The sequence below is a fragment of the Mugil cephalus genome, chromosome 11 (genome assembly GCF_022458985.1).
Source record: "Mugil cephalus isolate CIBA_MC_2020 chromosome 11, CIBA_Mcephalus_1.1, whole genome shotgun sequence".
Classification (NCBI taxonomy): Eukaryota; Metazoa; Chordata; class Actinopteri; order Mugiliformes; family Mugilidae; genus Mugil; species Mugil cephalus.
Genome location: NC_061780.1, coordinates 1,591,636 through 1,652,787, shown reverse-complemented (window position 1 = coordinate 1,652,787; position 61,152 = coordinate 1,591,636). Strand labels below are relative to the sequence as shown.

The 61,152-nt window shown below is 38.7% G+C and overlaps 1 long non-coding RNA gene across 1 annotated transcript; it reads left to right on the top strand.

The window, feature by feature from the left end:
* Nucleotides 1-4,308: 4,308 nt before the first annotated feature.
* On the top strand, nucleotides 4,309-29,737 carry LOC125016585. The gene is made up of 3 exons (XR_007113708.1): nucleotides 4,309-4,340; nucleotides 19,004-19,204; nucleotides 29,678-29,737. It is a non-coding gene; the product is annotated as an uncharacterized LOC125016585 (long non-coding RNA).
* The last annotated feature ends 31,415 nt before the right edge of the window (nucleotides 29,738-61,152 follow it).

Here is a 61,152-nt window from a genome sequence, read left to right as displayed (position 1 = left end):
ACCCTCACATTAGCAGGATGATAAAGCTGGAAACTGGGCTCATCTGGGCTCACAGTTCCTCACTGTCCAGTTTTTGTGTCCTTGGGTCCAATGATACCAGGCTAATCTCTGCCTTTCATTGATCAGGGACTTTTGACCACTGCTGCTGGAGCTGCTGTGATGTCATTCTGCAGTTTTCCCTGCACATGTGGATCAAGATGTGGTCATTTCTTGCTGAAGAAACTCCTGGAAACCCTGTGTTAGGTTCCTTGTTTTGCCATTTCTGTCTCTGAAGAACTTTCAAATGTTCTGGCTTTATATAGACACGAAGTACAAGTCCGTACAACTACATTTACAATGTAGTAGTCTGTTATTTCATGTCATGTGCAGCTTGCAGGTTTGGTGTCTGTGCAGGACTGTTATTGATGACACGTTCATACTTCTGAAATACTTATTATACACTGCATGCATTTTCCATTCCATTCCATGGTTAGTACAGTTTATAGCACAACCACTAATCTAATAGGTTTCAAACAAAGTGGTTATTTCGACCACTTCACTTGGCTCTCATAATTATGATGTCACATCCTGTTGTTATTATTATTATTATTATTATTATTATTATTATTATTATTATTATTATTATTATAACCTTTATTTAACCAGGTTTGTCCCATTGAGATCCAAGATCTCTTTTGCAAGAGAGACCTGGCCAAGAATGGCAGCATAAAAAGTTTCAACACATAATTACATTGATCCAATACATGTATATACAAATAATAATGAATTTTCATAATTAGTTAAGATTTTGCCAGATTAGTCAAACATTTGGACTCCAATAAAACATTTACACTCCTGAAGCCTATTGTGTCAATTAGTGTAAAATAACTAAAATGAGACTTCTCAGAAAAATGATCACTTGAACATACATCAGAATTATATTAACTACTTGAAATGATGGATCATCCTTTGGCGTGTTTTAATTTGGTCCAACTACTAACATAGAGGGGGTCATATAAGAAGCGTGAGTGTTTCAGTCTGCTTGCATAAGCAAATCTTGGATCCAAGGATCCATGTCCGGCCAACCTGAGCAGGGATTGTCGTACCATTCCTAGGTAACATATGAACCACTCACTATTAACCAAAGTACAAGAATTGGAGTTCAAACTTACTTGAGTATCAGATGTGAAAGCAGCTTTTTCTTGCTTAAAAGGAATTAGTAAAAGTGAGCCCAATTCTTATCTCTGTTTGAGAACCAATCAAACGACTGGTAAATGAGTGGCTTTATGGGTCATTCAGGCACCAGATTTTGTACAGTTTAATTGTTTTAATGTAGCTCCAGATCACCATGCCTATATAATTGTGTAAGATCACATAATGGTTCCTACAAGTGTAGTCTGACCATGTAAAGCGAAAAAAGGCTTTTAAAGCTGTTCTGAATGGCAGCACTCAAAGGCAGGGTGAAAACTCTGTGGAAAAGGACAAGCCGTGATTAATTATACACACGAGAGCAGCAGGGCACACTTTTGGACAGTTTCTCCTCAAATTAGAAAGTTTTACCCACCAGCACTGACAGAGGTAGTTGTGCAAAGAATTGCAAAAGATGTCTTAAGGGAGAAGTTCAAATCTTTCTATCTTCTAATCTATCGTTCCACAGTTCTCACCTTCAGATTCCTGTGTAGCCCCACAGTTTTTGACAAGCTTTGACATTTTTAGACCTTTTGGCTTCTCCTTTGAAGCAAACTGATACTTTGATCCAACCAAAACTCTGGCTCACACATATCCACCATGCACCCTCACTAGATCTTCTTAGCAGCGACATACTGTATGTGGTACCACTAAATTGGCGCCTCTTGATAAAACATCTATGTGTAAGTACAGCCATTGTCACTGCTGTTTCATTGTATCTGGGCTTCTTGACCAACATCTGATCTCTTCATCAACCTTTTGAATTGTCAGTTTGTTAGAATTGAGATAAAAATTACAGTATGGTATGGCCCAAGGATATGTCATGATTCTGCATTCCTTTCCTGCTTGACAGACAGGTTGGGGAAATTGTATGATACATATACAGCTCTCAAGTGTCTGAGCACAAGAGAAAACCTGAAATAATGTTATGGAACTTTGTTTGCAGCAAACTCGGTATAAAACTATCAACCACTGAATAACTTCTCTGGATAGAACTGGGCTTGACTGTATTGCTCACCCACAAATCGCAGATAATTTTCTTTGAGTTATTGAATATTAGCTTGAATCTTCAAAAACTGCTGCTCAAAAACAAAGCATTGATCATTGACACACACTGCACCTCTTCTCCTCTGCGGTCCCTCGCAGCAGAAAGACTTCGATCTGTAGGTTCACTAACACCTCCCCTCTCTGCTGCTTTTCAAATGTCACTTCCTGCTACTGCAGAAGGAATTTAAGCATCTGGCAAACAAATATGACCTTAATCTGACATTTTAAATTTTAAAGCAGCCTTGAAAAGAAATATGACTTTTTCAGTTTACCAGTGCTGAACAGGACAAAAAGTCATTTAGATTTGGCTCAGACTTGCAGCTTTAAGTGAGTTTAATAGCAGTAATGTGGTGCAGGGTGACATTTTTTAATTTTTTTTTTCCTGTAACTACCCTGCTCCCTATAATTTATTATTTTTAATGTAATTATATAATGTATATCCTTTAGCGGGCCATGCATATAGGTCTGCCAAATATTTTATATCTCGCAAATCTCCTCAAATTTCATTGTTAATCTTGTTCTTACAGTACCACTCCATCTGTTTGATCATGAGATATTTCAGTAAAAGCCAACAGTCGGTCTGATCCATTCTCTGGAGACAATGATCTTCTGTTAACATTTTCACAGCAAGTCAGCCATGGACTGGCGGCCCACAACATCAGCTTTGCCATACTAAGACACATGGCTTGCATGGTTGACGGCTTACTGGTGGGATGCAAAATCCCACCAGTCCATGAGAGTGAGTGATTCTTTAGCTGACTCACTTTAAAGCTAGAGGCACATTAAAAGGTCTTAACATACATGACAATGTTCTAAAAGATTGTGTTACCCATTCAAAATGTCATCAGGATCCTCAGCCACTGATGAATCACACAGAACTCAGAGAAGTGCAAAGCTACCTAATCCTGGTATTAAAATTGTCATAAAGATTGGCCTCATCTTTCATTCTGTCATAAACCTGATTACCTTGTAAAATCCATTTTGTAGGTCACACTTATGTTGTATTCTTATTTTCAAACGTTTTCTGTTACAAGAGAAAAGGATAAAAAGGGGAGAAAGAGAATGAATGCAACACAATCCCTGAAACTATGCTACAGGAACATTCAGGATCATCCGCCACATTGGGAATGAGTTAGTCAATGGCCAAGTTTCTAATATGCACTAATCTTCACTATATTGCAGTGGCTTGGATTTTGGTTTGTAAACTCTGGTGTGTCCATGAAGGAAAATCTTAAAATGCAATTCTGAAATACCATAATCAATACCCTCACAACAAAAACACAGTAGCCAGAGTATACTCACACAACATGCCAACTCCACCCAGAAAGGCTAGAGGCGGACTCGAACCCAGGCCTTCTAGCTGGGAGTTATCAGTGCTAACCACCACCAAGATCAAAACAATAACACAACAACAATAAAATACACAATGGACAACTCATGGTGTGAACGGCATACACCCAACATACAGCAATCAATATACAAACTGACCACTCACACCCACACACGTATCGCTAGTTATGCATTACAAAAATTCCATTATAATTCAAACATTATGTAAACTACATTCTCAATTCCAATTAGAATTAGATTAGAAAATAATCGACATCTAACAATTAATGAATGAACTGTGAATTAATTAGCTAGGGAGAACTACAGAATGTCATATTGAGTTGTCCTCTCCTGAATCAAGCTAGTCAGTTGATTTACAGTCTTTTTGTTTATTGGATTAGTAGTTTAGTAGAAACAATATTTACATATTCTATTATTCCAGTGAGATGAAGATGAAAAATTAGCCTTCTGCCCTTTGAACTCTACACCTACATTCAGTCATTATACCGAGTAACTAACCTGTGAAATTACTATTGTTAATAGTAATTGCACTTGTTACTATTCGTTAATAGTAATTTCAATTGTTACTATTCGTTCGAAACACCAGTCTTAATATTTAAACAAGGAAATGCAGGAATCCCCAACCCCCCTTGCATTGCAGTGGTACAATCCAGTGGTATAATCTACCCCTCTCGTCATTGCAGTGGTATAATCCACCCCTCTCGTTTACCCCTCCTAGATCTGTAGCTCTGACCCCTCCCACATGAAGCGTGCACGGGTTTGGCTGACCATCTCCTGTAAGTTACCAAACAAATATCCATTTACTTTATCACTCAGCACCAACACATCACAGTCATTAGCATCATCCCAACTTTTACTGTCGCTGTCATTGTTCAGTAGGACTTTGCTAGCTGATGTTCTTTCTCTCTCTCTGGTAAACTAATAGTGCAGGTTGTCAGTCGACCACAGTCCACAGTTTAGATTGAAGTTGTTGCGCTGAGAAGGACAAAAGTAGACTCCGGCTCCTAGCTGGAGCTCTAGCTGGAGTCCTAACTGACGTCACTTTTAGGCCATGTTCACACATAGCAAAACTATCTTTTTTCCGCTGTGTGGCACTGTTTCTGCTACAGAACTCAGACAAAAAAAAAAAAGAAAGAAAAAGGTACAGTCGGGATTACAGTCCGTAATCCTTTTTAGCTCATTGTAGTGGGCAAGCAGCAGTATATATATTGTCCTAGTCACACCACAAGGGCCAGTATCTGATGCAGCACCGTCACAAGCCTGTAGTCTGCTATTTATGTTGTTGTTTTATGAGACGTCAGGGCTATAGGGTCGAAGGGCGGGGCTATGACATCATCATGTTTGTATCAGCTGTTCACACGTCTGTCACAGACAGCGTTCAGAAACGTGCATATGACTTATAGTTTCACCCAAAAATCAGATTTGTGTGAACGTGGCCTCATAAACTGAGACAAACTTCCGATAGGATGAACGGTTACCGAGGAACCCATGAGACTGATAAGTTTGTCAATAGTTGTCAATAGTTGTCTGGAGGAGGAGGAGGAGGAGCTGACTATTGCAATGCAGTCTGGGATTTGTAGGACAAATGGTGCACATGTAAAACACCTGCTGGCCATTTCTGAAAGATTTCATCACATCTTCTACTAGAAAATGAAATGAAATAAATTCACTTAAATTAGATCAGTAACGTCATTATTTATTAAAAAAAAATAACTGAGTCCAGATGTGTTCTACAGGAAAAGTGACCTAAAATGACTTCTGTTGTGATTTGGTGATTTAAATTAAATTATGGAACTTGACTTTCAGCAGTTTTTTGCCATGTTTTAAAATAAGCCATGTAAAACAACATATAGATCATCTGTGAAAATAAATAAATAAATATAATTACGATGAATTAAAATAATCAAACGTGGTAAAATAGGATTAAGAAGAAGTAAAATCATCTAAATAAAATCACATAAAAGCCTGATTAAAAAGATGAGTCTTGAGCCTCTTTTTAAAAGTATTTTATATTAACTTTCCAGTAAATGTTTGTCTTCAGTAGTTGTCTGATGTAAAATAAAGGATTCTTCGTGTTAACCCTTGTTGGCTTGAAATAAAGAGTCAGCTGTTGAACAGCAGGCACATCTGAGGAGCAGCAATTGAATGCTCGAGCGAGTACCTGGGAAACAAGGCTTCCCTTTTCATCCCTACAGTAGAGCTGAGCCTTGAAATCCAGAGTCATACAGGCACGACAGAGACATATGTTTCTGTCAGACGGTGTTAGGCTTGATTCTTGTGGAACACAGGCGCCATTAGAAATAGATGTCACAACATTCCTGGATGGATTGGTCGGGACTGCGACAATCTGCTGACTTCCATCCATCACTGGCCTGTGGAAACACAGAGCAGCACGGATACACTGTACGCCTCAGTTCATTTCTCCAGACGTTAGTAGAAGCCCTCCATTTCAGCCTTTCTCTTCCTGCTTTGTCTGTTCGAATTGCTCGAATTTAAGTCATAGTGCTATTTTTAAAAAACATTTATCTTTCTGACATTTATGAGTACAGGATGAAGAGGTGCTTTAAAGTAACATCTGAGCAGAAGGTGCAGACTGTGACATAATCTTTCGTGAGTGCTGGTGCACGATGATTGCACACTTGCTACAGGCCTCTTTTTTCAGCACACATGTAACAAGATTTTTGCTGCATCCAATTACATTTTGCTACATTCACTTGGCAGTGTTACCAGGAGCAGCTTGAGTAGATCAGGAGAATGCAGGTGTGTTTACACCAACAGCTGGCACAGGTTAATGTGACTTTAGCCTCTAAAACTCCTGTGATTTACCAGTGGGTCAGCATGCTGTGAAACTCAGGCTGAAGGTTTTTAAAACAAAACAAGTATAAGAAGTACAATATTAAGAAATTATGTAACTACAAAACTGTTTATTTCACTCAATGATATTTTATAGCTGAAATAAACAGCTGGAACAATTAAGCCTCTAAAAATACAAGCACCATTACCCATAAATGGCACTTCTTTCACTTTAGATCTATTTAATGGTAAATAAGATAATAAAAGTGGATGTTAAGGCCCTGGAGCTGTGTACATAAATGAAATGTACATATTACCGTGACATGCAGTCAGTCCTGAAATACAACAAATGTACAAATAAAATGCACACTCATCTGAAAAGACATCGGCCAAAGCTAACAGAGGAACAGTGGTAACAGAGACAAGGAGGCTGCACTTTAACAATTTCATGATGAATTTTTTGTTAACTAAAGTATACTTCTAGACAGAAAATAATTAGGATATATATTTTGTTTATTTTTTTCAAGATCCCGACGACATCATGCCACCTTACAACACGCTAAGAAGCACTATGCTATAAACGGCAGATTTTTATAGACTAAATACATCTGCAGTGCACAGTTGCTGTGGTTGTAAAGTGTGTTCAGGCTTCAATAAACTTACAGAAAAGCCTCCGCATCTGCTTTTGGGTGAAACGCAACAATATGTATTCAGGTCAACAATATAGATTTCATTGTCGTAAAACATCACTTTGTACTGTCTTTTTATTAGTGACGACATTGACTAGTCGATGTTGACTCGACACCAAACCATTAATCGATCAAAAAATCCAAAGTTGTTCCACCCCTAATACAGTATATACATACATATATACATGTATATACATATATATACACACACACACACACACACACATGTAGCCCCCCCTCAGTTGCCATGTTGATGAGGGCTTTTGGGTTCTTTTAAAGTATTCATCAAATGTTTCTAACTGTGATTAATTCTTTTAAATATTATCTTGGATCTCTTTTTGAAGTACACACATGAAATCATTTGTAAGTTACAGTTTTAATTGAGATTTTAACCCAAATGTGCCAGTATATGTCTATCTTAGAATGAAATGCTTCCCTCTTACTGGTAATAAAGCAACACAACACAGGGTTTTAGAAAAATACTTCCCAATTATTTACTTAGTAAAGAAAAGGTTACGTCCAATGAAATAAAGACATGCAATAAATATTAATGCTCTTTCAAACCTTCCAAATAAAATGTACTTCTTTAAGGAAATCCCTGAAAATGAACTGTCCCTCTTTCTAGAGAAATACTGTCAATGTTGTACCATATGCATAAACAACAACAAAAACCCTTTAAACCTCAAACAGATTCATTCAGAAAAGTTTACCAACTTCAAGGTCACCTGTGGATTACTGAAACACCTGAAACCTGATGCTCCCGCTGATTGTTATTAACCCCATAAATGCTGGTTTAGACAGTTTCCAGAAGTACATTGTCTTTTAAACTAAACAAGTAATACTTTTAATCTGCTTTTAACCTTTTTTATAATACATTTTAAAATAAATTTAAACTTTTTAACCACACTTTATATGTCTTGAATACTAGATGATTCTATAGATATCACTATTAAGTCGTCTTTTTAAACCTGGTTACACATATATAAATGTAATCAAAACTCCAATAAACATGCTTGTTATTATCCTGGAAGCCAGACCAACTTCCCCACTCATAATTCATATGTGATCTGATGATTCTCTTGCAAAGATCTGCTGAGCCAGTCAAATCGTTTGGACAGGTATCGATGGACAGAGGAGTAGCAGCGCCACTGAGTTCAATTTGTTCACAACAAAATGCTGGGCTACCTGGTTTTGTTTTGTTTTTGTGGCCTATTGGTTGAATGTTAAGGGCAGTGTGAGCTTGAGGGGACACTAGCAGGGCTCTCACTCTTCTATGATAGTTTTGCATTAACTGCCACAAGTCATTAGAGAGGGTTTTGCCAAACTCTGCTTTGTCTAATTGGATGTGCCACTCTTTCCCATGGCCTGTACTCCAATACATCAGGAGACATAGTATTTGTGAGCTATTGAAATTCAATCCGCACATGCTGGGATAGTTTCTAGCTACTTAAGTCGACCATTTAGACTCCATGAAACGTAAACAGATACTACATGTTTACTGTAACTTCCACAGACAAATTAAGAAGCTCAGATTTTCTGCACTGTTTAACTACTCAGATTCAGAAAACCTTTTTTTGTCCCTGGGTGGCGATTGAAGGCACATATGAGAAGCATGACATGGTAAACAAAGCACTTTTGAAGAAACAAAGAACAAAACAAAAAAACAAACAAAAAAAACCAAAAAAAAACAACCATACACAGTATACAGAAACTATGCTACAAATATTTGAAACTTTTCAAACCACCGTAGAGGGAGTAAACATTAGACCATATTTGCAGTCAGTAACAATAATAACGTGCATATTTTGAGTTACTTAAAAGCTAATGCAACGGTGGAATCACTCCAAGCAACTTCTACAGGTGTAACAAAAATAGAGCAATTAATAAAATATGCTTGTCAATTCCAGCTCACTTGAAAGCAGGAAGGAAAACCAAACAGAAGGTATGAATGACAGTGACAGGGACAGGGCATTTGTGTTGGTTCTTGTGCTTGTTACAGCAGATGTTTGGGAACACGGACATACTGAATCATTCACCTGTACTCATGTCTGCTTTACTTTGGTATTTTTGTTTCAAGTATTTATTTTCTCTGTCTTCAAATGACACATATCAGTTTAAAAAAAATGGAAGGTTTTTCAGTTACAGTTGGTCCTTAGGTGATTCTTACTCCTCTGGGTTCACAACTATGATTAACAAAGGCTTCCAGGACTTGGTATTGGCCAGTACTGGTAAAAATGAACTTTTTATCCATGGAGAAGTCAATCAGATATGTATGTGATCTGAAGGCATTTAAAGTTAAGACACAGAACTCATGGCAATCCCCCTCATGTTTTTGATACATTTGACTAAAAACAGCAAATCTGCAGCCCATAGTGACAGCAATCATGACATGTTGAACAAATAACCTACAGTATATTGAGATATGCTTCTATTCTATTTCAAAACCCAATAATTAGTATGTGCAAGACTTTTCTACAAAATATCAATTTTGTAAAAGCGTTTTTTATAAAATCAGCAGTGACTTTGCAGCCTAGTTTTAATTGGAATTATGCATACTGTACATCATGATACTGCAAATGAACATTTGTATGCTGATGATCAGTGCCCACATGAACACTGTGCCCAGTCAGACTACAAAGATGGTGAATTGTCAGCTCTACCATTGTTGTACTGTCATGGGATTGCATATGCATAGCACAGCTCTTAAGGCAAATTTTGAGTGTCATGGCAACGCATTAAATATTATGTGAGACGATCAGGATCAGGGCTAAAGAAACACAATGATACACAGTGAGACAGAGCTCAACATGAGGCATGTTATGCATTCCCTCTCTAACCCACAACTAGTTTTTGATACTTTCATACTGTAGTGGCCACTGGCTGAAGCTAAACACTGAATCTACCAATGCCATAATTTATTTTAACCTCTGGCTGAATGACCCTGGTTTCTGGCAGGCTATTGTCCCAAGCTGGCACAGTGCTTCGAGCACTAGGGAGACAGGTTGCTAATGTGAGACTCTTCTGAATGTCGTGTTCCAACAGGGACATTCAGAGGTCACGATGATTTTGAAATTTAATGAATGTGTCTCTACTTTTTCTGTCAAAATTGAATCAGTGCCTCAACCACTTACTTTTACCTTAATTTGATGGTGAGTAGAGTGCATGGACCACCACTTCAACCTCCAACAAATCGTCAGGGTAAAAAAAGAAAAGCTGAGTGCACTCTCTTGATTGTATCTGGAGCTGTTTGAGTCGGCAGCCTATGTATGATCCATAAAACAAGATGCTTGAAAGGAAACATCTGAGATATTACAAGGGCGACTGGTGTATCCACAAACAAGGAGGGTTATATTTTATAGGTCACAGTCACACAAATTATCGCATGTGCACAATTGTGTATGTTCACATTAAACACTTCACAATAACTGGTTATAGGGACTTATTTGTCCATCAAATTATGTTTAGTGTGAATTTGCCTAAATGCATAAAAGGGCACTGAAGGAAGAAAAGCAAAAAATGAATCAATGAAATTCCCAGTAATTATTACATAAAATCTTTTGCCTCCAATTGTATCTGACAGCTTATTAACCCTTCATGGGATGAGAAACCATATTTGTTAACTTCCACACACTTAAACACATTTTAAATTGCATTCTGGTGCATCTCAGTGAGATGTAAAAGCATCTCGTTTTCAGAGAAAACATAAGTGCCTGAATCAGCACTTATGTTCTAATGGTCTAAATACATGTTTACATTTGTTTAATACTTGAGGGCAAGGAACCATATATGGTAAATTCATTAATCTTGATTTTCTCCATGAAGATGAAAAATTTGGAAAAAGTCTTCTTATGCCCTCCAGTGACACTCTAGGGTAGAAATTTTAAAATCTGAAGTATTTCAGTGAGTGCCCTATGAAGGGTTAAAAGAAGAGAAGTTGGACTCGTTTTCATCTGCAGTGCCACTGCTAGTTTCCCCATGGGAAGATGTCCGACCTTGAGTGAAAAACTTGTAAGAGATGTAAATGAGGAAAGCAGCTTTTTAAGTCACAAACATCCTGTCAGCGTTGTATACAGTCATCTTTGTGGACTTTGTGGGGGCGTAGTGCCTCAGGTGTTTGTTGTCCTCTTTAAGGATTACAGAGGAGAGTTTGGATAGGTCCATAATCCTTTCAAGTTGCTATCTGCCTCAGACCAGTGGCAAAAATAAACAATCTGCCCAAGCAACGCTGCTGACGTCTCCTGTCCCTCATCGTGTCCACTTTGACAAATTCTAACTCGTCTGTCCAGGAGAGCATGTCCACTTCTGAACTGTTGATCCCACATCTTGACACATTTTTCCTCCTTTCCTTTAGTGTCTTTGTTCTTGCTATGTCCAGGGTTTCTCATGTAATGAACAAAAGGCTGCTGGCATGTGATCCTGACACACGACCTCTGTGAGAGTGTTGAGATGGAGGGCTGTGGTTATTCATCTCCACTGAAGCAATGCACCTCGTCTAGGATGGATTAGAGGACAGAGAGGAGACCTCCAGGGAGTGTCCCTGGTTATTACCTCTGTGTTTGACTGTGCTGAGGTCAGTGACCGTCATTCCACAGCAGGTGGACACAATCTGGCTGTTTTTTGTTTATTTTTGCTAAAACTCTGATTGGATTGGATTTATTTTCATTTTGATTGCATCATATAACATATGGTCGTATGTTACTGCACTGTGAACAATCAGTGAACCAAAGTAAGATGTCACCTGGGTCCTGTTTGACGTTTGCAGTTTTGATGAGTTCAACCAGTGGTGACCAATGCTGGAGCAAGTAGCCATTTACTTTACCTAAACCAAGGTGGTAGCTTACTGGAAATTGACAATTTCCAAATTGTCAAACTTTTTGTTTTCTTCTTCATAATCAAATGTGACATTTTTCAAAGGGAAACTTGCGCCTCGGGTGAATAAAAGCCACAAATGATCCTTTAGTATTAGAGAGTTTGGGCCATGAGAGTGAGAGAAAAGTACTGTCAGTGTAGCTTAGCCATCACCTGGGAACATCTGCTAATGTATAATAATTGCGGACAGGGATTTTAATCACGCCTGAATGTGAGTGTAAAAAAAAAAAAAAAAAAAAAAATCCACAGAAAATGGACTGCCACAGTGATGACAGTGATGGTGATGATGATGCAAATCCTGTACAAATCAAACTATTTCAGTTGTTGTTTGTTTTCAGTGGCCAATTTATTTTCTTTGTCCAATAGAAATGTGTTCAATCAACCCGTCTTGAAAACTGTTTCTGCCATTTGAGGCACAAGTTTGCTTCACTCAATTATGAAATGACAAAAAATGAAATAAACAGTATTGTGATAAAAGGTGATTGAACAAATATTCATTCCCTGGTGTTAATGCATTTCTCAAAATGAAGAGGCTGAGGGACATCCATGAATTACCGTGGCACTAACAAGCAAACAAAGCTAAAGACCACCTAAATGTGTGTTTAACAAATACTAGTATCTGCACCCTCTATCAGACCAGTAGACGACATAAGCAGGAGATGACAGCCGGCCTACATGAACCCAGTATCCTCCATTTGGTTGTCAATGTCACTTTTGCCCCCCCCCCCCCCTCCTTCATTTTGGTCTTCAAAGCGGGTCACATTTCAACATGGCAGCCCTGGCAATCATCACTTAATTGTGCCCTCCGTGCAAGGCAGGGGGATACTCACACAGCTGCAGCAGCCGCATCCTCCAATTAATTTCTCTCCGGCAAATTATTAATTAAACCCAATTCTTCACATTGCTGTGAAAGCAAATGAATGGCAAATCATTATGATGGTAATTGCACGTTGCAGTAATGGTGAAACTGGTCATTAGTGCTCATATTTTATGTATGCATGAAACTCTGTTCTCAAGACCTTGAAGCCGTGTTAACTAGAGTAAAAAAAACAGGCTGATTTGGCGGCAGTGCATGGATTGGTTTCCACACATGGCCAGTTTGTGTGTGCACTTCTTTACAATTTCAGTTTAACACTGTGATTATGAGGGTGTGTGTGTACACTTAAACAACTGTGATATTACTGATTGGTCCTACTTAATAAACAGTGCAGTATATTTCAGTCTGAAAGTGAAAGTATCCACATTGTAGTCGGCCTTCAGTCTATTTACTACCTCAGAGGGCCACTAAAGATAAGAGCAGTGAAATATACTGAAATAGATTAGTAATCAAACCAGGAATCAAAAGTGTGTCATTTACAAATATGGGTTTGTTAACTCATCCATTCATGGGTTAGGGCTGTTTTATTCTTAGTCCTTTTAAACGTTCCCCCAGACCTGGATTTTCCCAGAACAATTTCTCTTTAGTCCATGCGAACATATCCAGCTTCAAGGGGCATGAAATTCAGCTGGAGCGATGACAGGCAAAAAAAGACAGGAAGTCGGCAGGTAAAGTTGAACTTTTCTCAACTTTGAGGCAACAACAAATGGGGGCAACTGAGATTGTCATAAAGTTCCCCACGGTTCACAACTTTGGTTTCTATCACCAAATTACCAAGGCTTACAGCACCGCTGGGTGAATCCAGATGTGTTTAATGCTATATTCTTTTCTAGAGATCAGTTATGGCAATTAGAGTTAGTTCTGGTAATATTTTTATTTACTGGTTGTTTTTCTCTAAAACATAATGGCAGGAAAAGACAAGGTAACCAGTGGACAGTTATGTTATAATTATGTAGCCTTATACATCGGCAATAACACTGGAAACCGGCTGCACACTGATTTGTTTTGTGATCCGGTGATTATTTGTGATCAGTATCAGTGGATTGATGCTGTTGATCTCCAAATGTCAGTGTCTTGAATTAAATGAATAAAAGTTTAGAAAGTGAAGAAGAAGAAGAAGTGGACAAGTATTCACTAGGATTGAGTGTCACTACTGAAAAGATGACTGTCCTGCAATAGATTCAGTTCCACTTTCCCAGATCCAAATTTGATTTATTTAGAAATTGAGATTTTCCCAATAGTAAAGTCGTCAGTCCAAAATTCTGCTGTACATCATCTCTCGGGTTTGTGTTCTCGTTGTTGTTCTGGATCTCGCTGTATAATCTTGTTGCTCTCTCATGAAACGGCAAAGATTTCTAAAGAGAGGAAGCAAGTAATAGTACATATTTAAAAAACTGCTCCAATGATGTTATGAATCAAAATTGGATCTTTCAAATGAAGATTGATTTACATTGGAAAATCCTTTTCCATAAAAAATCTGTTTGTTTTTTTGTTTGTTTTGTTTTTTAAAACAGAGGCCTACTGTTCATTGCCTTGTTGGGAAGAGGACAGCTTTAAGCACCTACGTCTTCATCTCATACTGATCACATGTAAATAAAATAGCTGCTGAACCAGTGTTGTTGCCTGATAACCTTATTTGGTTAATACTTTAAATATGCTACTGGATAAAGCATATTATTACTATGGATATATTTTACACCCAGTCACTTTCTACTGTGTATCTTGTTAGTGAGGTTGACTGCTCTGTAGCTTTTTAATGAGACTTCTCTTGTTGATTCTTATTGAAAAATGCAAATGGATTTGTGGGGAAAAAAAATTAAAGGATGGACAAAAGCACAGTGGGAGGTCTAATGTCAGTGGTCCACATCTATTGAGTGAGACTGGGCAAGCTGAGGCTTTTCAGTTCTGATGCTGAAAACCACCCTGATTAGACGTATTTTGTGACTGAGTGGAGCCAATCAAGGCCACGTTCAGTTCTAATGTGTTTCCTGGAGATAGACTAAAACTGCCTAGACAACAGAGTGGATATTTGAAAGTGCTGTAACTTTAAATTGAACCATTGGCACTAAAAGTGGACTTAACAATGCCTTAATGAAACACCTTTCATAACTAATGTGCACGAATGGAAAGAATTGTGAATTCCCATAATGGGGCTCCTTTTAAGAATCGATTGTAAAATAAACCTCTTGTTATGATGGATTACTCTTTATCTCCCTACTGCCTCCTATCACAAGCTGGCCCTTAATTGTCGAAATGTGCTGACAGGCATATGTTCTGGTCACTTTATGTTGAAAGCTCAGTCGGAGGATCCATCTGTGTTTGTGTGTGTTTTGTGTACGTGTGCATGGGTATGTTGTATACATCTGTGTGTATGTGCCATTCTCCATATGTGCATGCTCCATCTACGTGTTTGACAAGGGCTCTAAGGGCGAATGTTGACACGCGGATTAGAGAGGGTGGGGGATGTGGGGGGGCGAAGGGAGAGGACTTGGATGTGAAGACTACACGACCTTCCAAGGACGGGAGTGGAAAAGAATGATAAGGGCGGAGGGGAGTGACGGAAGTGACTGCACACTGCAGGCGGCTGGCGTTGGCCTACAATGCATGGTCAGGGATTTAAAGGCATAAAGACTGCGGCACTCAGGAGATTGTGGCCCTGAACTGCCTGGATCCTACTCTGTTGGTTTTTTATCTATTTTTAGTAGACTGCTGTATGAATCTCTTTCCCCCTTATTTGCAACAGACCCCATCGTTTTCTATTGATTTTTCTCCCTCTGCTTTACTTACCAATCCAGACTCAGTGGCACGTCCCAGGAATATTTAAAAGGAACTTTGTCCTGATGTACACAGATGCAGTCGTGTTCCAGATATCAGATGGTAATATTGTAGATGAATTTCTCAGAGTAGACTCTAAATCAGATTTTTCTTTGTTGTTCACTTCTGTGCTCCCATGTTAGCCGTCCTCAGAGGGAACAGGATACAAAAGCCCTGAGTAAAGCTCCAAGTAACCATTCATTTCCTCCTGACAGATGACACAGAGTGATGCATAGCCTGTAGCTCAACTTGATTTATCAAAAATACACAAAACGCACAACAGGCGCTGAAAGAAGACAGGAAAAAGATCACTGAAAATCTGCTGAATGCATAGCTTTTGAGTGTTGTTTGCATAATTATTTGTTTGCTTCAAAATGATGAATAAACCAAAATGCACATGAGGAAAACAGCAAAGTTTAAAGGCAAAGTGGTGTCTACTGCCAGTGGAGCATGCAGCATAATATGAGTGCCTCAGCTTCTGTGCTAATGAAATTGAGAGTGGAGAGCGTCAGTGTGAAGCATGATACAAATGATAGGAGTCGGAGAAAAAAACATTGTATCATTTGGTGTCAGCCAAGGAAACACAATGACATATGGACCCACAAACTGAAACAAACATAACCTTGATCGTAAAAGCGTAGCAGAAAAAGATTATCTTCCATAACTGAAAATACATGAAGTAAAAGATGGGTAAGATGTGTTAATGTCACCGCTGCATCCCTCCACACAGCTGGCAGTCTTACGCCTAAACTCCCAAACAATGCTCGTCAGCTAGATGTTTTTTTTGATGTGAGCACAAGTAAAAGATATCTGATGTTCAGATCAAAGTGGCATTTAATAGTTTGGGCCATGAATAACAGGCCAATGTTCTTTGTTTTTCTTCAATGGCAGCAGGTGGTCGAAACCTTCTCTTACCCAATCAAGCCTCTTTTATAATCAGCTGGAGTGTGGCTGGCCCAATCAGAGTCATCAGCAAGATTGATTTTCCTTTGGGCCCAGGGATAATTACCCAATTTTCACGAGAAACCGAATTAGGTGATTGATTAGTTCAATACGGCCTAGCCCAAACTCTGGCTTCAAGCACCACCACTTGACTTTGTATGATGCACAGAAGGAAATTTGGAAATGCTGGCCCGTATTTCAACTTCTAAGTTGCTGTGCTGATTTTTGGAGCGCATGCCGTTCCCAGGAAATGATAATGTAAAAACAGACCTCAGCTTGTGAGAAAAACTCAGTTTTTTTCTGTGAACAATAGGCCCATCAGTGGAGAATCAAACCTCTCCCTTTCAGCAATTTCCTACAAAACCCAAAACTGCCATGGCACAAAGAATAATCATCCACAGATGTTAGAGGGCAGAGGCACGGACATCCATCAAGCTTATTGTCACCAAGCTTCCCATCTCTCCAAAGAAACAAAACTCCCTCAAAACCAAATCAAGATACAATAGTTCCGGTTTTTCAGTGTCTCACTATGGCCCGGTCATTGCCGAGTTCCCCATCCTTTAGCCCAACACAAAGTGTCCTTGTCCCCTTGTGGGGAAGATTGACACATTGAGCCCAGCCTCTCCCTTCACTCTCTGGTCCCTTCCCCACATGTGCTTTGTCAAGTGTGCCCTGCCTCATTGGAGCAGTCAGCTTCATTCAGGCAGGTTCACAGGGGGCATTTAGTCATGCACTGTCAGCTCTGCTGTAGTCCTTCGCCTCTCCCTGTGAGGTGTGTCAGGGGAATGACACACACACTCGAACCCAACCTGATGCAGGCCTGACATGGATGGAAAACATACACACACACAGACAGTGACACGCAAAATCACATGTGAGGGCAGACCGCCGAGGAGGCTGTGTAAAAAAAGACCAGTGCAGGCAGGTTGGCTTGACGTGATTGTACTATTTTTGAGAATTGCACACTATCAAGGGAAAGAAGTGAGCAAGGACATGGAAGACGGCTATGAAAGAAATTCCAGGAATTGTGGGATTTTGTTTGAGAGCTGAGCTGAAGTAATCTATACATTCATTTTTGTAATGCTCTTCTCTATGGTACTTACTTACTTAAGAGACTCTTTACATTTCCTTTTTTGTCAAACACTAGCAAAACACACAATATTATGAACTAGATGTTATTTGATACCCTCTTTGCTGACCTTTACTACAAAACCGTCTGTATTTCATTCATTTTCATTCATGCCATTTAACACTGAAATACTGTCTAAATGCAAGTAATTGTCCAAGAACAAAAAGGTTTAAATATTTAAAATGATTAAATATTGACTTATTTGAGACTTATATGTTTTATATATTTTATGGGTTTTATTCCATTTTAATATTTTTTTTTATTTTTTATATATATAATTTTATTTTATTATTTGTTATCTTGATATTTGTCTATATTTATATCTCTTTGCTGATACTTGTGTGATTTTGAAATCGGATTGTGTCTTCTGGTGGTAACTAGACAAATATTTGTCATTTACCATAATATTAAGTCCTAAAAGGTCTTGAAGTCCCAGTAATGTCTGGTGAAGAAAAAGATTGGATGAAACGAACCGTATCCATAAAGATAATTGTTATCTGACTTCAGCCGAGCTTTCAGAGTCTTACAGATGTTTATGCCATCATCACGACTGAACTGTACTCATGAGCACTTACGTTGGAAAAAAAATGTTCATGTCAGCCTGAGATTTTTCCCCTTCTGCTGACACTACGGGTAGATATAAATATGAATTAAAATCTACAATAACACTGTGTTGATACTGTGGTGTACAAGGGCGTAATATGCCAAAGATGTGTTTGATTTTGACAACACTTAAATGAGTACAGTTTCATCTTAAATCATTTCAGTGCTTCCTCTGACGCTGTGTGTATTTGCCACTGGCATTCATGTGTAACCACACGTGTTCACAGGGTGGAGTGATACAGTTCTTAACCTTGTCTTAGTTCTCATTTTCTATTCACATAGCATACTACATCTGCATATGAAATGTAATCACGGGCTTGAAGTTTTATTAAAGTAAGTGATGTAGAGGATGACTAAGACAGTAATCCCCTCTCGGCTCTGCTCACCCTGTCTCATAATGATAATGGTAAGAATTAGTTTCAGCGTGTCATTCACACACACAGACTATCATCTATCTTGCCAAATGCAAACTATTATTAAAATTGCATGCAAGGATCCATGCACACATTCTCACAGTGGCAGCAAATGCAACACATTTGTGCACAAAGCGCACACCCATACGTGCACATACTCACGTCTGTGTGGTAGAGCACTGGTGAGAAACAATTTCCCCTCCTTGTCATTATTAGATTAGTGCTTGTATTATTTGAGAGAATAAATTGGCCACAATTGAAACGAATGCCATCAGGCAGACTCTAACACATATCTCCTCTGTCTCTTCAGCATGGTGTTAGTTCCTGATTATGAAATGTAAACGAGAGTGTGCCAGAGGGAAGGCACAAAGCAACACCACTCCTCAGATGGGACACTCTCTTTGCTCCAGTGAAGTGCTCGCCTTAGGCTGAGCTGAGTCAATCAACGCTGGGTGATTTAAGAGGGACCTCTACAATGTGCCAAAAAAAAAGGATGACTAAATCCTAAATGGTAAGTAACTGAACTCACTAATGAGGATTCGAGTGACAAAAGTTACACACTGTGACCGCAGAGTGACCTGACTTTCTCTAGAACACAATTTATTGACTCTGGACTCGGCAATTGTGCTTTTCCCTATCACCGAATTGTTTAATTGGAGAGGAGGCAGTGCAATCGAAAGTAGCGAGCCACTTTTAAATCACCTGTATCCATCTATTTAGTGTCGAGGTTGCTTGGGAAACGCCAATACACACCACCCCATTAGCAGCTTATGTGTGCACGTCACTTAAATGCCTCCCTTCATTTTCCCCCTTTGATTCGTCAGCTACTGAAATAAGCCCAGTCGGTAGCGCCTGATGACTTTGGCTGTGAAGGATAATTGATTGGCGGGGATTATCCCCCTCCAAGTCACCTGCTGACAGAGCTGAGCCTGACAAGGAGAAGCATTCTGTAACCAGAAAGCATTCACCTCCCAACAGCTAAATTGTTGCTAAATGTGTCTTGTGCTGCAGACAGAATGTGTCTTTTCCCCTATAAACCATCCCATAATGGTTAAATACATTGCAAGTTATAACCAGTAAAATATGAAAATATGAAAATAGGTGTACATGAGCATGACCACTAATAGAAAGTGAACTCTGTAAACCAGGATTGGAACCACATATATATGTCCTTTATTTAACCATGTAAAAAACTGTATTAAAATCTATTTTTCAAGACTAACCTGGCCAAGACAGCAGCACAAAAAACTGAATGGTTTCAGCAAAATGCATTAAACACAAATAAAATACAGAAACACACCACAGAAAAACAAAAGAGGGACTATATGATTACACAATGCAGTCGCAGGATCCAATTGAACATATTTCCCTATCGTTTACAATTCTTAAATTCCCCCAGAGATACAAGATGTGTCAATTTCAAGTCCTTCTGCACAACATTCCAGGTGGATGGGGCAGAAAAATTAAAAGCCCCTTTTGCCCAGATCAGTTCTGACTCTCGGGACCTGCATTCGTATATGTCCTGAGAGTGTAGGCAATATTGGCTGAAATTTCTACACATGTAAAGACACAAATATGTAGGCAGAAGCCCAAGAATAATTTTATACATAAAAGTCAGCCAATGAGAGATTCTACAAGCATACAAAGATGGACAATGTGCGAGTGCATATAAGGAACAGTGATGTACACGATAGCTGCAACCAGTAATAAAACGCAAAGCATAGTGGTATACATTATGCAATTTCCTTAAATACTGATGCGGAGCATTCATAAAGAGTAGGTCTCCATAGTCCAGCAAGGTAAAAAAAAATGTGGTGATAAAATGTTTTCTGACTTGACGTGAAAAACATGCTTTATTTCTAAAAAAGAAGCCCAATTTCAGTTTCAGCTTAGAAACCAGTTCATCAATGTGCAATTTAAAGGACAGATTCTCATCAATCAGAATACCTAGGTATTCATAAGATGTGACCAGTTCAAGTTCAACCCCATTAATAGTTGACAACCTAGGAAGGTGAGATGGAATTTGCTCGCCATTTGAAAATAGCATGGTCTTTGATTTATCTGCATTCAACACTACTTTAAGCTGAGTCAAACAGGACTGAACAATATCAAAGGCGGACTGCAAGGACTCAAGGGATTTTAATGCTGAAGAAGTTAATAAATAACCGTATTGCCAGCTTGAAAATGGGACACAGCATCAGACAAATCATCACAAAGATTATTCACATAAATTGTGAACAACAGTGGCCCCAATATGGAACCTTGAGGCACGCCCTTTAGAACAGGGAGGAAAGAGGAAAAAGACCCAGCGGCCTTGACACACTGTGTTCTATCTGATAAATAATTAGAGAACCAGTTTACAGCCTGCTTAGATAAGCCAATATTGCGGAGTCTATCTGCCAGGATGACATGGTCGACTGTGTCGAAAGCCTTTGACAAGTCTATAAAAAGAGCTTTTTGTCCATCTAGTACTTCTATGATGTCGTCTACCATTTTAACAGCAGCAGCAACTGTACTGTGCTGTTTTCGAAAACCTTCAGAAAATATAGTTGGTGCATTTTCAGCTACTTGTTTTTATGCCACTGTCATATCACGGCATTAAAGAGGTGGCAGAGGTTGCAGGAGTGGTTAAATATGGTTCAGTACTGAGACAATTTCAGACAGCGTATCAGTGACTTTCATGTAAAATGTGTAGGCATGCTCCACAATATAGTCATTTGACATGCATCTGAAATAGCTTCAGGAAGTGTTCTGCAACAATACTTATCCAGCATTAAAAATAACAAAAACAAAAAAACATGTATTGTATATTTTGAGGACCTGTCTTTTCTTTCATTTGGATTTGCCCAGATTAAGCTCCATTCACACTGCAAATAGAAAGAAGTTGCTCAGTTGATTAGTGTGTGTGCACGCGCGCGTGTGTACTTGTATAACTATCTTTCTGAGAACCAGTTTAAGTTTTATACCATTAGATTGAGGACATTTGTGCAAAGTGAGGACATTTTGGCCGGTCCTCACTTTTTTGGTCTCACTTTTTGGCTGTTTGAAAGGTTAAAACTCAGTTATAAGGTAAAGGTTACAGTTAGGTTATGGTTGGGGTTAGAGTTAGGGCATTTAGTTGAGATGGTTAGGGTTAGGGTAAGGGGCTAGGGAAAGCATTATGCCAATGAGTGTCCTCACAAAGATGCTTATTACAAGAGTGTGTGTGTGTGTGTGTGTGTGTGTGTGTGTGTGTGGATTGTCAAAATCCTGCCTCTGCTGGTTTTGCCTCCTCCCTGCCTGTCCATCAGGCCTCTTGGCAACATAATTAGAGTGCTTACAACAATATTATCAGCCCTGTGGGACTTACCACACATCAGTGCTTACCCCAATGCTATTTTGCTGAAGATGCCACCACCTTTCATTCTTAGCCGTGACTGAGATCATTTTAATCATTTATATATTGGCTTACAACTACATCACCGTACATAATCAGAAATCGTTTCTTCATACATTTTTTGTGAAGGTCAATTGGAGGGTTAGCGTGAGGTTCGGGTGAGTGATGGCTCCACGACTGGATGGTTACTACAAGTGGCCTCATCATTTATCGCACTGCATCAAAATTACTCTAAGCAAACTGTATTTGCTCAAAATGGCAGCGTCACTTTTAACAGGGCATCTGTCATGTTTTGAAGACATTAGGCACTCTGCCAAATGTTGTAATTTCTGCAGCGCTTGCTTCTAAGGCAGCTTTTGAGGGTTTGAATAGGCAGATGAAATTAAAACTAGTACTGGAGCAAAACATCTCTCATATGGGTGAAAAGGTTTGGTTAATGTGTGAATTATTTTAGATTTAGCCACATTAGCAGCAACAATTAAATCTCTTGGCATTTCAATGACATTTATTTTATAATCATTATACACTTTGATTGATTACACAATTGCCTTCTAGATCTTAATGTCACACGTTGAGTCATTTATTAATTAATACTCAGTGAAGTCACCATTAATTACCAACAGGCATTAGAGTATAAGTCATGATTAAATTAACATTAAAAAAAAGTGTACAGCACCCAAAACAAGTGCTTGTACCTGGATCATACTTTTGTTAATAGTATATATGTTTTTTACACATTTGGTACATTCTGCTTTAATCATTCATGCAACAGGGGCTCCATGTAGACTTGTGTTATTGTGATCATGACATGTAGCATGGATGCCCATGACCAGAGACAGAGAGACATTTGCTGTTGTATGGAGATCGTCCCCCATGATGTCACCTTTAGGATTACTGAAGATCGGATTTGAAGATCAGTGTGGTGGCTCCTGGCAGTGACTGACTCTGTCTAATTCCAACATGGACAATGAGGTAAAGCATGACTGAAGTGGAGTAAAATGCAGTTGTCTTGTAGTAACATCGTTAGCTATAAAGCCTGTTAACATGTTTATTTCTGCTAAGTTGGATATTTTAACATGGAGGTCTAGTTGGGTTAACTCACTTTTGGTCCCAGCCTCAAATTGACATTTAAGGAACAGTTTTTGACACATCTGTGTTGCTGTTATTTTTTTTAGCTAACCAGGTTGGTGCTTCAATTGAACATTTCCAGATGCTGCTCCATGTTAAAACTATTCAAAACAGTAGAAAAGAATCATGTTTTGGTGAAGATGTTCATACTTTGAAAAAAGAAAATCAGTTTAACATGACAAGTTAGATCTAGTCACTACATATTCTCAGCTAGCCCAGTGAGTTATCCAGCGCTGGTATCTGGAGTCTAAAAACAATCATACTAAGAATTATTATTACTGTATATCATAATGTTACTATATGCATTAACTGGAAGTTAACTGACAACATCACATGAACATTCGCTGCGCTATGAATGAGTAAATGTCCAAGTAGACATGAATCATTCTGGATACTAAAAGTGATCAGTGGCAAGTCTGCTTCCATTTGACTTCCTCATTAGCACGTGAGTGAGATTTTATATCATGGACACTGAGCTATAAACAGTACAATACAACACTCAATTTGCCAGTAGATGGTGTTTACTACAGTACAGGCTGAGAGGAAACAGAAAAGAGACCATCTGCTGTTTATATTTAAAAAAAAAAAAGAAAGACAGAGAAAAAAGAAAAAAATGTTTAAAGTTGAGGCCATTATAGAAGAACATTGTGCTGCTACTTTTCTCAACAACAGTTTAGTACATGCTTAGTCCCAATTCCAAACTAAGTGTTCATTGGCGTGCTAATTGTGGTGGGCTCTTGTCATTTAAATACTGTAGGTGGCGCTACACTGTGAATGTTTCTTCCTTCTTTATGGGTAATGATGTTTGGGTAACAGTATGTAATTCATCATATCAAGCAGAAGCATTGTGATTGTTACATGTTTTTTGTTTGTTTTTTTTTTTTTAATTTATATTAGTTTTTTTATATTTGTTTTTTCAGTCGTATTAATCCAGTTCAAATGCAATGACTTCTTAGTAACTTTGACTGACTATTGCCACATGTTTTTGTCTAAACTGTTAACATATTAGTGAGAAGTTACAGTTTGAGAAAAACAAAATCAACGTTAGCTGCAGTAGGTTTATCAGATTTTTATTTACGCTGAAAACACACAGCAAACATCAAATGTCAGAAATCTAAAAACGCGCTAAAACAAACCAAAAAGCTGCACAGTGCCACTTTTTTGAATCCATCTGAGCCTTGCATGTCTATTAATCGTTAACATTTGTCAGTGGAACATTGGGAGGACATTGGGCTGTCTTCTCTAAAATGCATGAGAACAAAGCAACAATGTCCATTTGACTCCCTATATTACAGATTAGCTGTTGCCTGGTACCCATCTCCATAACAACACACTCGTCCGGCTTATTCATAAAAAAAGAAAAAAAAAGATGGGGAAAGAGGGAGAAAGAAATAGCCATCAGTCATTCAGTGATAAATTGGCTTTTATCCGTTGATGCTTTATGAACAGAAGCATATGCAAGGCAATTTCTGTGAAGTCAGAACTGCATTATTAAGTCAAATTAAGCTGTGTTCTGCACACAGGAGATGAGTGCTTGACCCTTTCTTGCCTGCTTAGGCGATCTCGTTGTGCTGCATTAGGAGGCCCGATTGATCCTGTCTACAGTTTAAATAAGGCCGTCTCTGGACTAATGCGCACTCTACCATTGACAGTGGAGATTTTAATCTCCTTTTTTTCACCTCCAGGCTCAGCTTCTCCGAGATCCTCATTAACACTCTCCTAATGCTGACAAGCTTGTTTTTCCCACACTGACATCGCCTAAAAATTTTCTTGCTCCCATGGCCTGTCTTCTTAGCACATCGTCCTCGAGCATAGTGTTGCACGCTTCTTTGTCGTTATTTTTATCAGGCCCCCTTATCTCGCCTCCGTTTGCCTGTTGCTGTTTTTGTCTGCGTAATCCTCCCTCTCTATTTTTGTCTGTCTTGGACTTAGTGAGTGAGGCTGCGGGAGAAACTAGGAGGGAATTACAGAGTCCTCTGTGTCATTGAAGCCACTGAGACTGGCAGTGGAAAGCCAATAATGAGCCCTCCATCCTTATTTTCCTCATACACTGACCAGACAGCTTTTGTCCTCTAGGCCAGGTCTTTTTGTGGTTCAGAGGTCATTTGTCTTTGCACTGCAGAGACTGTCTCACACTTTCCCCATTAGAGATGAATTAATCTAATTAAGTAAACATTTTGGATGATGGATTTTAGAGCCCTATTCTAGTAGCAATTACTGAGTTTCGGAACTATTGATTTATATCTCAGTAGAACTCTAGTGGATTGTGTTGAACCTTGCTAGCAGGCAACCCACAGTATGAAATATACTATCTATTACTAATTACTGTCAGAAAGGCACACTGCAAATGATCAAATAAATTCTGTCTCTCCATGCAGCCATTGATTGTTTTATGGCATTCCACTTTTCACCATCTTATTTTCAGCATCATTTCATCAACAGGCATGTTCGCAAACCTATTTGGCTCACACAATTCATTGGGAGCCATTCATATTTGCTGTGTTAAGCAAGAAACTCCAGATTGATTGTGTGAGGCACGCACTACTTCAAATCAATAAGTCACATAAATATGACTCAGACACAAAGATCATAAAAGTGTGGCCATGGAAGGACACACAGAATGACATTAATATTAACAGCAGCAGCACTGTAATTCAATTTTATTTTATTTATACTGCATCCATAACAATACGAACAGGATGCATAGCTATTAACATGTTAAATATAATGGACGATAATGAGTGGTATTGAAGGTTATCTGATTAAATCTACAGAGCATTAGCAACAATCTGACAGCATATCATTCCATTAAGACCTTTTGTTTTTATTGTGTGTCCTTTCCGTAGCAATATAGCTGCAGGGTTAGTCGGAGCGTTGCCAAATATGGTAAGATTACAGCAGGATGTAATAAAGCTTATCTGTTCAATGTGAACTGGATTACAAAGGCCAGAAAATGCCTGTGCATGGCTTATCATGCTAACATTGTGCAGATTGCTGCACTTGATTTGAATAGCATGTTGCTTGAGGAGCCCCATCCAGACTCTAAGCAGATGGTGATAGCAAAGAGGTGGAAGTAATTAAAATGGCTAATCCTCAGTGAGATGGTGTATTGACGCTTTCTCACCGCCTGCACTGACACACTCCCACAACAACCTCGACAGAAATAATGCATCGCTTGTACAAAAGCGTCCACTTACATGATTTTATCATGTTCATATTTGTCGTGATGAGTTCATTTCGCCTTCGCACAGTGACAAAGCCTGATGATACATTTGCCAGATGTGATGTGGTTATCATTGTGGTCCCAGTTTTAGCTGATGTCAGAATGGTTTCAGTGGTGAGACTTGTCTATGAGTCTGATCCAGCATATACCCTGCTTACTTTCATTGTGTGTTAAATCTGCATAAATCTCAACAAAGTATATTGTTTGGGGTTGTCCTAAAAATCCAAACTCAATATTATTTTCTTATTTTCTTTCCTTTCAAAATCTTGTGCAGGTTGTTTTTTTATTCATTGTGTTAATATTCATTGCCTCTATGGATGCTTTTTCATTTAGAGAAACACAGTTTTAACTGTGAAGGTTCTCAGTCATCCAGCTCATGGTAATTTAAAAGGCATTTTAAAAAGGTCTTTTTTCTTAATATATCGTGTTGGACAACATTGCTTCTTTCTGGTTTATACAAATTACTTTTATATCAAACAGCAGACACCTAATCCTACCATCACTGCTTTTATTATGAAGCTGTAAATCAAGGTGTGTTAGTGGAAGTATACTTTAGTGGCCCATGAAAAGACGGATGTAAGACATCAACTGCTCATTTGCTATGCATCGAGCAACATGTTAGCACACCTGCGTGGTCACTGCTGAAACAAATGTTGGCAGGAGGCGGACCTGAATAATGTTGTTGGCAGTTATGCCTTGGCTGAGTGACTATTCGCATTCACATTGTGCGACCTTCAGGAACAGTGCAGCTCAGGCTGGCCATTGGTAGCTTAGTGGTGTGTGCAATAGAACGCTGAGGTACATTAAATCACCAACGAGGTACACAAAGCATTGTCATAAATGATAGCTAACCTCTACAGTGTGACTTCAATGAGTCTTAGTGTGAAGCTACAGACTTAATGGTAACATCCAGAATTGGGGTTGTGTTTTCAAATCCAGTACTAATATCTGCTACAGCCATGTGATTTTATTTATTTATTTATTTTTTTGAGCCAGTCTAAATCACACTTATAAAATGACACACAGTTTTTGTATTAGATGCTAATTGAATAAAATAAGTGAATTAAAATGAAATCAATCAATTATAATGCTCGCTAATTATAAAATAGTATTCATTAAGTATGTGCTTAGTGCTTTTGCCCATTTATTTTAGTTGTTTTGGATCAGTGTGTTAATTTAAACTAGGCACGATTTTGTGATAGTAGTTACAGTCTATAACTTGAGAACAATAACAGGTAAACAGGTCTCTCTTGAAAATATCTCACTGAGATTTACCTGTATAAATAAAGGTGTAATAATAATAATAATAACCCTGACATACATTCTACTCACAGACTAGATCTGTATTAGGGATATATAGCCTGTATTTGGCAGCAAATAATCATTGGGGATTTTCCCAAGCTGAAAATTCTAGAAAATGAAAATTAGCACAGAAAAACCTGTTCTCTTTGAATAGACTGCAGAAATTAAAATATTAACACTGTGTCACAAAAGTTGTATATAGGTGTTTCATTTCCCCATTCAAGACAAGCATATGGGTGTGAATTATTGTATAACTCATCCAATAAATTAAGGGCATGGCAGTTCCCTAGGTGCTAGCCTAGGTGTTACCCTCTCGCCTCAGCTCAACTCATGCTACCTCTGTAAGCACGTTTGTTTTTGTTTTTTTAGTCAGGAGTGAAGCAGACTCAAATACTGCTGAAATTGCAACAAGGATGACACTTCCTAAAAATGGCACTAGAGTTTACGTTACTTAAAGAGCATTTGCAACATTTTTATCATTGTTATTCATTCACACTACTGCTCCCTGCTGAACTGGAGTGAAGCAGGCTGACACACAAAAATGACGAACATTGCTTTTTCATATGTCAACAGATTGTAATTTTGAAAAACTGACAAACAACAGTCTGAAAGAAGGACTAAAAGGTGCAAATACTTTGGGTGGATGTGAGGCTTTAGTGAAATCATGCAAGTATGTATCAAAATTAGCCCAGTCAAAAAAAAGTAAATATACTGCAGAAATATGAGACAGCAGGCTGTATATAACAGTCCACAAATCAGGACATTCTATAATGCCCTAATTATTCCTCAGTGTGACGAGAAATCATCTGATGCAGAGTTATGCTCCTTCAGCTCTGTGTATAGCACAGACAGTAAAACACTTTGACAGAGCTGACATCTGACATCTGTTGTGACAGGTGTACGGGTTTACTTTTTCTAGCTGCATGAGATACATAGAGTCACAAACGTTTCTTGGGGCCATGATGCACTTGGGCTCAGCATGAACTTTTGTTGAGACAGCAGTCCATGCCAAAACATAAGAGATATGCCCAATAGCAGATCATTAGTTACACACGCAGGGTTGAAACTGAGTGGGAAAAAGGGGCAAAGATGCATATGTGAAAATGAGGGAGAAGATCTTTCTCTGACTTTATTCACTGGTTTTAATCCAAAGACTGAATTTAGCCAAAAGTGTTTAAATCCATCTCCTTTTTAATGATCTGTCGGCTTATTCTTTATGTGGTGCATAGAATGCAAGACACTGATTCTTCTTTGCCTTGCTCATATGAAACACTCCAACATCTTTAAACCACAAACAACTTTGAAGTAGTACACTCTCATTAACTCCAAAAGTCTTAATCTTAAAGAGGATGAAAATATGAAAAAGCTGAGACAAATCAGTTTCAACTAACTGTGAAAGTTTTACCATAAACTCCTGCTCCAGAAGAAAAACAGCCGGTTTTAATTTACAACTTCACCTCAAGGTCAGTTTAATAGCTGTCTGCTGCTTTCCGTTCTATCATAGTGTCTTCATCGGCTCAATTTTGTGATTCTAGACATTGGATTTCTCATATAAATTGGGCTTAGCAGTTTATAAACCGAACTTTAAAGAATCAGTGGGACTTGCCTTTTATTTTGTTAGAACATAAAAAGGTATTTCATTCATGCATATTCCCTATTACCTAGATTGACTTCTGAATGAATGACTCAATGACAAATTTAGGCAATTGGTTTGTGTGTTTGTCAGATATTTTCATAATAACTTACATACTATTAGGCATAGATACACATTGATCAGTAATAATTCTCGTTGAGACTGTGCATTATGGCTTCCTTTTTAGCATTTCATGGTTATCTCATCTCATCTCATCTCATCTCATCTCATCTCATCTCATCTCATCTCATCTCATCTCATCTCATCTCATCTCATCTCATCTCATCTCATCTCATCTTCTACTATCACTTATTCTCACTAGGGTCATGGGCGTTGCTGTAGCCAATCCCAGCTGTCATCAGGCGAGAGGCGTGATACACCCTGAACAGGTCGCCAGCCTATCACAGGGCTAACACAGAGATAAACAACCATTCGCACTCACACGCACACTGAGGGTCAATTTAGTGTCACCAATTAACCTAATGAGCATGTCTTTGGAGGTGGGTAGAAACTGGAGCACCCAGAGAAAACCCACATAGACTCAGCGAGAACATACAAACTCCGCCCAGAAAAGCCTGAGCTGGACTTGAACCCGGACTTTCTCACTGGGAGGTATCAGTGCTATATTATATATATATATATATTCTTCCATATTATAATTATAATATATATATGATATATATTTGAAACATATTTTAATGAAATAAACTATTTTACCACAGATTACTTACAGAATTATGTTCACCTTCCAAATGCAAAGCTCAGTGTTCTCAAGCCTTCTCAAGCATGACATCCTGGTGCTGCAGTTTTAGATCATTGTTAATTATATTATTTGAGGTCTTGGAGTTTGGACCTAGACAACTAGTATTAATAATAAAGATTAATTAATGGAACTAATAATTAGTTATATTCAGCACCATGCTGGAGCCATACTGCTGCAGACGCAATTGTTCAGTGAAGTGAATGATAATGACAAACCATTTCCTTGAGTTTCAGACCAGGCTGCTTTGTACTGATTCAAGTAAAAGGCCTCTATTTGTGTCTTTACAGGAACAGAGCCTGCAATTATCTTGGACTGCTGTTTAGTAGTTAGAATTCAAAGTACATCAGGAAAGTGTTTAATTTGAAACTACATACTGTGTGTACTGTATGCACTATATGTAACATCTCCTCCTACTCCTATATGGAGTACAAATAGATCCTTTCACACTTGATGGGTGGGGCTTAGCTGGAGGCAAAACATCTCAAACACTATAGCTTGTAAACGCTGGTTAGCATATTTCAACAGACTGTTTTGGCAAGAATGGATGAGGAAAACTCATATTTTTGTGAATACTAATACAATCACTCCTCCTCCTCACAAGACTGTGAGTGTTATTTTAAAAAGTTGACTCTTACTGATGGGACTATATTCACCAACCCCTATACTCTCACTCACTGGATAAGAGAACACAGAGGGGATGAAGTCTGGTCTGTCTTTATCAAGTGAAACCTCTTCAACAAAGATATTACAAGAAATTAGTGGAACCACTGTGGAGGGTAAAATAGTTAATGCAACTTCTGCTTGGACACCCCGGAAGCAACTAACATTGCATTATCTGTGGTTAGCATTTGCATTAACATGTAATATGAATCCCCTCAAATAATGATTAACTGAACATAATTTGCTGTCAAATCGTCCATCCTGTGAGTGATGGATGACTTGACAGCACTGTCCACTGGCAATCGCCAGACATTTACACATACCTAATTGAGAAACCCAGCATCTACACAAAAGAAAAATTGAAGGCATACAAATTGTTAGACGCCTATAATGATGCCTTGAAAGATATGCAATAGTAGAATTTGAACAATGACTAAAAGGGGCTGTCTTTATCAAATGAAGCCTCTCCAACAAAGACATGACCAGAAGTAAGTGGAGCCACTGTGGAGGGTAATGTAGCAAATGGAACTTAAGCTTTGGTTTTGGCACCTGCCTCTCTTCTTACCCTAAAGCCCCATCACTCTGGAACAGGGTAAATCTGGACTCATCACACCACATGAGCTTCTTCCATCACTCCAGAGTCCAGTCTTTATGCTGCCTAGTAAATTGAAGGCCACCAGTACAGCCTCACTGATTACTAGTTTTCTTAAAACTACACAGCTGTTCAGTCCCAATCCTTTGAGTTCCCTTCACATTGTACGTGTGGAAATGCTCTTACTTTCATTACTTTCATAGCCCTGAGTTCTACTGTTTTTCTTGTATTTGATTTCATGTTAAACGTAAATGTTAGTGGGGGAAGACGATGCTTCCCCACTATCCTTCCAGTTTTTAATAATGTGTTGCAATTTTAGTACTTTCTGGTCTGGTTTTCTCCTTCGATGTTTTCTCTGCTTGATGCAGCCAATGATTTGAGTTCTCAAACAGACTAACATCTTTTCCATGACCATGGCATTTGTCTTTTCACATGGTCATAAGAAATGAGAAGCTACTCATTGCATCAGTTGGGGGTAAATAACTTGTTGCCAGCCGAAAGATAATCACCCATACAGTAATTATCCAATAGGAGGCTCGTATCTATTGCTTAGTTAAATCCAGTTGGTAATTTGTTTTTTGGCCAGGCAGTGTATTTTCACCACCACTGACCTGAGATAAACCTGCAATAGATAAACCTTTCAAAACTTGCAATGCATAGTTTTGCCTTTGTTCCCAATGGCCCATAATATCCATCAGTAATTGGGTCAGATAAGATCCCATTTGACCTACATGAATTAGAGCAATATCTGTGAATATGTCTAATACCTGAGCGGACTATCAGCTCTGATTGTGTGTTTCCTTTTTGATCATGAGTGGATAGAAATCCGTATTTTTTCCAGGCAGACAGAGAGAATGAACTGTTGACTGTTGGAAAGCTGATGTGTTGTTGCTCTTTTCAGCCACTGCTGCTATCTAATTGATAGCACATTGTGCTGTTGCAAGGACAGGTCTGTCTACCTGAGTGCACTGGGTCAAGCCTATGTCTGTCTATTTCTAGTCCTGGTCTGACCACCCTCGTAAGTTTTAGAGTGGGTGTCTTTATTATTCTTATAAGTGACTATGAATCAGTATGGAATGGCTAGATAGCCATTTATGTCTATCTAGTCTTCAAAATCTCAGTGTCAGGTAGAAGGGCTTTGATCCTTGTGTCAGCTTTCCATTAAAAAAAACATCCTTTTTTGGTGCTTTTTGACTTTAAATTACAAACAGGATTAATTACAGGGACATTCTTTTGGATGGTGCTGTAAATAAGTGGTTATCAATTAGCAGTTAGATCATTGTTTTCCACAAGATGCATATGTAAGTAGAGTCCCTTCATTTTGTGCGGCTGTGAGAGATATTTTCACCTGAAAATTTCAATAAGATCATAGCTTTAGTTTCATGGAGGGAAGATATGAGATATTGACTCCAATCTGGCAACACTTTATGCAAACTGAAGCTTATACTTGAAATGTCTCAAAGACAAAAGAAGGTATGAATTAGCACTCATCTAGCTTTCTCATGAAAACCTCACATCAAGACATATTTTGTTGTTTTTGGGCATAAATCATGTTTATTTGTTTTTAATTAAAAATAAATAAATAAAATGAGTTCATCGCAGTTGTTTCTTCTGTACCATGTCAGTACATTTACATATTTTCTAGGTGACCTAGAGCTAAACCACAAATAAATGTAAATGATCAATATTCATCAGAAGATAAATGACACCCCACTGCTGGATGCAAGTGTGCCTGTGTGTGCTGGAGCATAAGAGTATTCCAGAGACAGCATTCATCAAATCTTTCATATTGACTGTGGAACTATAATGTAATTTCAAGAGTAAAAAATGACGCACAGCCTAATGCACCCATGGCACACTGCATTTAAGACCTATTATTCACCAACAACTTGTCATCAGGCATTTGTCTAGCTGCTTAGCAGTGTAAAATGGTAACACATGGTACCTTTGTAATCAGAGGAATGTTGGACTCTGATTCTGGCTTGTCTGCCTGGTACAGATGCTCACCACTAACCTTTTATTATCTCTTCCAGATACAGAAAGACACCAAGAGGAACGTAACACAATTACACAGGAAGCAATTAGTGCCATGCTCTCAGCATTATTGAACTGAGAGGTGTAATTACGCAGATGAAGTTTGTGACAGCTATGAATGTCATTACCCATCCCTGTTTTTTAATTGGTACTTTGCTCACTTTTTCCTGTGATTTTAAGGGTAATGTCGCAGGAAGGCGAGAAGGCTGAACAGTGTAGCACGAATAACTCACACTGAGATGTTCACTTAATGTAACATGCAGCATGGCCTGTATAAAAATTCATCCACCACAGTTGTCATGAATGGAAAAGTTTGCTATTATAACCAAAACATTTGTTTTTGCACCCGGCTATAAACTCTCCCATGTTGACTTTGTTAGTCCAGGGTGTTTGGTCCATGCTTTAAAATACTGGCATGTGAATGTGTTTCAATTTTGCTCCAAAATAAGATACAAGTCTCTGTTAAAACTGTGTTGACATAAGTCTAGATTTTTATTTTTATTAAAACACATGTTATGATTTTAAGTCCCATCCTTAGGATTGCTACTATTTTTTATTAATTTATGAAAAATTACGTATTCGAAATAATTCTTTGTGATGGACCCTAATACATGCAAATGACAAGACATGCAAAGTAAGTAAGCTGGTGAGCAAAACATTTTTCCAGTCATAGTATTTGCTGAATACAAAAGGAGCTGAGGTGTACACTTTGTGATCTTGACTGGTGTTAGCAACCCCATCTTGGTACTGCCTGGTCATCACTTCCGAGGTTCCAGCTCTTCTCTGTTATCTCCCCCAAATTGCAGGATGACCTTCCTGTTCCAGTATCTGCACTAGAGTGACTCTCAGTTTTGCACCTGCGAGCTAAAACACATCTGTTCCGAGAATTATCTCAACCCACACACCATCGCCTCTGTCTATAATAGCTTAGTTACTGACTCCTGTCTCCAATATGACAATTCAGTAGTAGAATGTTCACACAAAATATGACTGCTGCTGCTGCTGCTGCTACTGCTACTGCTGCTATAGAAATCAGATTTGATAAAGCAGCCATCACCATTCACAGCAGCACTCTTTCCTCAAATGTGGAAGAAAAGGCAAACAATCCATCAGTACCCAAACATGGGTAGAATCTTTTACAACCTACAGGTCTTGTTGTCTCCAACTAAGCAGCTGTCCAAAGCAGCAGGATGAAACAGATGTTGGCCATGTCAGTAGTAAAACTGTGGATCTAATATAAATACTGCATACCACACTGTGATACAGCAAATCAGACAAGAGTATGAATTTAGAGAGGCAATATTATATTTCATAAGTGAAACGTAGTGCCCCGTGGGTAATGTAGTTTAAGTGCCATTGTCCATTGACAGGAGAAGGTGCAGACTGCATGTGAGAACTTCCAGTGACACTGGGTATGACGGGAAAACTCACAGTACACCAGAGTGTAAAACTGAGAAGCGATGGTGTGTTGCAGAGAGCCCACTTACAGCACCGTGTTCCCTGTAATATCTTGATAATCACTAAATGATAAGTACATCTGGATATATTTGGTCCATAGTAGTTGAATGCTGGAAAAGAGCTTTAGAATGATTTATCCCCAAATTCATCCCTCGGAACAACCGGAAAAGTAATGGTCTTGCTCTGTACCAGGGTCTGTCTGAGATTATCTGGTAACTGACATTTACAGATCTGATCTTCAACCTCCTGAACCATTCGCAGATTCACTGGGCCTGCCTGATTTTCAGATTATAAATATGGATTATTATGTCAGTTCACAACAACCATAGAGAAACAAGTCTACAAGAACTCCAGCCCTCTAAGCAAACATTGGTTGGAATACTAACTGACTACAAACATGCGTATGCAATACACATGTGGAGTTTATGGCCTTTAAATAAGCTTTGGTGGTTCTAACTGGTGCTGACATTCATTCTGGTTGCTTTTAGTATATAAGAGATTTTAAGGGATTTAAACTCTCACTCTTACTCTCCCTATGAATATGGAAAACATAACATGTAGATGATGTCAGTAAAAATCAATGTGCTAACTCCAGTCAAACACAAGTGGACCATAATGGGTGACATCATCCTCTCTGCGTAGATGTACCCTCTGGTGACTGTCGCTGCCCCCTCTGATGCTGAGAGTTCAGTCCACAGATCTAAGAGCCAAGGGTCCCGGCCTTTTAGAGAGAAAAGCTTGCAGCGTCTCCCATCTGTCATCAGCTCTGCAGCCAAATTAGCCTATTCTTTACCTGGAGCCAACAAGATGGATAGAGCCCCTTCTTCATGGCAGTATAGGGCACAGTGGAAGCACTGCACTGCATGCCTCTTTGACAGCCAGCCCTCCCCCGCTGTGCCTCCCTACAGTTACCATCATGGCAATATAGGGAAGAGCTAACTCATTAGCAGTACTACCACTGTGGCTGCGTATTTTATCTTCTGAATAATTATTTACACCCATCAACATAAAAGGTAGGTTTTTATCCTTAGTTTATTTCATGCCATTAGGAGTTATGTTGTGAAAGATAGAAGATTGTGTTTGAAGTTTATTTATTTGAATGCAATTGATTTACTGCTGCTTCAGTCACCAACCTCCTGGAAGCTGTAGAAATTTGGATACCCGCAAAGAAGATAACTCAAATTATAATCAATAGTTTATGTAGTGGAAAGAAAAGGAGTTCAGCTTTCATGAGGTGATTGTGCAGGATTCTAGAGTCAGTGCCATAGCAGGAAGAAGTGAGGCAGAAGGAAGCAGCATGGAGGCCAAACAGAAGACTTGAAGTTGATATTCTCATTTTTATTCAGAAACAATATGTGTTTCACTAACATTAACCATGCAAGTATGGACACAAAGGATTTGCATGAAGAGAACTGCCATTCAGCATAATTTTTCAACAATATTGATGTCCAGATTCAAATGGTTGAATTACTGAAATTAAAAGAATAAAATAATGTACTGTAATTGTATCATATTATTAGGCAATGAATCTCTCAGATAGGATATAAAATGTCCAGAACTGGCTTCATTTTTAAATCTTTACAAATATTGCTACCATACCAGAACTTTATCAGATATAAATACAACAGTCCTAGCAGTTTTATAAGTGGCAAGCCAGCAGGGATGAAAGGGATGATTGTTATCTACACACAGGCATTGTCCACATGTAAAATAATTTACTGATGTGCCACCTTGTTGCTTTTCCTTTAATTTGCAGTGCGGCTCATATGATCTTTTGATTTTTAGCCCAAAACTGAAGTAAAATGCCATTGCTTCTTTCAAGCGTTTATGATGTTTAAGAAGTTTATGATGTCTGTAAAATCTGACAGCCAATTTGTCAAGCATGTTGTTTTATCATCAGTTTGCATTGTGGGATAGATCCCTTCAGTTTATAGAATACACGCATATTTATTTATCATTGCATTTAACACCATGCATGAATATGTATTTCAAATAATACTTGTCAAACATGGATCAGTTTATGATCTCGACCTGATTAGAAAATTAGTTTAGTTAACATAATCCACTAACGTTGAGCTTAGAAAATAGATGGGAAAAGCATCTGTATGCTCTGTGTGACCAGGTTGACCTGGGCCTTATTTTAAGTTGAACCAATGTGATGCCTGAGCAAATAATGCAGACTTAAAACAGTAATCCCCTTGTCTGGTACGTAACTGTATTCTGATTACCACAATTCTACTCTATAACTTTAAAGACATATACTTCTATTGTGTATTTACCACAATACTGTTAATAACATTTGAATTTAATGTGATTCATGTGCCACATAGAAAATGCATGTACATACACATACGAGGAATTTGTTCTTTTCATTTAACCCATCCAAGTGAGCACTTCGGGAGTAGTGCTTTCTCACCTTCCCAAAGCTGATTTCCTAACCTCCAGTGCACAGCTCCTCACAAATATGTCAAATCAAAGAAATAGTGTTTCTGCTTTTTGACCAGAGTTAGCGTTAACAGTAGCCTTGATCATCATTTACATCTTTTATAGCGATGCTTTCAATCCTTTTAATGATGGACTCCAGTGTAGAGCTCTATATTACATTACAGTCTAGCTCGAACTGATCCACAAATTCAGTTGGCCAGTGCTGGACCTCAAAACATGACATTATTTCACTTTATTTACATTCTCCATATTGTTTCTACGACTACCTGTACAGCCTCAGTCTGAAGTTCAGGGTCTGGTTAAGTTCAGAATCCTGTCCTCTATTAGGGGCAAATCATGTGTTTTTCACTGGAATTGGATTTGAAGTGTTCATATCACTACTTATTGATTTGTGGTTTCATATCATGGTTACCATGTGGTTTGAAATAAATAAAACAGCAGCTAGACCTACAATGGGATGTTCTCCCCATCCCCTCCTTCTCACAGTCTGTCTGTCCTCCTCGGACTAAGCTGTATAGAAATGATCAACTTTTCTGCCAGAATTTAGGTTTTACAATCTGGCATCTGAAAGTGGCTCCCTTCATCACAGGGTCTCTGTCAGCAGGCAAAGTGCTCTACTGCCGTCCTTGGGCCCTCACTGCTATTTTCATTTGTATTTTTTGCTCCTTTTCTCTATTTTATATAGCTCTGGCTTTGCTGTCTGAAGTAAGTATTAAATAAAATAAGGGAGAGAAGAAAAGAATAAGAAACATATGAGATGAAGCACTGAGGACAGTAATACCCAGATGGCCATCGCTTGCTGCCACCATCAGTCTTTGTGCGTATGAAAAATAAGCGCTGACCCTCGGGCCAATGCGTGGAGCCTCTGCAATATAAGTTTCTTTGTTTTTCTTTTCGATATTTTGTTTCACAATTGCTGTGAAAGTCTTAAAACAAAAACTTTCCCTAAATGAGACACTGCGGATTTGCCTTGTTTGTTCAAACTTTACAACTCAACCCTCCAGCTGGGTTGAAAAAATAAAAGTTCACAGTGCACTCCAGCATAAAAACAGAAACACAGAAAACTAGGTGGTGCGAGTTGAACATTGTGTGCACATCCAATATCACTGGAATTGTGCAATCATAATGAAACATCTCATTTTCTGATAAGGTGTTTCACCACTCATCCAAATGGTTTCTTCAGTTTTGAATGGCTGTGGGGAGATTTGATTTGCAGCATCTGTGGGTGGTGTCCACCTGAAAATGCCATGCCTAGGTTCTGTTAACTGTCTAATACCCTCCTGCATCTTTTGCAGGATTTTGTCAGATTAATCAGAGTGGGTTTCTCTGTTTTTTTGCAATTCACTGTATCATCAAGAAGTGAATCTTTTTGTGGACAGATATTAATATTAAGTGGTGTCTCAGTGCACCTCTCTTGTTCAGAGTCAGTTTGGCATACATGGGAGAAGGGTTGGGGGTGGGATGGGGATTTTTTGAAGCTGTTGCCTTAATGGTAAATTGCTATTTGATTGTACCACAAACACCATTCAATAATTAAATCGTTGCCCCTTGTCCTTCCGGTGTGACCTTGTCTAGCAATGTAGCTAATGCTATGAGTGTACCATGAGTAAACTGGAAATTGGCAGTAATCTCTGTGGAGTGTTCAAATGTAACTTTTCACAGTTGGCATTTCTTACCGGTTTTTGTCTCATGTCGGTGGGTTTCTGCACCTCTAAAGCGGAGATTTTTTATTTTTTTTTAAAAAGGGAAAAGTTCTGCAAGTGTGAATCATGTTTACCTCCTTTGAATTTGTCTTGAGGATTCTGTACACTGTACCATGTTACACTAGAAGAAAAACTCTCTGCAGCCTATCGCAGTCAACAAAAGGCTACAGTTGATGTCAAAAATGAATTATCCTCTAAACAAAGACACTACTTATTTACTTCCCCACTAACAGTTTCCCAGCAGGTGCCAGAAATCTCTCTAACCTTCAGAGTGTCACTCCTCATTCTTATTCTCTCCTCACAATAGCTTGTCTGCTTCTCTTCAGGACCATACCTCATATTGCCTTGATTTTCCAGTTTTAATCCACAGAAATATATCAAACACCGCCTCCCAGGTGTGCAGTAATCATGGATTATATTCACTAAGCAACCACTAAGTCACACATAAGGGATTTGGTCAACAGCCTAAAAAAGACAGCATATCCTTGTGTTTAATTGCTTAGATCTTCTTATCTCAGACGTAAGCTCATTCCATGGTTTTGATCAGATTTCTTGATGAGTGAGGTGGTTTTCACAGGACTTTCTTTTTGCATCACTTCATCGTAGCTCCCTGAAGGCAGGAGAGAGTGGAAGAAATGATTTACCTGAAAGAAAAAAATGATGAAAATTAATCCTCATTTCAGTATTCTAGAGAAGTTGCAAACTGACACATTACATTGCTCCACCAGTTTTAAATTATCATACCAATAATGCAAGCCTGCGTTACAGCCTGTTGGTTTAGTTCACTTTAATGGAATGACATTAAAGTGCTTTTACAGTCGGCTGAAGAGTGAATGCAAAGAAAAGAGGCATAAGGTGTCATCCTCCAACACTCCACTGAGACACTGTTGTGCAACAGGGCGGTTACTCAGGCAACGGAGCTTACCACCTGATCTATTACATTACACACACCTCACACACACAGGAAACTATTGGCTCCTGAAAATGCAAATCCAATTTTCGAGACGGGGAGAGAGTGAACAGATACACGACCTTTGCCAGTCGTGGTGCTCTGTGTCTGCATCAGCTAATCGATTGCTATTGTGAGACAGAGTCAACAGCTGTTCAGGCGTCGCGGCCCAGTGACCGGGCAGGCAGGCCGCCTTTCTGTTGTTCAGACTTCCTGGCTGTTTCTCCCAATTCAGCTTCAAATTTAATGAGTGTCTCCCTGCCTTCTGTCTGAACAGACTTTCTCTTTGATTGAAGTCTCAGTAAGACTTTCTCCATACTGTGAATGTGCACCTTTAACTCGAGGCCAAATGACAAACTCAAGAATGCATCTGTGGTTTCAGAGTGTCATTGGCCTTGGGCAGACTGGACTTTCACATTCATTAGATCAAACTATAGAAATTAATCTTTTCTGATAAAAAGTAGATGACGTATTATAGCAGAGACATGTTATTACAATATCTTTGTCTTAACTGCAAGACAAACCTAAGTCTGTGGCAGTACTGATCACTGGAGTGCAGAGCGATTTCTTTGGCAGAGTTGGTCAAGTTGGACAATATGTTAAATCATGGCATGTAACTTTAGAGTTTATTTGCTTATTTTTGAATCAGTTTATGAGCAAATTTGGAGCATTTTCCCTTTGGTTGAGTTTCTTTTCATTCCTTTTCACTTAATTCAAACCACTGGGAAAAAAACTACCCTGCATGTTGGAAAAAGGTCTTGCGTTCTGGACTCGTACATCTACATTATCCCTCTACACCAGGCATGTCAAACATACGGCCCGCGGGCCGGACCCGGCCCGTTGGGTCATTTAATCCGGCCCGGCATAAATTTCTGAGTATGTCAATAAAAGAAGCGAGTCTCTAGCTAATTTCTATTAAAAGTTGCGATTTTTTAAAATAAATACAAACCAAATGCTCCCTCCGGCCGCTAGAGGGCAGTAAATGTGTAAAAGCGGTCACGTCAAGCATGCGGCACTGACACGAGTTAGTCACAGGAAATAAACATTCGCCACGTGATGTGTCCAAGTAAAAATAAACCGGCAATCTTGCTTCACCATTCACCACTACTAAACAAGTTATCGGTCAACACACCCTTCCCAAAATGGCACTGTCAAAAAAAAGAAGAGTGGACACGGAGTGCAGAGTTTTCCAGGAGAAATGGACCGAGGAGTATTTATTCACAGAAGTGAATGCAAAACCAGTGTGCTTGGTATGTAATCAGCAAGTTGCAGTGTTCAAAGAGTTTAATATTCGGCGCCACTCATCATAAAGACAAGTATGTCATATTAAAGACAATTAATATTGTGCAGTATATTCTCAACTTCAGTAGGCCCAGCCTAGTAGTTTGATCTGATGTAGTCTAATCCTATTGCCCATGCACTGCTATAACTTTTTTATTTATTTATTTATTTTATTTTATTTTGTATTTCTTTTTTCATTTATTTCAAAGCAGTATGACAATTAAGGCGAAAATATTTTTTTTATAGCTCCCACTTGAGTTTGTTTAGTGTGGTGAGTTGGTTCAGGTGTAAAACTGCATTCACTCAACTGTTAAAATAAACCAGTTGTTAACACATTCGCGGCCAAACATGAAAAATCTTTTTTTTCCCATTGGTTTTGAATAAATGTGTTGTGCTTAGAAAAGATCCCTTGTCATCCGTGATTATAATATGTAGGGTAGGCTACAAATGTAGGCTGAATGATAAAGCATAGTACTGAAAAACAAAGCTAAATATTTGGAGTTGACATTCTTTTACTGATCCGGCCCACCTGAGAACAGAAAGTCTGGATCCGGCCCCAGAGCCAAACTGAGTTTGACATGCCTGCTCTACACTATTGTTATGTAATTTAACATGAAGAAAGGCGGCATTCGCTCTTAACTGTGGTAATTTGATGTGCTACATATCAGGCAAAACTTTAGCAACTGAATGCTAAATGCAACAGGAAAACAAATATTTGAATAAATATCACTCTACTATACTCTTTCATGCTTTTTAAAGGAGCTATGTTTGGCAGTGCCAAGATTCATTTTCTTTGCCGAATACAAAGCTGCTACAATTGATTGAACTGTCCCTGACATCATGGAAATAGACCTCATTTGGCAAAAAAAGCCACTGGCTAAGTACCAACAGCAGGAGATTTTGATCAGCACTGAGTCTGTGATAATGTTTCTGATTGCCCTCAATCAACTCTCTTTATTCCTGACTTCCTAAGACAGAAGATGCAGTTTGTAGTGCAACCATTTTTGGCTTAAAATGTCCCATCACAATGGTAAACACCCCCTTTTTATGCTGGAGTGACGAAACAGTGTTTCGCTTTAGCCTCCCTTTAAACAAATCCTCCATCTTGTCGCTTTGTCTGGCCAGGCTGCTATAGACCAGCACAACCTGTACCTTTGTGATAAAAGAAAAAGAGGAGCAAGAAACTGGGGAGATCTCTGTGTCTTTCCAGACAAATCGCTCACTGCAACACTTTCCAGTGAAATATGATTACAGACATTTAAAGAACACTAAGAGATGGGCCCTCTGATAGGCAGTGTTGAAAGTCACACTCGTTTGCTTTTGGAGTGAGTGATGCTCATTGCATGTCCTCCCATCTGCACAGCTGATAGTTGAGACGTAATGAGAAGTGGGGAGACAAAGCGTTGAGAGGCTTTGCTTGGCTGTAACTTTGAAGGGTATTTCTCCCATCTTCTTCATCCAGCTGGCACCTTCTTCCTTCTGGCACTGCCTCAGCTGCTGGTCTAGGGCTCAGGGTTATGTCCCCTGTCACTAGCATCACACAGGCGGCAGATGAGTACACACATACATCCACAAACACATTCACATAAGCACATAAAACGTGCTCACACAGGGCATATGGCTTCTTTTCCATTTTTGAATCACTTCTAACAGTTGCTGCGCCCTGGAGAGGTTTATGCCCAGGTTAATTAGTGAGTATAAATTCTTTTGTTTTATTTTGTTTTTTTACAGTAAAACAAGAAAAGTTTCAGCTCAACTGTTACCATGTTTGTAGTTGGTGTGATAAGGGTTTGAGAGAACATGAATGGGCAAATATATTTTCAATTAAAACAGACATATGTTAAATAGTTTTATAGTTTGTACAGCATTTGTAGGCCTCCTTCCTCTTAAGTAATGGACACGTCAAAATCACATCAAAAGTGCTTTTCTGACAAAGACTGACTTTACCTCACATCAGCTGTGTCTGAACTAAAAAGTGCCTCACTGAACTCACCCAAAAGCTACATCTACCAGCCAGCTGGCATATAGTGCGTTCATAGTGTTGCTCTGCCCTGCTACACTGATAGAGAAGGTCCACCTACACCATAAGGACAAGGGACCCTCTGTGGGCCATGCTTGTTCCAGTGCATCCCATAGATACTTGAGTAGTTTGGATATAGTGAATTTGGAGGCCAGGTCAACACGTTGTGCTGTTCTTCATGTTTGTTAGTTGTTCCTAATGCGTTTTGTGTGTTTTTGTGTGTGTGTCTGTGTCAGGCTGCATCCTGCTGGGGATCGCTGCTGTCATCAAGGAGGGTCATTGCTATGGGGTGTCTGGTCTGGTCTAGCTGGGTGCTACATGGTCCACATGAATGCCAGGTCCAAAAGTTTCCCAGAAGAGCATTGACTTTTCACAAGATGGAGGGGGAGGAGCATAAAGATAAAAAACTAAAGCAGCTATACACAATAAAATACAATATATAAAATAAACGCACAAAGTAGAACAGAAATGTATCCACTTTGTACGAGGGGACAAAAAAAGTATTTAAAACAGTAAATAAATAAACAGTCATGCAAATGGCTTATTTGTGTGGGCAAATGTTCCTATTGATAGTACATAGATTGGGGAATAATAATATGGGAACTATTGCACAGCAGTCTATGAAGGAAAGGTTGAAGGTATGAGGCTCGAGGGTAAAAGGTGTTTTTTAGTCTATTAGTTCTGGATTTGATAACCCACTATCTCTTCCCATAAAGCAGTGTGGAGGACAGTCTATATCCAGAGTAGGCTAGGTCTGTGGAAATGTGACTGGCAGTCAGGTCCGTTAGGAATTGTTCTTCTAAAGTTAACAAAAAGCCAATGGCCGGTTCACAGACTACCACAGAGGTAAACTGAAGAACTGGTGACAAGGTTAAAAGTCCATAAGTAGTGTTCAAGGCTTGGTTGGATGATGAGAAACAAGCCATTCAGCAGCTCAGCCCCAGCATATGCCAGTAGATCTGATCGGAACGCCTGAGGCAGAAAGCTAACACAGACCCACAGAGGGCAATAAGTCACTACTTGACATGTGCACATACAGAACAACTTCCATTTTACATTGGAATATGAAAGAAACCTGAAAAGGGAGGACCCCACTTCTTGAAAAGACAAACATGCGTTAGATATAGAAGGGGTTGTAGGTGCCACCTCTGACTCACCTTTCATTTATTATATCAGGATTTAGGGAATAGAGAATGGTTGTACAGTCCCAACAAAGGCAGAGGCTTAAAATGTCTTTGGTCATGCATATGAACGCCTATTCGTGCTTGGTGATATGAAGACAATGGGGCTGAAGAGTTGGCAGACCGATCAGAGCATAAAATCACATCTCCCACTCCTCCTCTGAGGCATTGCTGTATCTTAAGAAAGTGGACAATGACTGAGGGACAATGTGTCTTTTTAAAATAATAGAGTACATGTTCTTTTTTTGCACTCAGCTGCAGTTATAAGTTATAATCTCTCCTGGACTCGCTGTGACTAAATTGAGCGTAAATGAGATAAGTTTTAGAAAGCTTAGCCTTTTCTTTCCTCAAGTTCTGATCTTCAACATGTGTCACAGTGGCACCCCTCACAATGGAATCAGAGTGCACACAAGCAAAGTGCAGATCCAACATTTTCGTCTTTTCTAGGCCAATTACAGCACTGTAATCTGCATTAGTCTGAAATTAAAGCTTTAGCCGAACACCTGGACGTTCGCCTGACAGCAGAAGGGAGTTTTAGGACTTGCCGCATTGTACTTTTAATGACTCACATTCCCACGAGTGTCCAACAGCATGATGTCACATTATGCTCAACTCTTTTCCAGTCGCAGCTTGTTAGTTGTGTAGAAGTGCCTTACAAACTGTGTACTGCACTGTCAAAAGAAGTGATGGACTTATTGATTTCATGAGGAGAAGGACAGAGTAGATTGTCACAGAGAGTAGCCCACATGGACTGATTCGTCTCATGTTTTCTTTTCTTTTTTTAAAGAGTGATCTATTTCACGCAGTGCTCTAATGATCAAATGGAGCAGCCGCTCTCTACAATGCCACAGGGATTGTAACTACCCCTCATATTTTCTTCCACAATTATCTGAAAGACTTCATTTCTTCCTTTGTCACATAATAGTACACTAGTTGCATTATCCCTATCCAACTGAACCTCTCTGTCTTTTATAAGTATGTTCACATGCCGTTAACTCATGGCATTTAGTGAAATGAATGATGCATGTGTTTGAACAACATGATAATGATATGATACAATACAATGGCCTTCAAATTATGTAATATGTCCTCCAGCAGCCAAGACGAAGGTCTTCCAGTTCAACAACAGCAGCTGCAAACAGCTGATTGTAGTTCTGCATGTGTCACTCTGTGTTGCTTTGTACACGGTACCATGTGAACAAATGCATGGGTCAAATGCAGAGAAAGAATTTTCCCATGACAAATCAATAAAGGAATAATCATTAATAAATATTACTATTAAAGACATTAGTAATCACATACAATGGAGTCTAAGATCCACATTGAAAATCTGTACTATTTTCATATAAACTTAAATAACTTAAATAATCATGTAAACACAACTCAAAGAAATATTCGAGATTCAGCAGTACTTCTGTGTCATCAATCAAACCATTCAGATAAGTGTCATTGGTCCTATTATTGCCTCTGTTCAAAAAGTCCAAAGTTTTAGAGTTATATTCTTCTACCAGAATGCATCTCATGCCTGGATAGTTTGATCAGACTTTTAATCTGAGGGTCGACCGTTCAAGTCCCTGTACAGATGAGGCACCTCTTCACCGAATTTTCCGTCATGCATCCATGAAGTCTTATTTTCAGATGAAACTGATGTTTCCAGCAGAAGTTTGTAGACAAGAGCGACAGGCTACAAAATAAATTCAATACTTGTCGCTATGGGTCCAATCAGACACGAAAAAGGAAACTTGACTTGGCTTCAGCTTTTTTGGTTGTTCCTCTGACAGCTAGTCATATCACACTTCATTAATTAATTGCTGAGTTATGCACCAAGCAAGCATAACATTATGACCATTGTCCTAATGGTGTAGATCTCCCTTGTGTCCCCAGAACAGTTGTGTTTCATCAGAGAATGGACATAGGTCTTCTGAGGGTGTCCTGTGGTGTCTGACAACATAATGTTGTTAGTGGGGGTCTTTGGGTCTTATGGGTTGAGGGAAGGGGCCTCTGTGGATCATCCCACAGATACTTGATCAGTTTGGGATCTAGTGAATTGGAGCCCAGGACAATACCTTGTGCTTTTCTTCATGTTTTTGAGTTACTCCTAAACCATTTTGTCTGAGTGTCAGGCTGCATCCTGCTGGGGATGGCTGCTGCCATCAAAGAGTGTCATTGCTATGGGGATGTTGGTGTCTGGTCGGGTCTAGGTGGGTGGCACGTGTCCAAGTAACATCCACACGAATGCCAGGTTTAAAAGTGTTAAAGCAGAACATTGAATTGCCACAAAATGGTCAATGTTATTTCCTTCTCCTGTCAGTGGTTTTAATGTTGTGGCTGATCAGTGTATGTTATATACAGTCAATACCTATCCCGAATCCCACCACTGAAGACGTCACAAATGCTTGAGTGACACTTGGTGAAAAGGTCACTGCCAATACTGACTCAGCTGTTTCGTAGCAGTTTCGTACGATGAAAAAAGTTTGTTATTTAATAATTCCAGTTAGAGATCATATAGATGTTAGGACACAAACAGGAGAGAGGATGGTCCCTGAGTGCATCAAACCAGCAGTGAAGAATGCTCATGAAATATTAGTCTCAGCATTAGACTCCTGCAGCAAATCAACTCCGCTTGACCAAGGAGAGTAGCACTTCACTCTTGCACCTTTGTGAAGAAGGATTCATGGACACACCTCAAAGCCTTAAAGGTCTGCCTGAACACTTAAGAATGCTGACTGTCAAGGACTCTCCTCCACAGTCACCTGACCTCTGCAAACTTTAGCCTTCATTTAACCTTTAAGGAACACATAGTCACACAGAAGCTGAACCAAAACAGCCTGTGGCAACAATGTGCCTGTCAAATTGTTTTCCCAAGTCATATGTATTGTTGTGCTGGTTTTCTGTTACTGAAATTGCAAAAAATTCTGCTTTATACTCCAGAAATATTTTTGGTATAAATTCACTATGACACTACTTTCATCATTGTCTTTTTGTAATGGCCAAATTGTTTCCTATTAGTTGCAGCAGAGAAGGAAGAGAAGATGTTTTGATGACAAAGACATATTACATGTCCTATGGCATTTTATATGAAATAAAATAAGTAATAAATAATAAAAATACATAAAATAAGGACCCCCCGGAAACAGACTGACAGAAAGTTAATTATACAAAGACAGCAACAGAAACTGCTTTTATGCAGAGCACCTGCAGCAGGTACACATTGAACAGAATAACTTCTCAAAAATTATGATTATTTCTCATATGCAACAGCAAATTTGGTTTTCAAATCAACATAATAAGGAAATGTGACTCCAACAACTGTATAGAGTTCAAGTCTTATGATTTACGCTGTGTCTGTTTTTTTTCCCACAACAACAGGTTTCCAAAGCATGTGGTTGGACACCCTTTTTATGATAGAAAAAGTCATTACTTTGGATAGCGGGAATATAAACATTCAGTAAAACAAGTTAGTGTGTTGAAGTAGAATTTCTAGGAAAAGTTTGTAACCAGAATGTCAGGCGGTATTACATCATGCAATTAACATGAAGATAAAACTCCCACAGTTATCTCAGTCTTATCAGATGATTCACTCTTATGAACCACGGTAGATATCTTCAACAATCTGAAGCCTCTGAGAGCCACAGTCACACTCGAAAATAATCAGCCAGCTTCCAACCTTTGTTGAAATTGGTGTCACATTTATTAAGCTCTCCAACATCCACATTGTACAAAAAGCATAAATAAAATAATCTAATCTTCATTTGGTCCTCCACGCCATTTATCACGTAGTAACTTATTAACAGTTGCCTTCATGTTTTTGAATACATGCTTCATTGTTAAATTACTTTCTGTGATAAACATTCCCTAACTCAGCAGGCGCCTTTTTCTCATTTCTCCTTAAATTCTCTCGGCCTGAGGTCATTGCTATAGAGAGATAACAGAATACTCAAGGCTGGTGACAGGTGGCAGGTGATTCTCAAACCTTAACTATTTGAAATATGGGATTACAAAAAAACAGGGAACATATTAGGACACAAAACACACTGACAACATTTATAAAGGCCTGACCTGATGAAACCATGGCCAAGACACAGCTTCAATGTAAGTTCATATGTTTAGTGAGATTGTTTGGACACTAACATATTTTTTGTGGTGTTGTGGTCAAATTAAAATTGACACTCAGCTAACCAAAGTGGAGGAACTGTAGAGTATAGGAATTACATAGCGTGGAAGCCAGACGAATTTCCTCAACACCAGAGCCATTGTGAAAAAAATTGGTCTGGAATCTCTCCATTGGGATGATCTGCAAGACCAAGGACAGATCAGCAATGTTCATCAGCGATGTTCATCATCTGAGCATCACGCAGTTGAATTTATTTACAAGGAAATGACTCTTGATTGGCTCTAGGATAGATATGTATTTTGTCTGTACTGGTTAAACCACAGTCCTTAATGAAATCCAAATGGCGTATGGCTCATATTCTGATGAGAATGGAGCCTGGCTACTGCACGGTAAAACTGAACTGAACTGATTTCAGAGGCTCAAAAGTGATCGGACAAATTAATACAATTGGAACTAAAATGCAAATTTTAAATACTTTGTTCGAAATCTTTTGCAGGCTAGTCTTGAATCCACAAATGAGTGGTTTCCCCCTTTTTTTTTTTTTTTAAATCAAAAATAAGACAGATGTATTGTATTACTATTATTATTATCATTTAAATAGGTAAGGGATATGTAAATTCACTCATGTGCCATATTCATTCATGGCGAGATTGTCTAAACTATTTACTTGTTGATTTTTACTTATGCAAAAGTCTAAGGATAAAGTGCAGTGCAAGAAAAAACAAAATACACAAAAAATTCCCATAACATTACATCAGTATTTCATTTAGTACCATAATCACCAAGATTGCTACCACCAGTGTAGCATATCATCAAAAGCAAAGCAGGTAAAGCATAGAAATCATCTAGAAACTACCTGCAACCGCCAAGTGCACTACTACTGACATGAATCATATAATGCCTATGGACAGTTGCATTTCTTCAAATTACAATTATTATTATTTTAATTCATATTGCCATGTTTGTTGTTTGTTTGATTTGTTGTTGGCTGTGATGATCAAAAGCCCTGTAAACCAGAGGGTAAATCTGACTATGGTGATAGAATATATGTACCACTGGAACAGCCTACATACATCTCTGACTGATTTGCACAAGCAACACACACACTTTTGAAAGAAGTAAATGTGCATTGGGTGTTTCCAATTAGCTTCAAAAAGAAGTATATGTAAAGACCACCCAGCTCTATTTTTGACTACAAAATTAAATTAAAATGCCTAATTGGGCATGAAACATGCAGAGACGCATCTGAGTTATTCTCTGCTCTAAGGGTTCAAACTAAAGAGAGGAACATCACAAAAAACGACAAAAAGTTATGTTTCCAAGTGTGGGTCAAGCAGCACTTAATCAGGAGATTAAATGAGCTCCAAAGTTGGAAGCCTGTGGCGCAGGTTCCCATTAGCTAGACTGACAGCAGTGGGAAATCTGCTGCAATAACGGCAACCTCCCCTGCTCTCTGCAGATGTACAGTAATTAGCCCATCCGCTTATAATAGCTTAACGATTACCGGCATGTCGCCATTTGTTATTCAGGAGATTTGCTTTGTTGACTCATTTGGGAGGTAACTGATATGAATTTCTGATGCAATTACTCATCGTTAAGAATTTGGTTGTTGTTGTTGTTGACTCTTATTAAGGCTTACCCAGGAGGAGGATTAGGCTGGAAATTGTTTTTCTTTATTTTTTTTTTTTCAATAGGATAGAAAAAAAACAGCATTTGAGATAGTGAAAATTGAGTTTTTGCTGGGTTTCAAGGGTTAATGACGCAGTGTTTGGGATTTGATATATAATAAGTATTAATGGTGTTGGAAACTGCAGACAGAGGTCTGATTTTTTTGTGGTTCCCTAAGCTGTACGAAGAAAAGAAACAAAATCCAGCAAACCACCTATGACACTCATAGACTACAAGATAAAGAGCTATTAAAAGGCATATTGTTTTTGCTTCTTCAGACAAGAGTTTCAATATTTTCAGCCTTTGCTTTGTGTTTTTTGGCCAGATGCCAATGTCTTTGTGATGGCATTTACATTTACAACTGGTACCGTTTATCACTGCTAATAGAGTCATTGTGTGACCACTGGCAACAAGGAATGTTCTTACCAGCTGTGCTATAACATGTAATGAGAGCTCACAACACTGGGAATCTGAATATTGAATATGGTTTAAAGTACCACGGGCAGAATCTGATTAAAAATAATGCTAAACTTGGTTATGAAAAAAATCAGTACAGTTTTTAACTCGTGGCAAAGCAGGATATTTCTACCACTGTAACATCCCATTTTAGAGCTTTATTTCATTAGTTTCATGAACATAGAACATGTAACAATATGGATATGGTATTTAAAAGACAGTTGTGATCATGTATGCAATGACTGTAAATGCTATAGTGTCCATAGGCTTTAACCAGTATTGCTGCAGAAAAGATAGCACTTCTATAAAAGCAGAAAGTCAAATAATAAAAAATAGGGAATAATGAACTACAGTGACTGTAATTTTCCAGAGCTGACCCAGATTCCAAAAGTAAACTCAATGCTGCTGAGTATTTTCACAGGCTTTGACAAAGCATAAACTTCAACCTCAGTTTACTGTTTGCAGCACACATAACTTAGAAGTTACCATGAACTAGCCAACAGAGCGAATCTATTTATTTATATTCACTTGTTTTCTGTAAAAATTCAAACATTCCAACATTATTTTGCATTTCATTATTGCATGGGAGATTATCTTTCTGCTGGCAACAAGTTATTTAACCCTAACTGATACAATGAGTAGCTTATATTTTTACAACAACAGTGTTGAAAGACCCATGCCATGGTTGTGGTAAAGATTAGTCTGTTTGAGAAATCAAATCATTGGCTGCATCAAGCAGAGAAAACATCTATCTATCAGGAGATTGAAAAAGAAACTACTAAAACTGAGTTAAGAAATGTCCAACATATTATTAAACACCAGAAGGATGGGGGGAACTATTGTCTTCGAAGAAGAAATGTGATCGGAAGAAAATCCTGATTGATTGTGATTGGAGATCGCTTAAATTTTTGCTGAAATCACATCAAGAAACAGTCGAAGTCAGGGATATGTTTAATAATGAAAGTAAGAGCATTTCCACACATACATGTGAAGGGAACTCAAGGAATTGGGAATGAATAGCTGTGTAGCCTTAAGAAAACCACTAATCATTGAAGCTTGTCCTTGTTCCAGAGTAATGGGGCATCAGGGTATGAAGAGAGGCCAATGAAGTGATGCTCCCATCATGCCTAGTACCTACTGTACCAGCCTGAGGGGGCAGTGCTATGATCTGGGGTTACTGCAGTTGCTCTGGTCTAGGTTCGACAACATTGTGACCAAAGAATGAGGTTAGCTGACTACCTGAATACACTGAATGGCCAGGTTATTCCATCAATGGAATTTTTCTTCCATGACATGGAAATATTCCAAGATGACAGTGTCAGGAATCACAGGGCTCAATGGTTCAGGCAGCACAGGACATCATTTTCACACATGGTTTGGCCACAATGTCAGAAGAGACATAACATAAAAATACCTAATGAGGACTTGATGTAGATGTTTCTAATGAATATGGTTTGTATGATCAGTACATTAGTACATTAGTACCTTCTTACTTTTTTTTTTTTTACTATCAACAACGTAGATCTTTTATTATAGTGTTGCTTATCTTTTCTAATAGCTATTTAATCTAATATCAGTCACCAAAGATTAGCTATGCACACAATCAAATACCCTATCAATGGTATCCTAGGCATCCAACATCACTCACTGAACAAGGATCCCTTTTTGACGTTCCAGTTTAAACTTCAGTGTATTTTGACCTTTACGTCACCAATAAGTGCGTTCTAGGATGTTCTTTGATGGAATGTCTGAATGTGACTCAGTGAGTCATAATCAGTGTTTCTGCAGAAAACTTAAATTTATGTTCAATAAAAGTTGCCTGCAAATGTCGCCCTCCAGAGTCATTCACACCATATTAATAATTAGTACTTTAGTCACACGACGCACCAATTTAGATTAAATAATTGGAAATGAATAATTCTGTATTACAGCCAAAACGCTGCAGTATTGTAAAGGTTCATGAACTAATTATTTTTCCCTTGTATGCCCATAGAGCACTACACTGGGATGAAATTGTGGCAGAGAACAAACTTAAATGACTTTCCCCCAGGACAGCATTTCAACAATCCTCTCTCATACTTTCCCACCCCCTGTTCATCTGTGTTCTCTGCTTTTGCTGAATGAAGTCTCTGGCTTTATTCCTCTCTGTTTCAGCCTCACACTGTGGCCTCGACTGTTACAGAGCACGCGTGCTGCCGCTAGAATATTAATACGGCTCCACATTGCTGTTGAATAATGTCATAAAATCGTTGCTCATATTTTTATAACCGCATTACACTGTTACTGCAGCTATTAAGAAGTCTAGTCAGCCTAGAGGCAGACATATTGCCTGGGCAGCAGAGTAGGGGGATGAGTCCTAGTATTTACTCCAACAATGTCACTTGCTGTTTGGACAAATAATCATTTTCCTGGTGGATGTGTCCTTGGTGGTATCATCTCTGGTGTCTTGAGATGTTGACAGAGGATGGAAAATGCCATGCATAACAAATATTGATCCAGCAGACATGTGATCAATAAGCTGTGATTAGGGGAAGAAAAAGGCAGGTGAAGCACACAAAAGCTTGTCTTCTGGCCGATGTGACGACGATCCAACACATGCTGAGCCATTATTACCCATTCAGCACAGGTGACCCTGGGAGATGAGATTCCCGAGGCACAAGCACTGGTGCAGCACGTGCACACAGGTACCAACAAAGGCAATTAAATGTCTATAATTTCACAGACGTGCCGCAGCCAGATACATGTGTGAGATAAGGATTGGTGTACAAACACAGGAGCAGCTATGCAGCTCTGCCCTATCCTTCACAAAGGCATGGTGACCTTTCAAAAACATTACACGCAGGCAGAAACGGGAAAAAAATGATCAGCGGCTGCACGGGATGAAGAGGGATTACACGCTCAGTCCTGCTAATCAAATGAAAGAGCAGAAAAATTGTATTAGGTGGGCAAATAATTGAGTTAGAGGTATTGAAAGACACTGGAGGCTGCAGCCGCTCCGGCTCGATACTTAATACAGTTGCACACAAACATCTTGGCCTTTGCTTCAGAATATTTACACTGAAAATAAAACTTGATTGTTGCTTGTATGTTCAACAAAGGGAATATTCTGTGTTTAGTGCTCTGACTTTTGAGAGGTATAGTAATTTAAAGGAGATGTATATTATTTTCCATTCAAGAGAATGGAGAATTTAGCTAAGGCAAGAAAAACACATAGGCCCCAAAATCCCAGCAATCCCATCAGTCCTGTGAAATTCACTTGGCTTTCTATTTTGTGGCTGTTTGCCTTTTTCTGCTTATCTTTGTCAGGTACAAAGCGTTAGCTAACAGCACTAGTAAAAACATACAAAAAATGGAAGTATAAAAGTCTGTGTGGAATGTGCTTGAAGAGAGTTTGTTTGCTGTTATTTTTTTTTTATTCTATACTGTGAAGTTGTAAAGGCTGTCACTCTTGTTATTTTAATTTACAATGAATTTCCTAAAAATCTAGCAAACTGATATGTGTGACCACAAGAGGTTTGTATTGTGCAAAGCCTTTTGTCTTGTTCTCTGTCATCAGTTTATCACTTTGTAAACCTTGATGCCCTCCCTCCTCTTTCCTCCTGTCAGCTGTTCCTCCTCATGCTCCTCTTCTCTCCTTGTCTTCTTCACTTCCACGTCCCTTTAATCTCTTTCTCGCCCTCATCGGTGCTCTCTCTCAGTCGCCCTCTCTGGGATTGTAATGGCTCCTGTCATCCAAGAGGACGTGATGAGGGACAGGGCCAGGGAAGCAATGTTCCCTGAGGCGCAGAGGCACCAAGATCCTAATTTTTCAGCCTCAGACAGAATTGTGCTGTTGTTCAACCAGAGTTTTACTGTTTTTGTTTGTTTTGTTTTTTAACTTGCATGAACATTCACAAATTCACTGGCATTTCAATGGTTAAATCTCAACAATATCTAAACGCAGTGAAAAAAAGACAAATCTGTTACAATGATTGATGCTCATAAATTGATGAATGGCTATTCCATCACTTTACATATTCTATATGTTTATATGCAAATTCACTGTTGAGCTAAGCTACCCTTTGTGGTTGAGGTTTACACCAAATCCTTTAATACATTTAATGCCTTAAAGACCCAACATTTCACCATTTTGTGAAAATGGCATTCTACCCTCTTCACTGCCACTCCTTTAATTTGATCTCTAAAGACAAGTCCAGTGCATCATCTACTCCTGGCTCAGTGGGTGGAGCGGGTTGTACGAGAACCAGTTCGTTTGGTCCCCGGAATGCGCCACACGCTGAAATGGCCTTGGACAAGACACTGAGCCCCCAGTTGCTCCCAGTGTGTGGACTGGTGTGTGCTTGTGTGAGTGAATGGGTAGATGTGCCTGTGACTGTAAAAGCGCTCTGAGTACTATAAGGTAGAAAAGTGCTATATAAAAAGCAAGACCATTACCATGCCAAAACTTTCCTTCATTTTTCACAAATACAAATGCACATTCATTCCAAATGCAGATTTTTATGCTGGATGAGAATACCTGCTAGGTGCAAAGTTTTGAAATAAGAACAAAATAACAAAGGAACCTCACAGGAAAAAAATACTGTCATAGAATTCCGCCACAGTAACAAAACCTGAAACTGTGGGTAGTCTACGAAAGAGAAAAGACTTGCATTGTAAAAGTAAGACCGAAAAAATAAATAAAAGTGTACATAAACAACACAAAAGTGTAACAATAGCTCCAAATCCAACATCAAGACACAATGTTAGTCCATTACAAAAAGCACAAAAATGTCCACTCCAGAACAATGACAGCATCAATTGTTTTGCAAGCATCCAAACTGAAACATGATTTTGTTTAAAGCTCGCCGGAGGCCACACTCAACAGTTTCCTGAAAGCAACGGTTGCAGTGGATGTTTGTTTCTCATTTCAAATTATCTCTTTCATTTCAGCCACACATCTATTATTGTTACCAAGACAACAGGGTTTGCTGTTGCACATAAGTATTTTTTGTTTTAATAGGCAACAGGAAAGGACAAAATGATTAATTTTAGGGAGCATGCTTTGGTCGTGGTTAAAAGAATCCAACATTGACGTTTTGCTGCTCTACTCATCAGCCCTGGCCCCTCTCCTTTATGAGCTTCAAGAGGTCTTTGTAACTCTAATAAATAAGATTTGTGATCAATTGTCGAAACAACTTGTGCTCGTACTTTTCTTGGACAGTCTCCAAAAGTAAATAAAAACAAAGCCCCTCAACCTGTTGCAGAATAATAAGTGAATATGCATGGGCTTAAACAGTACCTTTACATGCACAACCCTCTTCCTCTATTATTCTGAATATGATAATATTTCTAAATTCAATATGGGTTATGTAAAATCCCTGTTTCATTTGGATGTTCCAGATGAGACCGTTTTTCTAATGAAGCTATTTCCTGGGAAATCTTGGAGTTCATTTGGTTTCAAGAGTATCCCTTGGAAATATACAGCATATTTGAAATATGCATCTCATCTGGGGAGTTTGCCACAGTACGTGTGACACGGCCTCTTGCATGTTTTATTATCTGCTCCGTGGGTTGTACATAAACCTACTATCCAGCAGACTGAAGGGCTGGCTGGGTTAGAGATGCCAAAAGAGTATAGTATAGTAGTGTGGGGAGGTGGGGCAGTGAACCTCTAACCCTTCAGTCCAAAGCCTCTCTAACCACTATGCCACAACTCAACTGATGTTGACACACGAACACACACATGCATGCACACACTCACAGAGGTGAAACTATTTGTCTGATTGCAGCTGTGGCAGTATATTGGCTGTGGGTTCGTTTTGCTCAGGTTTTGGTTGCTGTTTTGGTAGGAGGCATTTCTCTGAGAACATGTTGGCACAATAAACTTTATTGAGAAGATCAAGTTGCCATTCTTCCATGACACCACAAATATTGTTATGTTTCTTTTCTATTGAATGGGTCCTCGCCAGAGGCCAAGAATTAGTAAACATACAAATGGCCCTATTGTGGAAAACAAAACAAAACAAACAAAAAAACACAACAAACAACTCAGATGCGGTCACAAAGTACTGGAAGATATGAAAGTACTGTACTCTTGAGTACAAGTTGCACAAAGACAAAAAGTGGAAAATATCATAAAGTAACAAAACCTGGTTTGTTGTTGAGTAAGGTTCTTGACTCACATTTAGACATTTTTTAGCCATAACACACATTTCTTATGGCTAGCAAACCCAGAGTTTGAAAACTGTAATAGAAAAAAAAAAAAATACAGTCTTGTGTGTTTAATAAATTACTTGCTCCTTTATGCAACATTAAAAATCTTGTCTGGGTTTAAAACGCACACACTTAGTAATTTCAGGACATGGAAAGTGGCTCCCTAAAAGCTTCTCAACATGATCACAGAGAACGGCAATAATGATGATGGTAAAACTGAGTGAAAAGCAAATTATTATGGCGCTGTAGCTTTGCATTTGGTAAACAAATGGATATGAAAGCAAAAAGATACAGAGACCTGATCTAAAAGGTGCCTGAACTCTGATGTGTCAGTGATTGCCGAAGGAGATCGTGCTCTGCAGTCTGACATGGTTTGGATTATTGTTAGTCTTTTGGGATCGATATAAACACTTTGAGAGGCTTTTAGTTCTCAGATTTGCATTGTAGGGGTTTAAGAGGCATGTCAAGAACAACAAAAAGTTCTTTTTTGTTTTGTTTGGTAAAGGCAACTTACGTCACATTTCACCCCCAGGTGTCCTAAAGTCTGTCTGATCTCACAATCATAAAGCTACTTCGTTTAGGTTCTTCTGTTTACCTTGTCATAAAGAGCAATGCTTGTGGCAGGCAGCAGATGAACTGCATAAGCTATATTTCTACTGTAAAAGTATTCACTTTGAAGTGCCCTAAAACTAAAATCAGAGTTAACTCTGATTCAACATGTACTACTAACAGTCTCATATCATACTGGTATGTGTCACACTTTAGGAAATCATCGTAGTCTGAATGAAATAACTTATACATACAATGTCCACCTCCATTTTTATAGTGTATCGAAACATTTTACACATCTAAACAGAACCATACAATCATTCATTGAATTCAGTATTCAGTACATCTTCTTAGAACGGTTGTTGATGGCAATAGATAGATAGATAGATAGATAGATAGATAGATAGATAGATAGATAGATAGATAGATAGATAGATAGATAGATAGATAGATAGATAGATCTGTTTACAGCCCAAGTTCTGTATCAATTTGGCATCAACCTTCTTTTAGTCATTGTGCTTTCTAATACACACTTACTACAACATACACACTCAATCATACACACAGACACACAGTATATTGTGTTGGATTAATTTTCTTCATCATGTCAGTTATGTCTCAAGCTAAAAATCTGATAATACCTTCAAGATTATCCAGAAATGTACTTACTTCCAGTTCACCAACTTTTTATGTCAAATGTACTGTAGTGAACATTTGCAGTGAAGTTTCTTTTTAACATTAAGTTAGAAAGTATCTGATATATTTTGTACATTTCATGAGTTACATTTAGAACAGGTGTCGGTAATTCCTACTGCTGCTCCTTAACATTCAGAGGCCTGCTGGTTTTGTAATTTTAGCCACTTAATCAGGGAACAGATTGACTCCTGGAGTGTCAGGTGAACATAATTAAAGTGCAACTATCTACTTGATAAGACAGAAAACCGCATGAAGCCACCACAGTGCATGGAATTTGGATTATTGTTGCACCTGTGATGCTTGGCCCAAAAAATATGCTCCATGTAGAGTGCATGTGCAAACCTTAAAAATCCAAGCCCTGCATTATTTATGAAGTCAAGAGAACATTTTGATGAATGGTGCCCCATCATTAGACTTTATGTAATAGCACTGAATCACTTCTCTCCAGTAGGAATCCACTATAATCAAACAGTCCAGGATAACTGTAAAATAAGCGAAGTGGTGTTTCCGAAAAGCACTGCAATGTGGGACACTCGATATAATCATAGATTAAGTCTCTTAAAGAGCATTCTTCAGAAACCCACAAGAGGACCAGAATGACTACAATATCCAGTGAAATTGATTCTATTGGACTTTGATATGATTGATATGAAATGATTTGAGTGTAAATAACAAAAATGATGATAAAATAGTTTTGCGCAATTCTGATTCCATATGTCAGTCACTGTGGTTTCTAATATAGACTAACTGCACATCCTACACACTCTCACTCATACATACAGACACAGATTATGGAGTAAGAAAATCAGATAAGATAATCCTTTAAATTTTTCCCACTGTGTGTTCCAAGCTAACACAGAGTAGAACAAATGCAGAAACCTTAAGAGAAAATACTTTCGGCTAGTGGGAATCATAATGCAAAGATGTTCCGTTTAGTATTCGCAGAAAAGTATCAGCTACAAGGATCAAACTTTGGTTTCTGAAACTACTGTGCAGTCAGTTAAAGCATAAAGAAATTGAGCTACTACTTTAACTACTATAAACATAAAGGTCCAATACATTTAATTTGTCTTTGATCATCTTAATATGTCAGCAAGTTCATGCGCCATGATTTTATTCAAACCAAAGAAATGGTAGTGGATTTCCAGAAGTCCAGGCCTCACCTCCAATCAATAACCATCAACAGGGAGTGCGTAGGCGCAGGGGTGGTTCAGACATTCAAGTACCTGGGTCTACATCTGGATCTCAAACTGGACTGGTTGGCTAACTAAGACTTGGTATATAAAAAAGGTCAGAGCCGTCTCTATTTCCTCAGGAGGCTAAGGTCATTTAATGTCTGCCGGATGCTGCTGGACATGTCGTTTGTGCCCTCTTCTAGGCTGTGTGTGCTGGCGGCACTAAGAAAAAGGACACCTCTCAGCTGGACAAACTGATACATAAGGCAGCATGGCTGACTCAAATGTGAATGTTCATGCATCTACCATCAGGAGAACAATGAACAGCCATGGCGTATGTGCTAGAGTGACATGAACAACCCACTGCTCTCTACAAGGTCATATGCAGCTAAACTGCAAGAGGTTATGTACAAAGTAACAGGCAAAAATTCCACCCAGTCGATGTAGATGTCTGTTCAGCAGTTACCGTAAACGTTAAACAGCTTTTATTGCTGTTGAAGGGATTCACACCAGTTACGTATATAGACTTAGACTTAGGCAGACTTTAATGATCCACAAGGGAGATTACTCTGTCACAGTAGCTTTATTGCACATAAAATGATTTACACATACAATTATATGTCTTGGCTTGTGTGAAAAGTTTTGAATAATTTTTATGCAAAAATGTAAATCCTGTTAGGCAGCACTATCATGGTTCTGTATTTAGTTTCCTGTTTTATTTTGTTATTTAAGTTCTTCCTTGGTTTTCCATTGTGTTACTCCCTGTGTTCTGTTTGCTTTATTAGTTTCTCCTTGTGTGCTACGCCCTGATTAGTTTTACCTGTGTCCTGTCAGCTCGTTGTCCATGTGTGTATATATAGCTCTATTTTTCCCGTTGTTCTCTGTCGCATCCTTTTAGTTTTCATGCCTTGTTCTTGTTTTCTTCACATAGTTTTGTCATCCTCTAGTGTAAATGTCTCCTTGTGGTTTTTTGCTTTGTGTTTCTGGATTTATCTCCCATCACTGCAGTGCTTTAAATTAGACTTTGTTATCATTAAATACATTTTGTTTTGAATCCTGCCTCATCTCATGCTGTCCTGCACCTGGGTCCTCCTACCATACAACCTACAAACCCTGACAAGCACTGTATATCTCACACCATTCCTTGAGATTAAAAAGCTTGTGTTTACACCCAAAGTAAAATTATGTTCTTAAATTGGACTGTCTTGAATCAACCCTGCTGGAATTTTATTTGTGTGACATGTAACGTTTTATTCTGCAGGTTTTAAGTTTTCTTAAGATAAGCTGCAACACACACGCACACAATAACAAAACAAGGGCGCACACACTCCATCCTTACGTTCTTTATATCCCACAGCCTTTGATTTGTTTTATCTTTGACTCCCGTGTGTGACTGTTTCTCCCCCGAAAGATTTAAAGTAAAAAAACAAAAAAACAAGCGTGAACTCTGAGCTTTATCTCTGGGGCTTGCACAAAACTAGCTTATCGTGTATGCACTGGAAGCCTTAGGTTTGATAGGGGCAATAAAAACAAGCACCAAAGCAAAAGGGTGAGGAGTTTTATTAAGTTGTCAGAAAATGAAGCGACAGACCATATACTCTCCAAGGTCAGACACCATAGATAGTGATAACGTCTGAAAAAGATTTTTGTAAAAATGTGCTATGCCTTACACAAGAAATAAGCATACAGATGACTAAAATACGTATTGTTATTGATCTACAAAAGATGGTAAAAAAAAAATACTAAAAAATGTTGAATCCCCAAAGCACCAAAGTGCACCAACTGAAAAAGGTGGTGCAACAGAGGCAACAACTAATTGGAGAAACAGATACAACTGACCGACATATGAGGCAAATGCAGA